This window comes from Gordionus sp. m RMFG-2023, chromosome 3, assembly GCF_954871325.1.
Source record: "Gordionus sp. m RMFG-2023 chromosome 3, tfGorSpeb1-WG-v2, whole genome shotgun sequence".
NCBI classification, from domain to species: domain Eukaryota; kingdom Metazoa; phylum Nematomorpha; class Gordioida; order Chordodea; family Parachordodidae; genus Gordionus; species Gordionus sp. m RMFG-2023.
In genome coordinates, this window is record NC_088777.1 from 38,277,771 (window position 1) to 38,349,859 (window position 72,089).

At 27.2% G+C, this 72,089-nt stretch overlaps 2 protein-coding genes and 2 long non-coding RNA genes across 7 annotated transcripts; 3 read left to right on the forward strand and 1 right to left on the reverse strand.

Annotated features, from left to right (window-relative positions):
* The first annotated feature begins 26,128 nt into the window (after positions 1–26,128).
* Positions 26,129–48,307, forward strand: LOC135927648 (deoxyhypusine hydroxylase-like). Of its 4 annotated transcripts, XR_010572135.1 has the most exons (7): positions 26,129–26,433; positions 26,483–26,565; positions 33,121–33,298; positions 33,711–33,842; positions 35,539–35,838; positions 36,030–36,236; positions 48,030–48,160. XR_010572135.1 is itself a non-coding variant. In XM_065463777.1 (6 exons), exons 1-6 carry the CDS (start codon positions 26,154–26,156, stop codon positions 48,170–48,172), a joined length of 1,116 nt encoding a protein of 371 aa, XP_065319849.1. In that variant the 5' UTR covers positions 26,129–26,153; the 3' UTR covers positions 48,173–48,307. The 4 variants fall into 4 exon arrangements, 3 of the variants coding, with proteins under 3 accessions (XP_065319849.1, XP_065319851.1, XP_065319850.1); XM_065463777.1 differs by lacking the exon at positions 36,030–36,236 and having other exon boundaries at positions 48,030–48,307; XM_065463779.1 differs by lacking the exons at positions 36,030–36,236; positions 48,030–48,160 and adding an exon at positions 46,539–46,573.
* Positions 48,308–48,330: 23 nt separating this feature from the next.
* On the forward strand, positions 48,331–52,731 carry LOC135927649 (ADP-ribosylation factor-like protein 6-interacting protein 1). Its single transcript, XM_065463780.1, has 8 exons — positions 48,331–48,349; positions 48,400–48,501; positions 48,546–48,681; positions 48,724–48,851; positions 48,895–49,014; positions 49,055–49,172; positions 49,222–49,303; positions 52,518–52,731. The coding sequence occupies exons 3-8, from the start codon at positions 48,634–48,636 to the stop codon at positions 52,604–52,606; spliced, it is 585 nt and encodes a 194-aa protein (XP_065319852.1). The 5' UTR covers positions 48,331–48,349; positions 48,400–48,501; positions 48,546–48,633; the 3' UTR covers positions 52,607–52,731.
* Positions 52,732–58,123: 5,392 nt separating this feature from the next.
* LOC135927650 (uncharacterized) lies at positions 58,124–58,707 on the reverse strand. The gene is made up of 3 exons (XR_010572136.1): positions 58,629–58,707; positions 58,516–58,577; positions 58,124–58,388 (listed from the first exon to the last, which is right to left on the reverse strand). It is a non-coding gene; the product is annotated as an uncharacterized LOC135927650 (long non-coding RNA).
* A 10,308-nt stretch (positions 58,708–69,015) lies between these two features.
* LOC135927352 (uncharacterized) lies at positions 69,016–69,948 on the forward strand. The gene is made up of 3 exons (XR_010572057.1): positions 69,016–69,063; positions 69,112–69,177; positions 69,892–69,948. It is a non-coding gene; the product is annotated as an uncharacterized LOC135927352 (long non-coding RNA).
* Positions 69,949–72,089: the final 2,141 nt, after the last annotated feature.

The window sequence follows — 72,089 nt, forward strand, 5'->3', positions numbered from 1 at the left end:
GGGATTTGAATGATATTTATAAGATGATAAAATAAGTAAATATGATATTACAAGCACAGACAGAATTAATAAATCATATTAGAAAATGAAACTAATTTAAAAAATACATAAATATCATAAACAAATGATAAATACTTATAAAAGATAAATGAATAAAATAAAACTAGTATATTTTTTTTATTAGAGATGTCATATAGCCATATTCTCTGAATATAAGCTATATTTAAAACAGCACAGAAAAAAACCTTCAAATTCTAATACCATAAAAAAAATGATTCAATCTAATATATCAGAATCATTTAATACAATTACAAATAATAAAATAAAATAAAACCAACAATTACCAAAATAAAATTGATAAATTGATATGTGAATTTATTGTCAAGGATTTACATCCTTTGAGCCTAGTTGAACAGCCTGAATTTGTTACAATGATGAAAGGTTAGATTATTTTATATAGTTTAATATTGATATGATATTCTAGATATTCTTAGTAATATCATTTAAAATATTTTCAAGGAGGTCTTTGCAGAGAAGAATAGAGGAAATTTTTGAAAATCATGTAGATACTTTAAAAAATATTTTAAAGGCCCAATCATATATTTGTACCAGGGCAGATTTGTGGTCTACAAAAACCTGTAACCCGTAGTTTTATGGGAATAACAGCTCACTGGGTATTTATATCGTATTTTAATTTTTTTTATAAATTATTTTCAAAGATAACAAGAGAAACCTTGAAAGGCAATCAAGAGCCTTGGCATGTAGAATAATGCCTGGCACACATTCATTTGATAAAATTGCCGAGTTATTGGAAGAAGTCTATAGAGAGTATGGGATTTCTAATAAACTAATTGCTACTGTCACAGATAGGCCTACAAAAAAACGAATCGAATAATACTATTATTCGAATTCGATTCGAAAATTTGTATCGAATAATTGCGCTATTCGTATTCGTACGAATAATAAAATCATTATTCGTTTCGATTCGTCGAATATTCGATTCAATTAGAAAAATTTTCTAAAGCTTATAAAATATTTTGAAAAAAAAATTTTACAGATGTTTAAAGATGACACTTTTAAGGATTCTCTAAACTAATTGTCATTATAATATAAAAATTTATAGAAAATAAACGAAATAAAACCCAATGATTTCATATAACGTTAACCAAACAAATTGACCAAATTATCCGAATTTTAGAATTAGAATTGCTTATAAAAAAATATTTAGTGAAAGTGATTATGAAAAAATAAAATTTTTTAAATTATAATCTATTTAAAATATCTACATTTTAAATATTTGCATATAAAATATAACAAAATTTTAGAAAGTATTTGATTATAGATTTTATTTATTAAAAATACTTTAGTAGCATAAATTTCCTATATTTAATCATGTATTTATTTTTATTATTATTATCATTTTATTAGTTAGAGGTGAAGGTGATTATGACAAAATAAAATTTTTAAAATTATTATCTATTTAAAATATCTACATTTTAAATATTTGCATATAAAATATAACAAAATTTTAGAAAGTATTTCATTATAGATTTTATTTAATATATAAAAATACTTTAGTAGCATAAATTTCCTTTATTTAATTATTAATATAATTTTTAGAGGTGATTATGACAATGTAATAAAGGATGAAGATATTATAATGCACTATCTGAATTAGATTGTCTTTAAAATTTGCCAAAAATAAGGTTACTAAATGGGAAAAGGATTTTCCTAATCAAATAATAAGAACTAGTCAAAAAAAATTAGTTATTTATCTGTCAGGAGCTCGAGAATATGGGAAAGAGGCACACTCTATAAAAATGTTTTGACTTGTTCAATAACATCAAAAATGTTAAAAGAGAAACAATCAAAATAAAATAATTATATTTTACTTTGAAGCTTTCCCTTTTCTTCCATTGAACTTTTTCAGCAAATATAACTTGTTATGATTTGATATTTGATAATAGGAAATAAAAGAAAACGAAATGATATCCACTAGGAAAATTTAATTATTTCTTTTTATTTTACACGAATATTTATATATAAATAATTTCGAATAATACGAATAATTTTCCTCATTATTATTATTCGATTCGAAATTTCGATTCAAATAATTGAATCGAATATCAAATAATTCGTTTTAGGCCTAGTCACAGATAATGCATCCAATTTTGTAAAGTCATTTAGTGAATAAAAGCGTGAAATTAAATGCTATTGACAACGATTTTGAGGATGAGGATGATCTATTAGAGTTTAATGAAATCAATGATGGTTAGTACAGATTTTTTTAGAATTTTTTAAATCTTTATCTTTAGATGATATAAATAAAATAATATTACCCAGGCACATCAGATGTGCCTGCCACACTTTGTCCTTAATTGCAACTGATATTATTTCATCAATATCAAGCTCGAAGAATCTTGAAAAGATTCATTATGGACTAATGGGGAAATGCACAAAATTATGGAATGCATGTGGAAGGCCCATATCTTCTGAAAAGCTAAGAGAGATAACAGGTGGTATTCAGGTAAAGGTTCCATGCATAACGAGATGGAACAGTTTATATGATAGTATGACTTCATTATTAAAATATAAATCCGATTTAAAATTATTATTTGAAACAATTGATTGTCCTAATTTAAAAGAAATGGATATTGTTTATATGGAGGAATATTGTAAAGTTTTAGGCCCTACAGCAATTGCATTAGACAAACTACAAGGGCAGAGTAGTACATTTTATGGGGAATTAGTGCCCATACTATTTGTAGTTAAAAGGGAATCAGGTAAACTTGAACATTCAAGTTTACAATATTGTCTACCTCTATTATAAGCTGTCCAAAATGCCATGGGCAAAAGATTTGGAAAATTTTTTTCTTATGATGATGAATATAATGAGGCCTTTTTGGCTATCACATCCATATTTTAAAAACCTATGGATTGAATCTGATAATAAAAAAAAATATTTTCAAAATATATTATTAAATGAAGCCTTAAATCTGGCATCTATAGTGTACAATCAAGCTCATGCTATCTCACCAGTAGATTTAGTATCTAATAAAGAAAATGATGATTATTTTTCTTTTGGTGAATCAAATGTTGTTGAGTTCAACAATACAAACAACATTGAGCTCGAGGTTTTAAATTATATTAAAGACCACCGAAAAACACTAGAAATCCTAAATTTTTATCCTTTAATTAAGGAAATTTTTTTAAAATATAATAATGCCATACCTTCATTAGCTCCTGTTGAGAGGTTATTTAGTTTTGGCAGAATGCTAAATACGCCAAAAAGGCAAAGGCTCAATGATAAATTATTTGATAAATTAATTATTTAAAAAAAATAATAATTTGATTTAATTTTTTTTTATTTTGCAAATTTTCAACTCACATTAAATATACTACTCTCACTTTCCTGTTTATGCTATTAATGGACAAAAGCTAATATTAAAATCTCTGGTTATTATAATTAATTCATCAATAAATATTTTATTAATTATTGTAAATATTCATTCTTATTATATGAGTATGTTATGTTCTTCACAAATAAATAAAAAAAACTGTATTTTATAAACTATTCTAATTTAATTGGTAATAATAATAAAAAGTATCTTGTATTTAAGATACTCTAGTTTAGTAAAAGATACAAGTATCTTTATCTTGTATCTTCTTGATATTTTGAAAAAGATACTAGTATCTGTATCTAAGATTCATTTTTTTATAAAGAATCTGTATCTGTATCTAGATTCTTTTTCTGGAGGACCTGCCCAACTCTGCATATAGCCCATTATATTCTCAATTTTTGTTACTTTGCATTCTACATTTTTGTGAATTTGTGCTAATTGTGATGGCAGAGTTAGGTAGAAATGGTATATTTTTCTTAGGATACTGAGTAATTCCTAGATGGAAAATATTGTATTTTCTACATATTATATATTTTTCCTCCCTATAAAATATTAAATTTATTTCTATACATATGTCTTGTAATTTTATTTAAAATCTTTGTTCGGCAAATTTTCACAATTATTTTTAATGCCTAAAAATGGATTTTTATATCTATTTTAGGAGATATTTATTAAAATGTAGCTTTGATTTTGTTTACATGACAGAAGGACAATTACATGTGTTGAAATTGCATTTCACACATAGACCATGTGTTTACACAGTATTATATGTAAAATAATTATTTCCTAATTACCATTAATCATACCCAAATAATGTATATTATAGATCCTATTCCCAAATTTCTTAAAATGAATGAATTATTATGTTTTGCTGATGTCCATATTAATGTTCCATAGATTATAAATGCAGATACCCCAGTGTACATGTCATTATTGATAATATGTGTTTTCGCGATTATACATTGAAATGTATCGGAGATGTTATTTTATAAATCATCATAAGGGAAGACGATTCGATAAATTCCCTGAACGTCTTCAAGGCGTCCCGATACAATTCAAAGAGGTGATTCGATACAACACCACCACAGAGAGAGGGACGCTGGGCTTGTGAAGGGTGGGCGTTGTAGCTGTTGAAAAAAAGAAGGAATAAATTTAATATAATACATAAAATGTCAGTTATTTTCTGACAGGGGAATTAAGTTTTCCTTGGTGGGGAGGAAAAAACGTGATCATCACGTGGGTTGGTGAGGAACAATGGAGCTTTCTTTAGGTGTCTTTTGGGGTGAAGAATATATGGGAGCTGGATAGTTTATGATAATTATTATTATATTTGATAACTGTTTTATATTGCTTAATAGTTTATAATCTTTAGATATTTTTATGAATAAATATGACGTCTTCTTTAGTATTCAAAATATTCTACGAAATACCATACTGGACATTTTGCATTCCGAGATGAAAGATTAATAATGATGGTCGAGGTTCCGCAATGTGGGCTTTAATAAAGATGTATAAGAAAAGAAGGCGGTTATTAATTTTTATAAAAGTATTGGACATCGCTTAAATAATTAATAAAGATACATTAGTGAATAATTTGAATTTCCCAACAACTTTGAAATAATAGCGAATAAATTATATTTAAAATCATAAATTATACTAAACATAAATTACAATTGCATCGTTAAGGGAGAACACAAAGAGACTCAAGCCCCATGAAAACTATGGAAAGTATAATAGAAGTGCTAGAAAATTTTCAATCATCTTTTTAAATGTTAGCTAGAAATTTCTTTTTTCCTCAATTTAGATAGAAATTACCCACTTTTCTTTTTTTTTTAAAAAAATTACTTATTTTAAACATACGAGGCCCTCAAAATTAATCAAACTAGCAACGACCATCTTTAATTTATAAATGCAATAACTTTGTATATTTGCATTAATTTTGAATTTGACTAATTAGCTAGTAATGAAAATAAATAGAGGTCTAGCTAGTTTAGTAGATGTTAATCGCATCCAATCTAATTCTACCTAAAATAATCTATTGAAATGGGTACCTTCTCTCTTAATATCTGAAATATTTTCACTTTTTCTCTTAATTAAATCTTAAAATTATAATACATAGTCAAAATAAATTATATAATGTCCAATTCTACCACCCCTTTACCCCAATGAAGCCTATCCTCATCTTTATTGAGCCATATGCCTGTATCTTTTAGCTATTGCTCATCATCTTTTTATCTATTTGTAAACTTTGTCTAAAGTTGAATTTAAATCTAAAATTTTATTGATTATCTTGAGTCTAAAAATCTCTTAGTTATATATATTTTTTAAGTAAAAACATTGCGCCTTTATTTTCTCACACTTTATGTACTTTTGGACTCAAGTTTAAGGAAATCATAATATCTATTTATATTCTTCTCTACACAGCACACATCCGTTGTTAAAAATAACTGCTGAAATATATATCTCTTTTCATACACACGTTGTTGAAAAACCAATGAAATCTAATATTATAGTTTTCGCACCCACGTTGTTGAACAATCGATCTCTAAATGAGCTCGATTGCGGCATGAATCTTCTAATGATGAAAGCCGTTTCTCTTCCTGAAGATTCAGCAACCTAATATTTTACTAAATATTATCTAGGTTAAATGTAAATCTTAAATTAGAATTTAATTACAATATCAACTATTTTCTAACAATAATTGTATATATTCATTTTAGTCTCTAACCTTATTCTCCTAATCTTTTAAATTATAGTATCTTTTAATCAAACTATTTGTATTCGTTTAAGTCTTTAATCATAATCTTCGCCTATTTTAAATACTACTATATTTTTACAAATAAATTTATTTAATCTCCACAATTTATATTTCTTTTTATTTGACATAGCGGTCAATTATTTAATAACTTATAATAATTCAAAAATCTAAAATATCTTATAGTCTAAATTAGATTCAGTTGATTTCTAAGTTTACCAGTGGCGTAGCTAGGAATTTTTCTTAGAGGGGGTCCATACATATAAAAGCCGGGGGGGGGGCGCCGGCCTTTGGCGGGGTTAATCTTACAAATCATAACCATATCTTCTATAATATATAATAAATATATTTTTTTAATGCATCAATAATATGTTATTATAATTTAGTAGATTATTCTCAATGACTTTATAATAATACTATCCAGAATAATTTCAATAGTAATATAATATCCTTCCACAAACATCAAAACCAGAAAAATATAAATATTAATGCATTTATTTAATCTAAAGTCACTTTGAAGTCTTTTGAACGTATAATCTAGAAAAAAGATTTAGCTCTGGGAGGGGTCAAACCCGAAAACCACCCCCGTAGCTACGCCCAGCGTCTACATGAGCGGGAGGGGTAGGAACAGTTTGCATCCTATTTTTTTTTTTGGGGGGGGGGGGGGGTGGGGCGGGGGGTAGGCTGCTTCAATGTGGGTAAGATAAATTTTTTGGGGGGTTATCTATTAAATTTTGAGATGAAATAGGACAAAATTTATTGCAGTAAAATTTAATACTTTTATCATAGAATTATTATAATACAATTCATCGACCAAATCTATATAGAAAACAATCATACACATTGTTTTCCAAATAAAACTTTCTGCTATCCTTTTAAATGTTATTTAAAAGGTTTAGATATTTCAGCAAGCTCATAATTCCATAATAATTAATTCATTGTAAATAATGGAGGTTTTAATTGAATTTACTATCTAAAAAACAAATTCTTTATATTCACAAAATATCGATAGTTGGTAGTAGAGATAGATTAATTTAAGTTATCCTCTATAAATTAAAAGAGTATATATAAATTAAAAAGGTAAAAAGAATAATAGTAGAGACACCGTCGCCGAAGGTGACGGTGATTTTTTAGGGGGGTAGGCAAAGGTTTTTGGAGGGGGTTTGCATCCAGTGAAAATCCTGTCATGTAGACGCTGGCTACGCCACTGTTTACCAGTAACTTCTCTGTTAATTTCATAAATTATCACCTTTATATAACTATAACACAAACTTCTTTATATCTTATCTACTATGAATGCTACCTGAAATCTAACTGAGCTGCCGTTTTTTCAACATATGTTCTTTAAAATTTGATAACTAAAAAAAATACATCCTCTAAATTTCAATTACATTTCTCTAGATATTTTTATTTTTTATTTTTGAAATTTTTACATTAGAATGCAGTTTAACTCCACTCCTTGTCCCCATGCAACCATTGCCTGGAATTAGACTGAAATTTTCCTAAAGTGACCCAGGAACGCATCCTCTCTTTGGCACCACTATAGAGTTGAAAGGTTTGAGCATATTGTGGAAGATAAAAACATAGTTGAATCTAAATAATAAGATAATAGATTAAATAATAAAGAGATGAAATTTGAAACAATAATATAATTTATGGTTTTCTTTATTCATATCCATTAATTATAAATAATAACTTATAAAATAAAATATATTAAATTAACATTATAAAAAGAGATAGTTAAAAGATTATAGTAAAAAAATTACAACTAAAAAAAGGTAAGAAATAGGTTTTAATTTGATCTTCAAATTTTTATCATAAAAAAGAAGTCTACTTAATATGTTGACTGTTATGTGTCAAAATTTTGGATATTATTGCCTTGAGACGGCTCCGAGAGCCTAATGTGTTTATGAGAAATGAATTCTAGTTATGTGATCTTAGCTTAGGCTTGTTAAAGATCTCTACCAAAAATATATAAGACTAACAGACAAGTGATTTAGTTAGTATATGCCACATTTTAACAATAAAAAAATTAAAATATAAGTTAAATAATAGTTTTAAAAACGTACATTGATGTTATATGATGAGGGCACAAATAAAAATTATCACCCTCCTAATTTTATTTTTAAAGACCTCTACGGTTATTTAAAAATTTAGGTCAATTTAAAGTTGCTAAAACATTTATAAAAAAACTAGAAATAGCATATTTTTAAATCATTTTAATGATCACCCCATAATTTAAAAAAAACTAAGCTTTTAAGTACTCCTATATAAAATTTAAAAAATGGCGCGTCTCATATTAATAAATATTTACATTAAATAAAAGTCTGTTTCATTAAGTGAAAGTTATTAGATATTTCATTTTTAAAGCATAACCCAATGCACAAGTTAGATAATATCATCCATAATCTATGTCTCATCTTTGTTACTAAGCGCCTGCTCTTAAAAATAATTGTTTACAAGTAAAGTTGATTGAATTATTTATATATAATTTGAAAATTATAAAAACGTAATATGCACTGTGTCCCTATATAGAACTAAATTTTGTTTTGGCAATGAATCTGTCAATTCTAAAAACTATCAATAAAACTTTATAGATTGACGTAAAGATAAATTATCGATGTTTTCCGCAAATTTCATCAAATTCTATCAATATGGAATATGCATATTCAAAGTTGAACAAACAAAATTCGAATTTTCTAACATAAATTCATTTTTTATTATTCTTTTTATTAAAGTTTACTTTTAAGCAGAAGATAATAAAACAAAAAGGTTTTCAGTAAAGATGACTTGAGTTTTATTAAAATTATAAAACAAGAAAAACATTATGGATCCAAAAGATTTCTGAAGGAATTCCTAACAGAAATTGGGTTATCGTAACTTTGAATCAATTGATTGCAAAAATTGATGCTACAGCCGAATCAGAAAAATAACTGTGATGGTAGACCATCAGCACTTGTTGATTCTGTTTAAACATTTCTATTGAGCCAATCAGACTGACCTGGCCAACCGAACAATTCTAAGTATCCCGAGAAACTGGTATTTTGAGAACTTCAGTACATTTGATTTATTCACAACGAGCTACAGCGGAAATAGACAGGACCTAACCCCGATGCGAATAGAATTGGCCGTCTGGGCACCAAATAACATTTACGAAAATACTCTCAGTGGTTAGTTCATTTTATATGGTTAAATTTGAAAAATGATAGGGTGTACGTTGCAGTTCCAACGAGAAAAATACTAATTGCAGCCAATCAATTGCTACTCATTCAAATTTCGCTAAATTCATCATGGTTTCAATGAAGATCACTTGGCTGCACAGAGTTCATCTTTATCAATTCAGGTGGTCAAAATTAATGTTCCTTCTATCTTGACGTTTAACTCGGTGAGCACTTATTGCTTGTTATTAAAGGTTTGTCGGGCAATAAATTCTCATATTCCAGCAGAGTGCCCCAGCTCGCAAAGCCAGAGTAGTAGCGTCACTAGAGGGAGATAGAGGCTAGAGCCCTCTGAAAAATTTGATGAGCTCCCTGAAAAAAGTGATTTTTTTTAAATGTTATAAAAAAGGTAATTCATTCTACTGAAGGGCTCTTTCGGAAATCATTAATTCACGTATCAAGAAATCTCTTACCTCATTCCTGCCACCACTCCAATTAGGGTTTAGCGTTCCTAGAGTCCCAAAAATTCCATCTTACCTGACTCATATAACTATTGCAAGTAGCATTTCCGATTACGTAGTTTAAAAACTTGATTTCAATAATGCCCATACTATAAAACGAACAATTTGCCCCTCTGTTCTGTAATAAATATACATAATAGACATCATACATTTATCACAGCTCTTCAAGAATAACATTTAAAAAATAATTTAAGAAAATATAAAGAAGGAATACAACAGGGAGACCTCTTAGGACCTGTCTCCTTTTGCATTGGTTACCACAACAATCTAACTCCAACCTCATTAAATTCCAGATATCTTGTTGATGGCATCGTTGCTGGCCGCCTTTTCACAATCTTGTCTATCCTACCCATGAAAGAGAAACTCTCTCATATTACAGATCTTTCACTCACTTACCTTAAGTGTAAGATATGTTTCCTAAATCCTACATTCATTCCATTAGACACTACCTACCATATAATCAACAGGGATGAGCTGACAGATCTAGAAACACCCATCGGGAGATAAAAAGCTATCGAAACATTTTTTAAACAATCCCACAGCAATTTGTCTTAGTTAAGCTTATTATTAAATTGTCTTCCTTCACATCAAACCTTTTTTTTAATTAAAAACTATTTTATTATTCCCAAAATCCTTAGCGCCCTGAGATCTATACCGATTTACAGCGATGCTAGTTTCATATAAAAGTAAAATCAAGGAACTCCTTGAAAATATATTGAACATAAAATTCCCATATTATTTGTGCTTTGCCAAGTAAAGTGGCATCAGTAAACGATTTCTACTACAACTTTCTTTTTCAGTCCTTCATGCCCTTCAACCTATTATCAATAATCATCCACTTCTATAGATACTGATATTTCTCAGGCCCTTACCTTTTGGAACAGCAACCGCTGCCCACATCCTGCCCCAACATTTAAAAAGATAGGGATGCTTCTTTGACCCCCCCGTTCTGTTGAATACCTCATTTTGAACAAGCGCTTCGAGGAAAACTCAAATAACATTAATAAATGCAAACTCTATCTATGAATGGTTGGGAGCCAATTGCAGTTCCCATCTCGACCTCCTCATGACTGGTAAAAAAACTACGCATATCCACAACTCTTCACCTGGCTCTAATGTAGTTATACCCTTCCTTTGCATCAATTTTGGACAGTACATCGAATCTGCCTACCACCCCTTGCATCTTGAGTTCTCCAGTGGATCTTAACTCAACCATAAATTAACAGCATTCACCTAACTACCCTCAAAAATGTTAATATCCCATTCTCTTAAACTAGTTGGACTTTTCAAATGAAAATTCCCTGCACCCGGATGATATATCTCTTATCCATTGGTCAAACGCCTTCTCACTGACATGGGGCTACACTTGTATCGATTTTGCAGCGAAGACTAACTTCTCATTTTTTGCCATCGAAAAAGCAGAAGTCCTTAAAAAATATTATGCCCTCACAAACACCGTCTTCATAATAATAGTTACCAACTCTTTAGGCATGTTCGGAATGGCCTTTAATAGCCCTGATCTCAATCCTTACAAAGTATGGAGCATCATTCAAGAACATGTTTGTCTAGCCCGCATAAGCGAAGTTGACCATCTCAAACAGCAACATTTGGAGGAATTTGATCAAGAAATTGTTGATCGTGCAATCAATGAATGGCGAGATCTCCTTAGAGTATGTATTCGAGTTAATAGCAGGCATTCTGAACATCAGCTTTGAAGAACAACATCTGGCTCATATTAATTTTTGATGTTTCCATGTTTTTGTCGAATTGTAAAGTTTAATAAAAAATAAATTTTTATATGTTCGAAAGTTTGATTGTCCAACTTTGAATATGTATAACTTTGTACCCTATTGATAGAATTTGATGAAATTTGAAGAAAACATTGATAATTTATCTTTCTCAATCTCAGAGAAGAGAAGAGAAGAGAAGAGAAGAGAAGAGAAGAGAAGAGAAGAGAAGAGAAGAGAAGAGAAGAGAAGAGAAGAGAAGAGAAGAGAAGAGAAGAGAAGAGAAGAGAAGAGAAGAGAAGCTTTCTCTTTCTTTCTTTCTTTCTTTCTTTCTTTCTTTCTTTCTTTCTTTCTTTCTTTCTTTCTTTCTTTCTTTCTTTCTTTCTTTCTTTCTTTCTTTGAATTATAATTAGAATTGACATATTTATTGCCAAAACAAAAGAGTAGCAGTTCAGTGTATATAATCAAAAATATATAATTTCTTTCTGTCTAGACTTTGCCAAGCCGAAGACCAATTGAGAAGACCGAACCGCCATTGATAAGACCTACCCGCCATGGTTCGGTTCAAACGGTGGTCGAAATCAAGAAAACTATACTATTGACCTTCCCTATCTTCTATATTGGTATTTAAATCTTATATTAGTTTTTCTTTTCCAATTCCTTTACAATTCTTAACATTGAAACACAATTTAAATGATAATTAAGGGTGTTGAATCAATACTTATAATGGTTTAGTTATATTTCGGTTATTTTTAAACATATCAGTTCGTTCCGGTTTATAGATTCATAGCGTTTTTTTTCAGTTAGTTCCATTTTTAGAAGTTTTGTATTTTTAAAATTAATCCTCATATAAATTATTTTGTTGATACCTAATAATCTATTAAAAATATTTTTAAAATATAAATCTAACAAAAATTAGAAAAAATAAGTTGAATTTCTTAATTTTATTATAAAACAAAACACACATAAAAAATCAAAATTAGGTAACATAACATAATCTAGGCCCGTAGCCAGAGGGGGGGGGGGGTGTTTTAATTAGCAACAGCTAAAATTAATTTAAATTTGTTTATTTTGTTTTATATTTATACTATAAAAATTTTAAGTAAATGTAAATTTTTTAAAATTCTATTTATATATCTCTAATAAATTAGGCAAAATTTCTAAAGTGTGTGAAATGTTCAGATATCTAAAGGGACACAATTTGCGGAATAGAATTCATTCTGAGACTTATTGTGCTACAAGATAAAGACTGCTAAAAGTGCGAGACAATATGGAGTCAACCATATCAAGCTGTTACAGTTAGATCTAGAAGAGCCTATTTTAAGTGCCCTTAGAGAAATGTCAGAATGGTCTGAACCTTATATTTTATCTAAAGCTGATGCATTATTAGACTTAAAACGACAGCCCATTATTTTTGCCTTAGAATGTATTAATAATTATTTAATTGCACGACAATTTTGTGCAATATTTTCAGAAAAATTATATGGATTTGGCCGAGATTATGAGAATGCGAATATACAATATAACTTAGAAAACTAATGATAACATCAAACAGGAATTTCATGAGATTTATGTGATTGTTGAGACGAAAGCGAAATTATATGATTCTAAGATTTATAGGCTACGACTTGTACCTAAACAAACTGTTGAATAACAAAAATGTTTTGAATATTCTTCATTTTATATTTAACTTTTTCTTTATAGAAAATGTATATTTGAATGTTTAACTTATCTTTTTTTATATTTTTTGTATTTTTATATTATACGGAGCTATTCAAATTTCGCGTAAGATTTTCATTATATAAACTAAAGAAATTATATATATTTTTAGTTTTTTAAAAGTTCTTTTTAATTTTTTTAAGTTTTCTTATGTGTACATTTATTATTAATAAATACGTTTTGTTTAAATAAATGAATAACCTTTTTAATACCACGATTATTCATCATGGTGCCCCGGAAAAAAGACTCTTCGGTTGGAAAAAACTCCTGCTTTTTTATGACCCTTCCTCCACTTTTTTTAATGGTGAGATAAAGAGTCTAAAAAAAAAAAATATTTATTCAAAATATAATGGTCTTTATATTCTAACATATATATTAAGGTAAAAAAATCTTTTTTCTTATTTGTACATATTTAAAATTTCAATTCTTAAATACCTCGTCCACAATGTTTACATTTAAAATTCTTAATAATTCGTCGACAATTTATATATCCCGTTTATTATATGATACAATTGGAACCCACGATGTGGGATATTATAGACTCTTTAATTCTGGGGATGTTTTCTTTTGTTTTGAAACTTTAAAAGAGATGTTAAAATATTATGAATTGCTCCACGGGAAATTTTACATATATAATGAAACTAAATTTTTTACAGTTAATTTGCGTTTTTGTTAAAATTTGAATTAATATTAAACGATGGACAAAATTGTTTTTTTTTGTAAAATCAAATACGTTACGAAATTATTTCTTATATAATTAATTAATTTATGAACAACAAACTGATAGCAGTTACGGACCTAAAATTAGAGATCTGCAAAGTTGCCCAGCCCGAGCCCGGCCCGAAGCCCTTTTATTTAGAATCATCGGGTTTGGGTCGGGCCTAATATTTTTAAAAAAATTCAAGCCGGGTTGGGTCGGATTTCGGAAATTTTCTTAAATATATCTAAATTTATCAATTTTATATTGAATTTTTTATGTAAAATAAAAATATTTGATTTTATTTATTGAAACTAAACGACATATAACATATGTCTTTTATTTTGAGTAATTATAAAAATTAATTTCTATATTTAAATAAATTCGGGCCGGGCCGGGTCGGTAAATTTTTTTAAAAAAATTTCGGGTTCGGGCCGGGCATGCAAAACTTTTTTTAAAAAAAGTAGGCCCGATGCAGATCACTACCTAAAATATCCCAAATAGGGACCGATTTATATATAGATAGGATAATTCAGTATTTTTTTAATAGCATATCATTTGATTCTGCTAAAGTTAATTTACTTCTTGGTAACTTATCAGATGATGTGTACGCTAAAGTCAGATCTTATGGTACTGATATTGAAATTATGGCCTTTAACTGTATAATTAAAAAATCAAGGTAACCTATTATAAATTTAAAAGCTCAATCACGCCGTTCAGGGTGAACAGGAATCATTTTTGGACTTCTCTAAGGTTATCTAAATTTAATCGACAATGCGGCTTCAATAACAATGACCGTATAAAAGAAAAATTTAGGGTACCTAGCTTAATGAACATTAAACATAAATTAAATAAGGATGTTTATTTAACTTTAGAGGATATGTTACTATCAGGAAGAAAATTTGATAGCAAACGTTAAACTAGATAATGATATTAAATTATGTAAACAATGATAAAAAGCTTAATAAAAATATAGATACATGAAATACTGTTGATAACAAACATAAGAATTTAGACAGATTTTCAAATAACCATACTTTTGATAACACTTTTCCTAGATATAATATAGGAAGGAGAAGAATAATTATTACAATAGATCAAATCGATTTGATTACAATGATAATTTTAGAAACAATTTTAGATAAATTAACATATATAACACTAATTAACGATAGGAATAAAAATTATAACAATAATTTTAGAGTTTAACAATAATTCTAAAACAATAATTTTAGAGGGTATATTAACAATTTTAGAGACTATTATAACAATAATAATTACCGGTCTTACAGAACAACAATTATAGGCAGCATGATAATAATTCGAATAACTAAGTTAGAAACAACACGTGGCAAGATAATAGTCAGAAAAAACAAATCCAATATGTTTATCAGAATTGATATAGCAACAATAATTGCAACATGAGCATTGAAGAAATTGTTGAAGACAAAGTCGACACCGCCAAAGACAATAATGATAATGATTTTAATGTCAACAACTTGACTGAGAACACATACAATGGTGATGGCAGTGCTTTTATGGCTACTCTTAAATTAAATTATATTACTGAATGCTAATTGTTACAGGATCAAGATTTACTATTATAACTCGCAACATAGCTAAGAAAATTGGCAGCATATCAGAAATTAAAATATCCAAGCGACAACTATCAGCTTATGACGCCAACCAAATCAAAGTAATTGGTACAACTCAGATCCATGTTAATTATGAAGGTTACAAGAGGTGATTGTTGAATCAAGAAAGCACTATTAGGATGTTCATGGATCAACGCTCTCAAAAATTCTTGAATAAGTTCATAGCAAAAATTGGCACATATGATGACGAAATTAAAAAACTGATCAAAAACTGCGAATCCTAAATGACCAACAGACCAATTAACAAAGCAAATGTAAAGCTGTATTTAAGGAGAGATGCCCAACCTAAGATTTTACGACAAAAACGCATACCGTGTGCAAAAGTTTATTGTGAGTAAAGAACTCAGTATATGGATACAAGAAAAAATCATCGAGCCGGTTAAAGATGTACGATGGGCAAATCCTATAACCGCTGTCTACAAGGATAATGGAAGTATTAGGCTTTGTGCTGATTTTAAAGATACAATCAATCCAGCTCTGGAAGATTTCAGATATCCACTTCCACGAATAAATGATTTAATAGCTAAACTTTCGGGGGGAAAGAAATTTCTCAAGATAGATTTTAAAAACGCGTTTCTACAGATTCCCATTGAAAAAAGTTGCAAAAATCTTTCGACCATATCTACACACAAGGGATACTACCAATTTACTAAACTTCCTTTCGGGCTAAAGGTCTCATCTGCAATTTTTCAACAAATTATGGATCAAATATTTGGTGATATGAAAGATGTCATATCTTACAAATTATTTACTTATAACTGAAAATAACGATAAAGCTCATTTAAACAACATCAAAAAAGTTTTTGAAAGAATCTTATTATATGGTTTAGTGCCTAATTTTGTCAAAAGCTTATTTTACAAAAGTGAAATTCATTTTCTGGATCATGACGTTGACGCTAAGGGGATACATGCGAATCATGACAAGATCAAAACAATAATAAACATGCTAGAACCAAAATCAGCTGCTGAACTATCAACATTTCTGGGAATGGTTGGCTACTATAGAAAATTTTTAAGCAACTTTGCAGATATTGCTGATCCGTGATACAAAATTGTCAAAAAAGAAAAATGAGCTTGTAATTTAGAACACTCTAGAAGTTTTAATGATTTAAAGGCGTTGATTAGTCCTCCTCCAGCATTGACTTATTTTAACCCTGCATTGCCAATCAGAATTACTATTGATGCATCTAAATGTGGTTTGGAAGCTGCACTATTTTACACTGAAAAAGATAGCAAAGAAAAACCAATAGCTTTTGTGTCAAGAACTTTATTAAAATCTGAAATGAATTGCACCAACATTGAGCGTGAGGCTCTTGCTATTATGTTTGCCATCAAGAGTTTCCAGGAATACTCAATTGGGGCCAAATTTACAATTATCCCTGACCATAAACCTCTAGTCCATATTTTTACTAATGGCTTGAAGGACAACAGTACTATGTCCATAAGAATACAGAAATGGAACATAACTTTAGGAGGTTACGATTTCAACATAAAGTATAAAGCTGGCAAATACAATGTTGTTTCTGATTTCTCTCAAGATTACCACAAAAAGATAATGATGTTGTTGAAAATATATAATTACAAATGACTTAGGGAATATAGCGTGACGAAACTTATAAAGATATTGAAATATCACAAGTCATAAATGATAAGAATAATGAGCCTATTAAAAACAAAATATATAAAAACATTGAATTGGAAGTATTATTAAAGATTGTCTTTACAAGAACAACAAAATCATAATTCCATCAAGTATGAGAAAAAATGTAATGCAAATTCGAACATTACATGAAGGTCATTTGGGAGCGGGAAAAATCAAATCTTTATCCAAAGATTACATTTGGTGGTCTGGTATGAATAACGACATAAAGATGAAAGTAAAAAGTTCTGATGACTGTAATACATATTTTGACAATCCTAAAAAATTACAAAACCCATGGGTTTCGGAAGCTAAACCATTCGAAAGGATACACATCAAGAATGTTTAATCGCGACATTAGAATTAGATGGGATTTATTAAAACCTTTAGAGGAAAAGGAAGATAGAGACTATCACGTAATAGAATCATAAATGTAGGAGATTTTATTTGGTATATAATACAAGGAGATGATAAATGGAGTAAAGGCATGATATCACACACTAAGAAGGTGACTTGCTGGTGGTAGGCGGAAGTAAGTACATGTTTGATAATATAATCTTTGCAAAATTTCTTAAATTATTTACTTGTGAATTTAGTACCAATATCAGTAACTACAATTTTAGGTATTTCGAATAGCGAGAAGGTGTAACTCCTGTTGTAGCATTTGTGTTTCAATAATTTAATAAGAATTTATCAAGTGAAATATCTAAATCACTCTTTATATTTCTTTTCATGTGCATCTTAAACGTTGTAACCATACGTTACACCTGGCCATTAGCGGGTCCATTTTTCACAAAAAATTGGTTGATTATAATCGATGCCTATAGTAAATTTCCAATTATATTCCTGTCAAAATATTACAACTAAAATTACATTTAAAAATTTTTAAAGGAGATGATAAATGGGATAAAGGCATGATATCACACAAAGAAGGTGACATGATGTTCCAAGTTAAGTCAGATAAAGGCATAGTAAGGAGACACTTAGTCAGTTAAGAAAAAGAATATGTATGCTATAAATCATGATTTTAACTCTAAGAATTCATTTAAGGAGGGAAGTGTGGACACAGATAAAAATAGTATAAACAAAGACATATTATCACCAATTTCTAGACTTATACGAATAAAGCAAAAGCCTGCTTACTTAAAAGATTATGTAACTTAATATATAAAACAAATATTTAACACTAAAACGCGAAAATAAATAACACATAAAAAATATGGTATAATAATCTTATTAATTTATCATTCCATTATTCGATTAATCAATTCGATTCTATTTATTATTCCGAATTCCATATACTATTCCGATAATTCATTTATTCTAATATCCAATTCGAACAATTCTTATTCCTGATTACTCACAATTGATTGATGATGATAACAATTTTGAAAATTGGTTATAATAACAACGGAGTACGCAAGTAAGCTATCTAGACGAAATTATTACTGTTGAAAACAACTTACGATAAGGATAACAAGCTTAAGATTTGGACAAACCAATGTACTAACTCGAAAACGATTTGGACAAACCAACGTACAAACTCAAAAACGATTTGGACAAACCAACGTATAAAATCAAATGCGATATAAATCCGAAGATAAAGAATATGATTTATTAAACAACGAAAACAGCCAAAACGACAAACATTTGGATTACAAGCTCTCGATGATAGCTTATATCAAACTATAGGGAAAGCTTCTTAGAACAGGGAGAATGTTGAATAACAAAATTGTTTTGAATATTTTTTAATTTTATATTTAACTTTTTCTTTATAGAAAAGTGTATATTTTTTGAATGTTTAACTTATCTTTATTTATATTTTTATATTATACGGAGCTATTAAAATCTCGCGTAAGGTTTTTATTATATAAACTAAAGAAATTATATATACTAGTAGAAAGCCCGTAAAAAATTACGGGGAATGAGATTTTTATTCATTTTTTACGATAGATGTCATGCCAGGAGCTCACAATATTAGGAAGCTCCAAGATCTTATAATTTTAAAAAGGTTTATCAAGCCCAGCTCGATCCTTAATAATTTGTTAAAGATATTCCCAAGTCAGGTGCAAGCTAATATTAATTTTGAGGTTCCAAGCCCAGTCCTACCCATTATAATTTTGAAAATTTTTTCCCGCCTCGGAGATAGTTAAATTTTTAATATCATCACATGAACGGGAAATATCTGATTTACCAATTAGTCTAATTTGGGGAAAAAAACATGTAAATTTCGTATTAAGGGAAACTGGGAAGGCCTGAGCAACCACTTATTAGAGAATCATGACAAATAAAATAAAAATAACCGACTCTTATACTTTTTTGTAATATGATCAATTAAAATTATATCTAAAAAATAAATTGTTGTTTATTATATAGGGTTATTGTTGTTTTTCAGATAAATTTAATGTATGTCTTGCATTTCCGAAATTATTAGTCAAAGAATTTGATAAGGGATATATATATTTTTATGTTAAGTAAAAAAAAAATTAAATTACAAAAATGCCATTAAACACTAATGAAACTTATATGCAAATTATATATATATTTTTTAAGATATTTTTTTTTATTGACATATAAATTTAAAAAAAATTTTTTAAAAAATAATGAGGATTAATTATTATGTATTTGATAAAATTAAGAGCAAATCCTTGTTGACATTTTAATTTTTGATGGATAAAGCGACAAAATAAATCTGGGCGGTCATCTGGAGAGGAAATAATTAATGTATAATTTTATATCATTTAGGGTTGTAGATGAAAGTAATGATGGATTAACAAAGCAGTGTACAAAACATATTACGTCCTGATAAAGATGATATGCCTATGCCTTGGTATACTGGTAAAAGAAGAACGCAAAACGATATTTCTGTCAATGTCAGCATTGGTATCCCCCTCTAAAATAGAATCATGAACGACAATGTTAACTCAACCATAAAACGGTTGTAAGTAGTGTTATAAAGGCCACGACAGAACTACTGCATAGTTGATAAAATTGGCGGTACTGTACATTCAAGTTTGAAAATTCCTCTAAATATCATTAAAGTTTCTCAGAGAATCGGATAAAGTAAAATTTATATTAACTCCTAGTGAACCTTAAAAATAGGTAGGATGATTAAAATAATATAAATTTAATTAAAAAGTTAAAAAAATGACTTGCCTAAATTATTAAGTCTTATCAGGAGATAAAAAGTGATACTTTTGAATTATTCACTATTCATTTACATTTTCCAGTATTATTTCATGTTTGTTTGTGGATATATTCTTAAATATTATTTTATATTTATTTTGCGAATGAAACAAAATAAGATAAGGGTGATTTATTTTGTGAATATTTATAGAAATGGCCCCAAAAATAAGATTTAAATTGGAGGAAAAGGAAGAATAAAACTATTTACATTCCTACGTTACGTTTAAATTTATCTGTTTTTAGATATAATATTTTAACCTAGCTAAGTATTTCCTTATTAAGTTTAGAATTTTCTATTATAAGATAAGAGTGCACTCGTTATTCATTTCCTCCATTCATTTCCTCCATTCATTTCCTCCGGAGATTATATTGGAAGATAAGAGTGAGCAAAAGCAACATTTATTATTTAAATTCCTCAGTAGTATAAAAGTCTATGTAGCCGTTATATTAAAATGAATAATCCATTGTGTTAATTAAAACCATAAAGCATCCTAATTGTATCATTATTAGTTATCAATTTATTAATTTTAGTTACACAACAGTTTGGCTTAATTTTAATAATTCATAATCTAATTTATGAGATAGATGAGACATTCAGTCTAGTTTAGCACAATTTAATAAATTTATTCAAATATTTAAAATTTTCAAACCAGGAAAATGTGATGAGAAATTCAGTTTAATTTAACACAATTTAATAGACTTATTCAAATATTTAAAATTTTCAAAACAGGGAAATGTGATTGAATAAGGCAAATTATATGAAGTAGTTGCTTGAAATTTTATGATATTTAGTGATACTTAGTGAAAGTAAGTAAAGAGTAACCCAGTTTACATTGGTCATAATGATTTTTGAACCACATATTCAGTTTAATTTAACATAATTTAATAGACTTATTCAAATATTTAAAATTTTCAAAACAGGGAAATTTGATTGAATAAGGCAATTTATATCAAGTAGTTGCTTGAAATTTTGTGATATTAAGTGATATTTAGTGATACTTAGTGAAAGTATGTGTTAAAGAGTAACCCAGTTTACATTGGTCATAATGTTTTTGAACCACATAAGATCAACCTGCATTCAAATTTCCTATTTTTTAATTAACACTTTCCTGATTAAATTTACACAACGCTTTAACCTAATTAAAGATTCTTATTCTAAATTTATAAAGTAGATAAAACATTTAGTATAATTAAACTTAATTTAATATTCTTATTTAAATATTTTAACTTCAGAAAACAAAAAGATATAAGTGAATAAGGCAATTATAAGGATTAGTTGCCTGAAAGGTATTGTGATATTATAATGAAGAGTATGTAGTGAAAAGTGTAAGTGATATGTAAGTGTTAAAAGAGTATATTTTTTTTTAAAAAAGAATTTAGTTTAATTTAATAATCTTACTTCGTCTAATATTTAACTTATGAAATCAGTGAAAAGGAAACTTTGGTCTTCTCTTTTATGGGTAATACAACAGATTATGGTCTTCTATGGGTGAGAAAATGATTAACTTGTTGAACCATCGTCCAAGCAGTATTATTTATAAATATCTATCCATTTTTGCAAAATCAAATGTGATAAAATGTTATTAACAAATATAGTTCCCGTTCTAAATCGCTAAAAGTAATAATCGCTAAAAATAATAAAAAATATAATCTATTTAAAAATAATTTAAGACTGTTGGTAGGATTATCTGTTTGTATAAAATAAATAAAATCAACAAATAAAAAAAATAAAAATAAATACGTACCGATGACATGACGTAGCGATGACATGACGTATGGATGACATGATGCGACGTAGTGAGGACATCGGAAAATTATAATATAGATTTTTAAAGTTTTTCTTACTTTTCTTATGAGTACACTTATAAATATGTTTTGTATAAATAAAGGAATAAATTTTTTTAATACCACGATTATTCATCACAAACAAATGGTTCCAATATTAATATGGACTCAATTGAGAGTCTAATAAAATAATCGTTTTTATTCCACTTTTAGATATATTTTTTACTCAAATCAATGACTTGTGATTAATCAAATAGCTATTCAATGACTTGTGATTAATCAAATAGCTATATCCAATTTGCAAATACTATTACCTATAAATCCTTCTGAGGATATATTAAATTTTGACGTTGAAAAAAAAATATTAGCCAAATTTTAATTAGAGGATAAATGTATCTGAAAGGCTAATTAATTTCAGAATTTAAATCCTGGTATGAAAGATCAGTTTTAATATATAATCCTCCAAAATTCCAAATATATTAAAATTACTGTATATTTTGGCAACAATACTAATTAGTACCAGCATAACACCAGTGTTGTTAAACGTTACTTTTAAAAGTAGCGCGCTATCGCTACCGTTATTTTATAAAAAAAGAGCGCGCTACTGCTATTTTATAAAAAAAGAGCGCGCTACCGCTATTTTATAAAAAAAAGAGCGCTCTACTGCTATTTTATAAAAAAAAAGAGCGCGCTACAACTATTTTATAAAAAAAATAGCGCGCTACCTCTATCGTTTTCAAATGAGTAGCACGCTATTAGCTACTTTTTACCCTATTTTGATTTTTTTTAAATATTTTTTACGTAACTTTATTTCCACAAATAAAATATTGGTATAAAAACATGACTATAATTTGTTACATATATATATATATATATAATTTATTTATTATTGCACTTTAATAATAATAACATTTCGGTACTCATCCCGAAGTCTAGAGCGATGATCAGAAAGTACAAGCTTTGCCATACTAAATAATCGTTCAGCACAAGCACTTGAGCGCAACGCAGTATTAAATTTAATAAACACACTTTTTATATAAAAAAAATCAACAAAAATATTTAAATGAGTATTTTTAGATTTAAAAAAAGCATCTAGAGGTTCAATAATATTATTATTTATTTCAAAAAAATCATTATGGAAGGCCGCGGTTTCGATCTTGCTATAGTATTAGTGCGGCCTTCCATAGATGATTTTTTTGAAATAAATAATAATATTATTGAACCTCTAGATGTTAAATCTAAAAATACTCATTTAAATATTTTTGTTGATTTTTTTCATATAAAAAGTGTGTTTATTAAATTTAATACTGCGTTGCGCTCAAGTGCTTGTGCTGAACGATTATTTAGTATGGCAAAGCTTATACTTTCTGATCATCGCTCTAGACTTCGGGATGAGTACAGAAATGTTATTATTATTAGAGTGCAATAATAAATAAATTATATATATGTAACAAATTATAGTCATGTTTTTATACCAATATTTTATTTGTGGAAATAAAGTTACGCAAAAGATATTTAAAAAAAAATCAAAATAGCGTAAAAAGTAACTAATAGCGCGCTACTCATTTGAAAACGATAGCGGTAGCGCGCTACTTTTAAAAGTAGCGTTTAACAACACTGGAATTATATTATGGACATGTTTTAATTTTTATATTAAAAAAGCTTATATTTCTTTATAAGGTTTCAAAAGTTTGTGAAATGTATATTTTGGAGTTAGCTTAAAGCATTAACCTTTTACCTGCAAGTTGTAACAGAATAAAATAATATAAAAGTATTTTTTTAATGATTTTTTTCTAAATAAAATTCTCAAATTAAAATATTAGATTTAATGATATAAAAAAAAGTTGAGTTTTTAGTTATTTTTAAAAATCAGTATTTTTGCCAACCCTAATAAAAATTTACCTTTTGTATTTTGTAAATTAATTTTAAAATAATCAATTTATTTTGAACTTAATAGAAACTGATTTTCTTCAGTGAGCCATTTTTTTAAAAAATTAACTGAACCTGGGTTAAATTAAACCTAAATTTGGCAAAATTATGTATACAAGGTTACAACGCTGATTTGTGATGTTTTAAATGGCTCATTTTAAGCCAATTTTTTTAAATGGCTAACTCACAATTTTAGCCAAAAAATATTATCTAAGTCTCTAGATTTTGATAATAAATGTACAAACCTTTTTGCCATCAATGGGCAAAATCTACTGCTTGCATAATAATTTTCTGAATAAAATATTGAGTTGACCACTTTTAAAAATTGGCTCAAATCAAGCTGTTTAACAACACTACCACTTATAAACATTTTTTTATCTATTAAAAACATTCAAATACACGATAATTAATATATTGAATTTTCTCTGAATATCACATTTAATATCTTTTAAAAAATTTATTCAATTTTTATCATATAAAATATAATGATATTTAGTCAATAAATTATCTAAGCTTGAGCAATATAAAGTTATTTTATATAATCAATCTATTCAAAAAAGTGAAGAATAAACTGCATTTTTAAGGGCTTTTAATTTATGATATAAATCATCTTTAACAACTTCATCTTTTTCTTTATTGGATTTGAGTTTTTTGGATATTTTTTCTTCTGCTTTCAAACATAAAGAATTATTTGGATAAATTGATTGAATAGAAGTGTTAACATCTATACATTCATTTGTGTCTGTTTGATTGATTATACTTTGGGAAAATTTTGAAAGGCTTTTATCAGAATCTGATATTATATGAGAATTACTTAAGGATGAATTTGAATCAGATAAGGAGGATGAATAATTAGAACTGTAGGGTAATAAATTAGGATCAGTAATTTCCTTTAAACTTCTTTCTTTGGTTTTATTTGAAAAATTAAGGATATTAATTAATGAATAAAAATCAGAAAAGTCTACATAAGCTTCAACAATATGACAATCTTTACTATTTTTATTATCATTAATATTACTCATTTTATTTAAATACATGTCAGAATTATCAGAGGAATTAGAATTGCTACAAATCTTGTATTCTGTAGCCATATTATGATAAACTGGCTTTGAATTATGTTTAAATTTTGATTTAGTGGAAGATGTAGAAGATGAAGAGTTTGTATATACCAAAGATAAATCATTAAAATAATGGTTACTAGACATAGGATTAGAAGATTTAAATGTATATGCTAAACTGTGTGTCAATATAGATGAATAAATTGTGTTTTGGCAGAATGTTTTATTACCATCAGGTAATTTAATATTAAAATGCATTTGATCAGATTCTAGTTTTAACCTATTATGTATATTGACTATAGGTTCACTCTTTCTATTAATTCTTAAATCTATTTTACTATTATCTCCAAGCTTTTGGCCATCTGAATAACTTTTATTTAAGGATTGTGAATTCAAATGAAAATCGCCATCACCGTTTAGTAGATTATTTAGTCTATCATCATTATTATTACAACCTTCTACAAAATTTGGAATATAGCTTTTAAAAGATGCCATTTCATTTGCGTTGAATTAAGAATAAATTTACAAGTGTTTTTTTTAAGAAATCATAACAAATTGATGTTGATCAGCTGTGAATTTAAAAATCCTCTAATAAAATATAAATTTTGCTATATGCTAATTATTCCACTAAAATTTTAATAATATTTATATAATAGATTAAAAAATATTAGCTTTGTATCAGAAGATAAAAAAAAGCTAAATTTATAGAAAAAAAATTTATTAGCCCATTAATTCCATAATCACAATTTTAATTTTTCGAATATTTAACTCTTTTAATAATATATAGTTTTCATAAAAGTAAGGATGTCAATGTCAATAAAAGAGCAATATATAAAAAATATAATGAAATGTAAATAAATAGGTATTTTGAAATTTAATTCTTACATCATTAGGTGCGGTTTATATTTAAATTTTCTCAGGAAATGCTTGATAAAGAGAAAATCATAAATGACTCGATTGGCATTTTACTAGATAAGAATATTCCATTAACTGATAAATTTCGCGCTGTCTTTACCTTACGCAATATAGGCGGCAAGAAAGCTATTGATTCTATTTGTAAGTGCATTGAAATTGAATCCTCAGTATTGCTAAAGCATGAATGTGCTTATTGTCTTGGTCAAATGAAAGATTCTTATTCTATTCCAAAATTACTCGAAATACTTAGTGATGAAAAAGTAGAAATAATTGTAAGACATGAAGCAGGTAATAAATGTTATTTTTTTAGAATTATTTGCATAATAAATCAATATAGCAGAGGCTATTGCTGCCATAGGAGAAGAATCTACACTTGTGATTAACACCCTCAAAAAATATATTCAGCATACTAATAAAGAAGTAAGATTTTATTTAATGAATATTCATTTTATACTATGTATAATTAAGTCATGATGATTGAAACTGGCTGACTTGTACCTATTATATTGTATTCACGTTTTTTTGTAGAAGGAGTGTTGGGATATTTTTTATTAGCCAGAGTTTGATAAATATCTTCAAAAAAAAGAAATTTTTGATCAAATTTTACCTAAAATGTCCAAATTTTTTATAAGTAAATATTTTTTTAAAAATTTATATATTTAGTTTTATATTATTACATCATTATAATCACCATAACATTATGATAAAACAAACATAATTTAAACAATATAATAATATAAAAATCTTATTTTAAATGGATAAAATATGGCCAACTTTTTAATTGGACTCCCAAAAAGAAGCTATAGTTATATTTGTAGTAAAAAAAAATTTTTCAATTTATTTGTTATTCTTTAAGTGCTTCATTCTTTTGTGTTATTAAAAACAACAGAGGTATCCATGATTCTTCTAAACCTCATCAAACTGGGTATAATCAAAATGAGAAGAATCATCTACCAATCTTGGGCAGGCTATAGTTACCTGTGCACAAATAACATCTCCATGAGTTATATTTGTAGTAAAAAAAAAATTCAATTCATTTGTTATTCTTTAAGTGCTTCATTCTTTTGTGTTATTAAAAACAACAGAGGTATCCATGATTCTTCTAAACCTCATCAAACTGGGTATAATCAAAATGAGAAGAATCATCTACCAATTTTGGGGAAGGTTATAGTTACCTGTGCACAAATAACATCTACATGCTAAAATGTTCTCAAGGTAGGTTGAAAAAAGCCTGTAATGCATTTAAATAAAAGCTTTTCATTGGGAATACTTTGACATTGTTAATTTAATTAAGTATATTTAGATTATTTTTAACTAAGTATAGGAAATTTTCCATGTATTCATAAATATTTAATATCATATTCATTGAATTCAACTTTTTTAATTTTAATATGTGTAGTAATACCGACTACTAATTATAAACAATACGACTACTAATTTATATTTCAATTTATTTCTAACATCAAATTTTTATTAATTAATTTTTGAATATTCTATTCTATTTTTATATATAATATCTATAAATAATATTTTACTAATTTATTACATCCTTCAAACATTTTAAAGTTAGATTTCTTCAATAAACCTCTTTGTAGGTTTACGGTTTCTTGATGAACAACGTAATGTGGTATTTGTGTTTGTATTTGCTTCATTCACTGGCACAACCATTTCTGTAACTTCCAAAGAACTTTAATGATTTGTGATAACTAAACGATTTCTTAACTGATCTGCATGCTTCCGTAATGTTTTCCCGGAAGATTCAACAATATAAGAATAAAGTCCTATTCTTTCTTTAATTACTCCCTCTCTCCAACCATTGGTATTTTCATTATTTAACCATATAGGTTGTGAGATTTCAAATTCTCTTTCCTTTGAATGTAAATCATGGTGAAGGCTTTGTTTATCATTGGCCCTTACTATTTCGTGTTCAGCATTTGGTCGGATCCAATCCAGACTTGTTTTCAATTGCCTCCCAAACATAATTTTAGCAGGAGATCTCCCTGTGGAGCTATGCTCTCCCAATCGATAGGTTGTTAAAACCTATGTCATAGCTTCTTCGGGATCGCTAATTGAATCTCTCGTCGCATAATACCGACCTTTCAAAGTTTGTACTGTACGTTCAGCTAATCCATTAGTTTTTGGATGATAGGGTGCCGAACGTATATGACGTATGTTATTTAAATCACAATACCTACGGAATTCCCCAGATAAGAATTGTGGTCCATTGTCTGACACAATGTACTTGGGTATTCCAAACCTAGCAAACCATTTTTTTAGACGTTTTATCATAGCATCAGCAGAGGTATTTTGCATTAGATCAACATCTAACCATTTGGAGTAGGAATCGACACCTATTAGCCAATATCGTGAATCTACTGGTCCAGCAAAATCAATATGGATTTGCTCCCAAGATTCCTTCCCAACAGTTTAAGAATATAGAGGTACTTCTTGAATACTAGGTCTATTTTTTTGGCATCCAGAACATATTTTGATAAAATTTTCTATATCAACATCACATCTGGCCCACCAGCAATACAATCTAAAAATAGATTTCATTACATTTTCCCCAGGATGTCCCCGGTGAATCATTCCTAACACTGCATTTCTTAATTTATTAGGAATTACCAATCTCCCATTCCATTCTATAATAAATCGACAGAAAGCCGTCGATTATAAAAATTAACTATTTCTTTATCTTTATGACGATCAAAGTTTCGCCAACTTTGCTGAATATGTATTGCTACTTTTTTTAATATTAAATCTTGCTTCGACTCTTTTCGTAGAATATTTTCTGACAATTGCATATCATCCAAATTAATACTTCGAATATCCAAAGCATGTTTAGAATCTTGATTCTCTTCCGTGTCTAATATCGGAAGCCTTGATAATGCGTCGGCAATTACATTTTTATTACCAGGTCTATATTCTATTGTAAAATCATAAGAAGCCATCTTCCAGGCCCAACGTGTCAAACGATTATTAGAAATTTTAGGTAAATCGCGTTTCTTTCCATATAATCGCTCTAATGGTTGATCAGTTCGAAGTAAAAATTTTCTACCATAAATAAATGAATGAAATTTTTCAATACCAAATAAAAGTGCTCGAGCTTCTTTATCAATCGGAACGTAGTGTTTCTCTGATTCTAATAAAGTACGTGACGCGAACGAAATAGGTTTTGTCCTTCCGTCTACTAATTGATGTAACAACACAGCCCCTAATCCTGAATCAGATGCGTCGCATTCCAAAATTATAGGCAACTGCGCGTTATAAGGAATTAACGTTTCCTCGGATGACAATAATTTCTTAACCTCATCGAAGGAATTTTGTTCATCTTTCGACCACTGCCAAGGTACTTTCACGCTCGTTAATCTATGTAATAGAGCCGCTTTAGAATGTAGATTGCGAATAAAACGTTCATGATAATTAACTAGTCCTAGAAAAGATCTAAGTTGTTGTATATTTTTAGGTTTTTGTGCATTTCGGATAGCCTTCACCTTTTTCGGGTTAGGATGTATACCGAATTTATCAATTATCACCCCTAAAAATTTTTGTAAAAATCTCACTTTTGTTAATTTCGCCTTAAGACCTGCTGCAAGTAATCTGTCTAACACTATTCGCAAATTATTTAAGTGCTCCTCATCATTTCGACCAGAAATAATTACGTCATCTAAATAGACACCAGTCATTTGGCAATCTTTTAGTAACTCATCCATATATCTTTGAAATATAGTTGGTGCACTTGCCAATCCAAAGGGCAATCGTCGGTAACGGAAATAGCCCTTATGAGTCACTATCGTTAGTAGTTCCTGGGATTCCGATTGTACTTCCATCTGTAAATACGCATCTTTCAGATCTATCACGGTAAATTTATCACCACCTTGGATTTTCTCTAACAAATCGTCTAAGGTAGGAATAACATGATGGTCATATAATAAACACGGATTGAGTGTAACTTTGAAATCAGCACAAATTCGAATATCGCCATTACTCTTGCGTACATTTACGGTTGGCGTTGACCACTGTACCCTGGTTATAGTCGAATTAATCTTTTCGATAATTCCTGCAGCTACTAATCGGTCTAATTCCATTTCAATTGCTTTGCGAAGTGGAAATGGTACCCTACGGGCTGGAAACGATCTTGGTACAGAGGTATCCTTTAAATGTATTCGCACTGCAAAATCACGTATATGTCCCATCTTATCATCAAAAATTTCTTGATGTTTATTAATCAAATCTCGAATTCTAGAATCTAGTGTTATGCAACATTTTTCTTTTTCAATATTGTTGACCAAATTGCGTACTTGTTTAATCATAACCTGAGGAGGCATTTCTAAATTGAATGCTATAATCCATGGTAATCCGAAAAGAGGCACCCCAGTTGTATTCATTATTACCACTGGTAGGGTCCTTGTTTGTGATCCAATCCTAACATTGACTTGGGTCTCGCCCTTAACGTCTAATGGATGATCACCATATGCAGTCAATGGACTGGTTGGCCTAATTTTTGGTCGCCCAATACTTGTCCATATATCAATTCCTATCAATGACGCTAGTGCACCAGTGTCAAAATCAAATTCAACATCTAACCCATTTATCTCTACAGTTAGTTTTGCTCGATTCTTTCGATTTTGTTGTATCATCCAAATATTATGAATAGAATCACTTGATGACACTCTTATATAATTTAAATTCTTTGATTTACAGCAAACTGCAAAATGACCAATTTTTTTACATTTATTACATGCCGCATTTGTAGCTGGACATCTCACTTCTCGGTTATGAATAAAACCACATTTATAACATTTAAGTTTATTATATTTGTATTTATTATCAAATGTAGTCGTTGTTTTAATTAGATGTTTATAATTATTATCATTATCATTTCTTTTTTTATTATCATTTATCTTATTAATAACAGGCATATTTTTATTTGCCATTTCTTTATCTGCTCTCTCAGAAGCTAATGCCAGATCAAGAATAAATTGAAAAGTCAGTACATTATTATCTCTATCAAGACCGTCGGGATATACCAAGAAGTACAACTTCTGAAAGTAGATTGAAAGGTTTGGATCTTTTGAATATTCATAGGCATTTGACGACAAGCAAGGATGAGATAATTGAAAAATTAGCTCAATCCCAACGAAGATTGGATTTTACATATAAATATATAACATACAAAATACAATTATTCCTAAGAAACTTTTTATGTATTAATTTATATTTCCAACATTTAAATTTTTTATGTATATAAATTTTAAAGGCTCAAAAGATTCAAATGTCTATTTTGGGTCATTTATAGTGGTTATATTCACCTTATATTTTATAATTTAGCTTAATTCTTTACCGCTAATTGTATCCGTTTAATATTTTTAATTCACACTTATTTTATAGTTTTTTATATATACATATATTTTTTTATACATTAATTTAAAATTGTGTATTAGAAATATTTATTAGTTCTAATAAATTTATGCCTGATATTTTTAAAAAACAATATTTCTTAAAAAAATTTATCCCCCCCCCCAGACCAAATTCCTGCATAGCGGCTGATGCCAATATATTACTGTCATCATATAGTGAAGTAAATCTATTTTTTATTATATGCATATTGTTATGATCTTCACAAATAACAAAAATTGTATTTTTAAAAGAATTAAATACTTCTAAATGCCTCTTTAGGTTTGAACTGCTAATCTTTGAAGAAGATTTTGTTTTTGCATAAAGAGCATTTTGCATAGATCATTGTATGGTACTACCATCTATTTCACATGAAGTAAAATACTTACGTAAATTATGAAACGGTAAAAGATTCTCATTCTCACTTATATCTGCTGTCACATCAATAAAATGTATCATCTTCTAAATCTATAATGTAAAACCTAGAATTTATATTATAAAATAATTAATAAATAAATATAACTTGTTCTTACAAAAAATTTGGGAAATTGTTGAAATATAAAATCTGGTGGAATGGTGGTTGATAAAATATGATATAGATAGATATTTTTTTTAAATAATATTTAAATTTAATTTTCAAAATTTTTATTTTATTTATTGCTTTTTAAGTAAAAAAATAATTTTTAAAAGGATCGGGATTGAATATTTAAAAAAATGATCTCGTTCACGATCCACAATTTAAGGTCAGGATCTTAAATCCGAGAAATTTGGCAAATCTAGGGTCGGCGATCTTTGATTCGATCCTTTAACAACTCTGTATGGCTACATAATGAATATATATCGAAATTTTTAATATTAAAAATCATCATTTTTCTATATTATCACTGCCAGAAAAGGGAGCTTAAAATGAATGCTATTCATGTTTTCCAACTTAATAAGGGAACATTGGCCCAATTTCCAATAAAGACACTTTAAAAAAGATTTTTTTGTTTAATTTAACCCTTCAAAACTTTGGTGAAAAAAATGATGTTAGTACTCGGGTGGGGTTTAATAGACCCCAATTTTAAATGTATATATCTTCAGTAATATTCATTATTTTCATTTGATATTTGGATATAAGATAGATCTACATCTAACCTTAAGCTTGATAAAATATATAAATATTTTAATTTCTTAAGCCTAGATTAAAGATGATGAGGGTAATTATTCATATAATCATGATAATTCATAATATGGATCTTTATTTTTCAATTTAAAAAAAATTACACTAATACATTCAAATATTAAAAAAAACATACAAATTTACTCTGGTGGGGTCTCACAAACCCCAATCAGTCACAAAATGCTTATATCTTAAAAATTACTCAATCGAAATATATGAAATTTGGAATATAGATTCTGATGAAGCTACTGAAGAATCCAGATCATAATATTTAACCGTTTTTATATAATATCATTTCTAGCATGCCTGGGGTTTCATATATCCCACCAGAGTATTGAAGGGTTAATATTAGTACTATAGATTTGCAACTTTCTTAGGTTTCATTATATTTTAATTTTTTTTGAAAAAATATAAAGTTAAAAGAAACGTGTTACCTAGCTCTTAGAAGATTTTCTTGGTTGAAGGAATGCAAAGAGAAGCGAAATAGCATAAAGAATCCTTCCTTTTCTTACGATGGTTCTATCATATCTTACGATACTATTGACCCAACTCCATCTTTGCAATCGGATTTCTCCCTGAATCCAGATAATGTCGGTTTAATCTTGTTCAGATTATATATTCAATTAACAATATTTATTTTTTACCATTTTACACATATTTTGCAGTTTGAAGAACACATTTTCTCTATCTCCTTTAATTAAATACTTATTATTGGCATATTAAAGAATTTAATCCTCAGGAGGTTATTAATATTATGAGCTTTCCAATGTTTTAAGTCGACATTTCCATATAAAAAAAAGTAACTAGCTGGCCTTCCTGAATAACCTTTTTCTATTGTAAAATATAAAATCTTCAGGCATATGCTACCTTCCACCTCGATAACTTTATTATAAATTGTATTTATTTTAAATCACCCCCCCCCCCCACTCTTCTTCTATCATGACCACCTCTTACAAAGATTGATTTGAATGATAACTTATACACTTTATACTAATAATGTAAATAGATCCATCATACTTACTAACAATGAGCGAAAGAATTTTGAAGGACCCTGAAGCAGATTTGTATGATAGGTATAAAGCTATTTTCACTCTCAGGGACATTGGGACTGATGATGCAGTTGAAATAATGGCACAGGGTATATAATTTCAACCCTTTTTACCATTTTATAGATAAATTAAATTTGTTGATCATTCTAAAATAAAATATGACTAAAAAGGATGTGGTTAGTTTTTTTTGTAGAATCTATCTTTAAGAATATGTTATATTTCTATTCTTATAAAAAATATATACTTTTGATTCGCAATTTTTTAATTTTATACATTTTAAAATTTCGATAATAATAATAATATTCAATTGTAACCTAATATTTTTATTTGTTAATATGGTATATGTCGTATTGTGTTATGGAATCCATTGGGATTCAGAATCTCATAATTTTATATTATTTATACAGTCCAATATTTAAATTTAAAAAATATGAATCAACCGAAAATAATATTCCAGTAAGTATCGAAGGCCCACAATGTGAACTTCAGATACATTTATCATGAACTTTATGAACTACTCTTAATCTATATCGATTTTTATATAAATTGTAAAATGTTTATGGCCAAATTGTCTGAGAATGAGTACTCTATACTTGCTTGGAATATATTTAGTCTTGAATCAAATTTTTTTAAATGAAAATGAACTATAAAATGTGCAAAGGGCATAATTTTATGTGGGGATTTATCAGTTCAAAGGTTTTTGGAAGTCTGACATTTGTAAATAGCATAATAAAAGGTTAAAAATATGAGATATTAATCAATATCTTCATCCAATTATTCATCCCTTATTTCCAAGTGGCGTAACTGTATTTCAATAAGATGGGACACCGTGTCATACTGTGAAATTTTAGATGCGCCTTCCCACTAGGATAATCTAAAGAAAATTGAAACTATTTGCAATTCTATTATATGGGAATCATACGAAGATCTCTAAATTCAATGCCTAATAATAAACGATGTTACAAAAGCGAATGGGGATGCAACCAAATATTAAGTTAAAATGGACAAATTATTACGAATAATATTTAAAATGGAAATAATTTGTGAAGTTCTTTTATTTTTAATTAATAAAAGTTTATATTCTTTAATATATGTATATTCAAACCTGTTTAATTTGGGCATGGTTAGGACTGAAATTTTTTCCTTATTTATACAATTACCCATTTTATCAAGACTACCATCTCTTATATTCTTAGTTTAGCCAAAAGTGAGATTATGTTCAACCATTTAAAAAAAATTTTTTATATTAATTATTCAACAAATCATGTGTAAAATTATTTATGTATATGTCTTATTGGGATATCTGGGATCCAGTTAAAATATGATTAAATTTTATAATATAAATGAATGTAACAAAAAAGAGGTATTACGCAATTGGATAAAAAGTTTAAAATCTAAATACTTTTTAAAGGACAATGCTCAATTTATCAAGGCATTTTCTAATAGTAGTTAATAGAAATTTGATTGGGACTTAAAATTTTGGTCAAATAAGGGAGTTGTCCGGATTATCGAGAGCCCAGGTTAGACATGTTTGACTTATATTTAAAAAGTAAAAATATTTGTTTTAAATTGATTAATTATAATTTTTTTTTTTAATATAATTTTATATATTATGCTATTTTTAATATAAATATTATGTATATATTTATGAAATAAACATTTTTTTATAAAAAAAATTATAATTTTTATCGAAATTTTAAAACGCATGAAATAATTGCAAATGAACAAATATAGTTTGAAGTTGGGTAGTATAATATTATATATAATTAAACATTATAAATTAAGTTTTAGCCGATCCTAAAAATACCCAGTCCTACTTATTAAAGCACGAGCTAGCCTTCGTTATGGGTCAGATGCAAAACCCTATATGTCTGTTACCACTAAAAGAAAGGCTTAGTGATAAAACTGATCATTGTATGGTAAGACACGAATGCGCTGAAGCCATAGGATCTATCATTGGATATCTAAATGCGAATCCAACTTCTGGTGGAACTAGCGAAAATATTTTAAATTTCTCAATTATTCTACAGGATGTTAATAATCAAATCGGAGAAGTAGGCGCAAATCAGAGAAGAAATATTGATGGTATATTAGTTTTAAAAAAAAAGTTTTTTAATAAAAAATTAATATATAACACAGCTTTAATTTACAATAGCGAATAACTTTCAATATATTTATCTCCAGCACTGTGCGATAATGAAATTGTTAATATTATTTTTAAATGGAGTTAGAAATTACGAAACTTTTAAGCACAAAATGTATTTTGTTTATAATAGATAGAAAGATAGATAGATAGTGATTAAAAGAAATTGAACCTGTGAAATAAATTGCAATCCACGATAATTAACTTATTGAAAGCTGCTAGATTTATTAGGGGATCAGGTAATCAAAAAATTTGGGTACCTTCAAAGAGATTTAAAATGAAGCATACCAATGCATTCCAGAAAAAATCCTCTTGACCTTGAGCCAAATTAATTGTAAAGGTAAACCATTACATGATATCTAGACTCTTTACGATAACATCTTAGTTATCCTGAACCAGAGCCGTGCAGACAGGAGGGCGAGTGGGGCAATCGACCTGGGCCGCATAATATTGTTAAAAATAAGAATTTTTTGTATACACTACAGACATAGTAGTATTTATTATTTTTTTTGTAAAAAAATGTGTGAATTTTGAATAAAGGTTTGGTATAGTGTTGTTAAACGGCTGAGTCAAGTCGGTTTGGCCTTATACTCAGCCAATTTTTGAATCGAAAAATCAACTCAGGCTCAAGCTGGCTCATTGAGCCATATAAGCTGGTTCAGTAATTGGCTCAAGCTGACTTTTGATCCGAAATTTATTTATTTGGGATTAAGACATTTTAAAATTATAATTATGTAGAAATAGTGTGCCATCTCCATTTTGTGTGAAAATTGATTCAGAATCAAGCTAGCTCGATGAGCAACATAAGTGGGTTAGCTGAATTTGTTCCAGAACTTTGAGGTCGCTCACATGTTTATTTGCAACTACAAGTAAATATATTAAAGAACTCTACTATACCCCCGGCCCGAACCCTATTTTTTAAAAATAATTTCGGTTCGGGCCTTATATTTTTTTAAAAAATTTCGGACCGCACCGGGTTTAAATGTGATATCATTACATTATGTCAAATAAATTTAATTCTTATAAGAAATAAGGCGCTAATATTCTTTATCTGTAGTATATTTTTTTTACTATAAAAAAATAATTTCTATATTTATATAAATTTGGGCCGGGCGGACAAATAATTTTTATTTTGAATCGGGTTTATCGGGACAATTAAAAAAAAATTTGTTCTTGATTGGGCTGAGGAGGACATTTTTTTAAATTTTGGCCCGGGCAGGGGTTAAATTAGGCCCGATGCAGATCACTAATTTGAAACTCTTATTTGAAATTTGAATTATATTTACTTTTTGCAAAGTCTGATATATTTTTTATGCTTGGCCTGGCAGGGGTTAAATTAGGCCCGATGCAGATCACTAATTTGTAACTCTTATTTGAAATTTAAATTAAATTTACTTTTTGCAAAGTCTCATTCATTTTTTATGCTTTTTATTTATTTTAATATTGAATTTTCGCCTAATTTTTTAATTATTATTTTATATTAATTATTTATGGCTATATATATGTATGCTTATGCCATGCTAAAATGAAAAAATAACACAAAGTTAAAAACTGTTGTAAATAAATTAAACAAATAATTATAAATACAAAGAAAGGAAGTTGTAATATTTAAAAAAATAAAAATAATGAAGGCCAGGAGAGGTGAGAAACGACGACAACCAGACGAATATAAATAATATTATTTTTTAAGAAAAAATTAAATTTTAATATTATAAAAAAAATTTTTTTAATCTATTATATCCTTCTACCCTTTTTCTAAATTGGTTATCAGATTAAGTAAATTATAAGTAGAAATGGAAAAGATTTAACCAAGAATTTTAAAAATAAAATAAAACACTTTTAAATTGGGAATTTTTCAGTCACACATTTTTACAAAAAAATATATTTAAAATTTTTAGTCATTAATTGAGAATACCATTTTTGAGGCAATGTTTCTCTCTCAATCTGCCTAATAAATCATAAATAATCAAGTTTCATAAAACTTAAATTAAACAAAAATATTTATTTAAATTTCTTCCCATTCCCCTCCTATATTGGCAGGGGTTGGTTTAAATCTAATTTTATTATATAAGTGGTGATCTTAAAGGAGAAAATTAATTTCTTATATCAAACATGTTAACCTCTTATTTTTATTATCTTGAGACAAACTAATGATGTATTGGGTTGTTAGGTTATAACTCTTATGATATTTATAATATATAAATCAGAGACCTGCACGCCCGGCCCAATTTTTTTAAACATATCCGGGCCGGGCCTAAAAAAATTTTATTTGAATATATCCGGGCCGGGCCTAAGATTGTTAAACCCGGGCCGGGCCTTAATATTTTTTATAAAAATTTTTACATTATGAGTTAATGGTTATAAGATTATATTATAGTTATGATTAATATAATATTGGGTGATGGTTAACACTACCTAATACCCACAGATCGATCTAATTATTAATTTCCTGAAAATTTATTCAAAGTATTAATATATTTTTTTATAATTCATATCTAAATTTTTACAACATATTTTACCAAAACAATCAAATAAAGGAATATCTTAAATAAGCCCCAATATTCAAGTATTATTAATATATTTTTTTATAATTCATATCTAAATTTTTAGAATATATTTTACCATAACAATAAAGGAATATCACTTCTTGAAGTTTGTAATACCTTTCAAAGCGAAAAAGGAGGAATAAAATTGATTTTACTTAATATAAAGCATTTTTTAATTGAAAAATTTGTTTTACACAAGTATCATTTTATTTCTCTTTTTATCTGTCCCAAATTCAAGCAATTACGTATATAGTCAGGGACAGATCGCAAGATGACGGAAAACTATATAAAAGATTATAATAAATTACAAGAGACTCAGGAAGTAAATGAAATACCATCGACCAGTCAAATTACGACTGTTGTTAAACAAACTGAATCGTTTTATGACAAATGGGGCGATGGTAATTCTGGTAATATGTCAATACCCGATGATGAATATTATAATTACATAAATAAAAAAATAGATGAAACATTTAGGGTGGATAATTTGTTAGAGTGGTGGGCGGCTCATCAAAGCGAATTTCCAATTTTAGCAAAATTGGCAATTCCTGCTTCAAGTGCAAGCTGTGAGCGGAATTTTTCCACTACGAGAATTCTTGAAGAAAGAAGAAGTAATCTTCAACCTAAAAAGGTAGATATGCTTCTCTTTCTTCATGATAATTTGTGAATTTTTAATATCTTTCTTGAGTATAGGGTTTCGTCAATCATGCTGGTTTTTTACTTTGCAAACTGTCAGATATTTATTGCATTTATTATATTTACCTTGAGTCATGAAAGTTTTTAATCCAACATTTTTCATTATTTTTTTTTACAATATTATATAATACAATTATCTTCTTTTGTTAGAAATTTATATTATAAAATAAATTATATTAATATTGTGCAATTAGATTATATTTTCAAAATACTATTTATTATACATGAATTTTTTTAAATAGCGATTTATTTTTATTTTATAAATTAAATAGTAAATTAAATACAATATATTATATTATATTCTCAAAATATTTTCCATTTTTATAAATTAAATATTAGTTTTATTATTTTTAAATGCAATATAAAATATAGTATATGCTCAAAATATTATTACCATTTTTATGAATATTAGTTTTATTTTTATAAATTCAATATAAAATATAGTATATGCTCAAAATATCCATTTTTATAAATAACAGTTTTATAATTTTTATAAATTTAATATAATATTCTCAAAATATTAGCTTTTTACATGTATTTTTTAAATAATAAGCTATAATACTCGCTGAAAAATATGGTAAAATACCTCATAGGTGAATTTTTGTATATACCAGGTCGAATATAATTTTAAAAAATTCCGAGCCGGGCCTTAAATTTTTAAATCCGGGCCGGGCCGTAAAATTTTTTTTTAAAATATCCGGGCCGGGCCTAAAAAATTTAAAACCGGGCCGGGCCGTGCAAATGGTACCTCTGCAGGTCTCTGATATAAATATATGCATTATTTACCTAATTCAATTATTATATAAAAAATATTAAAATAAATTAGATGAAGCGGCACTAAAAGAAAAATTAATCTTAGATGTTTTGCCTTTTTTATATTTTCTTAAAAAATGTATGTTATTTTGAAAACGAAAATATTATTCATAAAATTAGCCAAAACAATGTATTCGCAATATATTTATACTTGTAGTTAAAAATAAGCATGTGAACTACCTAAGAGTTCTGGAGCCCACTCTTTCGGCTCAACGAGAGGATTTCCAACAGGAGACAAAATAGATATTTACATTATAAGGTAAAATAATTTTACTTTGTTGATATTGAAGATAGAAATATCAATAGTCAACTCACATTGAATGATAGTGGTTGACCTAAAACTACATTTAAAAAATCTGGGCGATGCAAATGAAACCTCTGCAGGTATTAATAAGGCAAATATAAAAAATAAATTAAAAAAATTATTAATATTAATAAAATCACCTTTAAAAATGTGTATTTAATATTAATAAAACCACTAAAAATGTTTATATAAAATTCATAAAAAATAATATAATATTTACATCAAATTCTATGAAAAAAATTAAAAAATAAAATGCCATAAAAAAATAATAAATCTGAAATAAAAAAAATCTGAGCAATCTTCCCAAAAAATCTAAGAAGATTTCAAACATTTGAAAGATTATGGTGGTACCGAAAACAACATTTCATGAAAACAGGGAAGATTGAGTTAATGAAGGATTATTTATCAAAATATCTTTAGCTTAAAAGAAAAAAAATGAATATATATTTAAATTTCTATATCTAAAATATAAATTAATAAAAAACAAAAATAATAAAAATATTATTAAAAAATATATATGAGGGAACTTGGCATATAAATTTTGGCTAAAATTAGACTCGAGCCAACTCCTGAGCCAATTTTTACGACTCCATCTCGAGGAGTTTGGCTTTTTAGCAACACTAGTTTGGTATGTCTAGCCAAGAAACATTAAGTATCATAACAAAGATTTGATTTATATTTTAGTAAAAAATTCATTTATTTTTTTAGTTAAGAAATTTTACTTTTAAATTTTCATTTTTTTGAATTATAAATAATCTTTAAAAACGATTTAATTAAATTTTCTATCAACAAAGAAACAAGATAATCGGTTAGTAAATAATATAATAAATTTTTTTTAAAAAACGACTTCTATTAAATGATTATTTTGTAAAAAATTTAGTCTATTTTCTTTAAAATCCTGCTTTTGTAGTTAATTGCTATGAGGCATTTTTTGAGATATTTTATAAGTCTATCTAAAATATAAAAAAAAGTTTACATTATAGTCTTCATTTAATACATAGACTTATCATATAATCAACTTGTTTATTAATTTATTTTATCATATCGCTGACAACTACCATTTTTTTAAATTTTTATTTATATCGCCACAAATATCAAATTTTTTAAAAAAATTTGTATTCAAATCGCATACAAATACAATATTATATTTAATTTATTCTTCATAATTTCTATTTTGTTATTTTTTGAAATATATGAGGAAATGATGATATCAAATATAGATGATAGTAGTAAGTGGTCGGTTTTGAACTCGAATCATAATAATTTTTAAGATAATGCGCCAACAATGCAGTATTTAGTCATTGGATCGGTTTCAAATCGGTTATCGGTCAAATGACGATATTTTTTAAATAATTTTTTGGGATAATGTTTTACACGTATTTATAGGTATATAAAACAAAAATGAACATTTTTCAATTGATATTACAATGCCTTGTAAGTTTTCTATTATTTCTCGATTCTACACCTATTCATAAATTAAATATCAAAGAAACCTATCATTATTTTTTAATTTTTAGGTTTTCCACCTGTATTTATTTGCACCCAAATATAAAAAAGGCGCTAACCAATAATCATTCTGGTTTCTTAAGATGATATTTTCATATTTTGCATTTAACACCTTCTTGTGGATATCTATTTGTTAAATTTTAAAACCTAAAAATAAAATTTGATATATAATTTCATATTTTTATTTAATGAATATTAAAAAAAGAAAATTATTTTTAAAAACGATTATTTTATAAAATTTTGATTGATTATGATTAATTGCTTTTTAGCAATGCAGTATTTAGTCATACCTAGAGACGTCTATAAACTTTTACTTTATAACCATAGAATTTTCAAAATGAGAAAAGGAAAAAATTTGATTTAGGTGCTGAGAAACGAGAAAGAAAGAAGAACGAAGTTACATTTATTAATTCTCAAAAAGGGGCTATTTATAAAAACTTTAACAATAAATATGTAAAATCATGCGCCATAAGTGAAATGCCAAAAATTTTCGATATCCATCTCGATGATGAGCACATTGATATTCTTATGCCAACATGAAGATTTAACAGAAGTCGCTGGTTCACATATTTCTCATTCTCATCACGACGACCACAGAAGTCACTGATTCACATATTTCTCACTTATTATGACGATGCCGCATCACCTTCTCTCATCATGACACATGCAAAATGACAATATTGAAAGAGCCATTACATTTATAGGAATAACACAAGATTTTTTTATTCGCTTTAAGGAAAAAGGTTTTCAGAATTCCCTTGACTCAGCAAAAGAGCTTGCACAGGAATTGGATATGATTATAGAAGAGTAGTGCTTTACTTCAATAACATTAATTCATAGACGGAAAGTTTATAAACAATTTTTTTTACATGACACGCCTATACGTGATCCTCAAAAAAATATTAGATTGAATTTTTCAAACTATTACTAGATCAAGCGAGAAATTCGTTGGAGGAACGTTTCCAGCAAGCTATTTAATTATTCAATATACCAGAATTAATAAATGCGCCTGAAAGAGCATTTATGATTAAAATTTAATAAAGTATATATGTTTTAATTCCCATCGCGTATATATATAATAAATAAGCGTAGGTAAATTGGATTTTTTTAGGACCGCCAATTATTTTTTCTCCTGAGCCCCCAAAAGTCTCTGCACGGCGCTGTCCCGAACTTAAAAATACAATATTTTTTAGAAAAAAGGAATTGGAATATTTTTTTATTCCGGGATTAGAGAATTCTCAGAAATATTCCGACTTTTTAGAATTTTTATGATAGTAACGGAAAGTGAACATTTTTAAACCTTTAAAAAAATGAAAAGGGATTTAAATTTTAAGGAACTGGAACCAGGTAAAAGAAGGAAAATGCCTTTGTTCTGGTCCCTGATTATAAACCGGTTTAACTTGTGGAAGTGATCTATGAAATTTCGAAACTCACACCATCAAAATAGATCTTGATATAAATGGCCCCCAATGTTTTTGAACCGATAAACATGACAAGAATTTAACATTATTAATAATATAATATAGAGACGATTATGATATAAAACACAACTGATTCATTATAATCTATGTTATAGAATAATATTTTAATAATGTTTGCAAGAGATATATTGTTTCGTTTCCAGCGTATCGTTTTTTTTTTAAAGATTATTAAGTCTAATAGTGAGAGATGTAAAATTAAGGAACATCATTAAAGTTAAGGATATAATAAAATTTCGCTTTTTAATAATTAAATAGTCGATTATTTATAATTATATACAAATAATATTGCATTTTACAAGTATAGTGGGTAGTCTTGTTAGTAAGAGTATACATTACCTAATCTGAAAATGTGTTCGATTCCATGTACATTTAAATGTATTTTTAAGTTAATTAAGTAGGTTAAAAACTATAGAGTCCTAAAATTTACAAGAGGCAAACCCTCGTTTCTACCCTACCCTCTATAAATCAGTACTCACCCACTCTAAGCACTGCAAAGAATCAATAAGATAAATTTTTAACCTAAATGGCTTAATCTTAAAATATTAATATATTAAAGTATTGCCTATTTTGTTTACCTTATATAATATTTTAAAGATAATTAATTTCTATATTATTTTGTAGTTATATTTGAATTGGGTCACCAAGAAAAAAAAGGTTCATTTGGCATCTTATGAAAAAATTCAATGAAAGAATAAGAAGATAGATAAAGAACTTTTTTGATATTATTGTTTACATATAATTTTAAAATTTATATGTAATAAAAACTTCATGGAAAAATATAATATTTATCATAAATTGCACTTCATCATAATGTATTTGTTGAATTTTTTTTATAAACTACAATTTGTAAAAAAACTATATCAGGCAGAATATAAATTATAATATGAATGAAATTATATTTATATATTTTTATTTAAAAAAAATTAAATCTTAAAAATATATTAAATAATGATTAGATGGAAGATAAATTATTGCAAAAAAATGTTAGGAGGAATATAAATTATAATATGAATGAAATATTTTTATTTTTAATAAAAAATATTTAATCCTAAAATAGATATATTAAATAATGATTAGATGGAAGCTAAATTATTGTAAATCAGAAATATTTTCAAAATGCTATCCATTTTTAATATAAATAATATAAAATGGATCATATCGGGCCCATACAAAATTATTATTATATTTTATTTATATAAAAATAGGGGTATTGTCGCCATCGCTTGACTTCTGTGTTTGAAGTCCATATCAGAATAATATAAGAATTTTGAACCACAGTGATCTCCACACTAAACGCACTAAATTTAATAAAATTAAATGTAATTTTATATTTTTATGTTTTACCTATAAAAACAATCCCATAATTACATATTCAGAATTGGATTTTGTAAATAAACTAGAAAATAGTGATCTGCATCGGGCCTAATTTTTCAAGCCCGGCCCGAAATTTTTTTTAAAAAAGTTTTGCCGGCGCGGCTCGAACCCGAAATTTATTTTAAAAAATTTACCGGCCCGGCCAGGCCCGAATTTATTCAAATATAGAAATTAATTTTTATAATTACTTAAAATAAAAGACATATGATATATAGCGTTTAGTTTCAATAAATTAAATCAAAATTTTTTATTTTACATAAAAAATTCAATATAAAATTGAGAAATTTAGATTTTTTTAATAAAATTTAAAAGATCCGACCCGACCCGCCCTAAATTTTTTTAAAAATACTAGGCTCGGCCCGAACCCGATTATTTTAAATAGAATTAGGTCTTTGCAGATCTCCACTAGAAAATGTCCCAAGATATTTTTTTTCCTACAACAAAGGCATGGAAAACATATGCCAATATATAGTCTAGAGTCTCCCAAACCTTGTCGGGGTGTAGACTATGGGAAACACTTGGAGAACCCACCATCTTATAGCAAATATTATAATTACGACAACAACTCAAAAATGGATGTAAGAACTTAAGTTGTAAATAATGTTATGACAAGACAGATATGGGCTTCTGACTCAGAAGTTAGGGCGATGACCACAATGCTAAATACCCCTATTTACATGTATAAAATAATAATTTTGTAGGGCCGATATGACCCATATTATATTCGTAATTATGTTAAAAAATTTTATAATAATTTTACTTATATTAAAAATGGAGGAAACCATTTTCAAAATTTTTCTGATTACAATAATTTATATTCCATCTAATCATTATTTAATATATCTTTATTAGGATTAAATAATTTTTATTATAAAAATATAAATAATTCATTCATATTATAATTTATATTCCGCCTGATATTTATTTTTTTGAAAGTTGTAGTTTATAAATAAAATTCAATATATATGTAGTATGGGGTTTCGGAATCCGTGGGGATTCGAAATCTCTCAATTTTAAATCATTTACTAAGGGCGATTTTTGGATTTTAAAAACAGGAATTGTATTCCAGCATGTGTAGAGTATTTACCCTATAAATTTCAGCCAATTTTAGCGATAGACATTTTAGTATTTTTTAATTTATATGAAAAATCCTTATAAAAATTAATATAAATTAGACATGGCAATTGTTTGAAATTTACAATTTGGGTATTCTACCCATGCTAGAATACATTTCCGGTTAAATGGAACTTTAAAATTTTTTAAATCGCTCTCGGTAAAGGATTTAAAATCAAGAGCAACCCAATACGACATATACATTATGATATGCAATATATGATAAATTATATAAATAAAGTTCTTGGTCTATCTTCTTATTCTTTCATAGAATTTTTTTAGATGCCAAATGAAGCTTATTTTAATATTGATGACCCAATTCAAATATAAGTACAAAATAATATAAAAATGATTATCTTTAAAATATTATTGGAAACAAAATAAGCATTACTTAAATATAATTATATTTTAAGATTAGGTCATTTAGGTTAAGAATTTATCTTATTGTTTCTTTGCAGTGTTTACAGAGAATGGGTACTGATTTTTAGAGGGTAGGGTAGAAAATGGGGTTTGCCTCTAGTAAATTTTCTGTCATGTAGAAGCATTGTCAATAAATTAATGTCTATCGTAAAGATATACCCTGTATAGGAAATCTGAGAAGGAAAATCTAGGGCGCCTCTGGATAGCTATGGGATCGGAGTTTTTAATTTCGGACCTACTTAATTAACTTATACTTGTTTTACAATATTATTTTATAAATTTCATGCTGTGTAAATTAGAATGTTAGTAATGATCTCTTCTTCAATGTTATTAACTATGATCCCAATTATTACAAATGATTAATTATGTAATATTCATTTATTGCCAAGGTAACCCTCATGATTATTAATTGGAGCAGTTGCAATTTAAAAAAAACATGAAGGTGTACATGTATTCGAACCCACATTATCAGGGTATATAATGTAGACTCTTACCAACAAGACTACCCGCTAAACTTATAGTTTGCAATATTATTTGTATATAATAAATAATCGACTATTTTATTATATCCTTAACTTAATGATGTTCCTTGATTTTACATCTTTCATTATTCGACTTAATAATTGTCATAGTATGTTAAACATTTGTAAGATCATCATTTATTTCGATTATGAAGTTATATATTTATTTGATTTTTGTGAAATCATTATGTATTTAGATTTTTGAGTTTTTTTAATTTTAGTGATTTATCGGCATGATTTTGGGATTTATTATTTTAAAGAAATCTATTTTTAACTTGTTATTTTTTTTACAATTGGAGCTTTCCTATAAAAGGGAAGCGAATTTTAATAATTATTAGTTAAAATCTTACCGCGGAAACCAATAAAAATTTTAAAAAAATAAAGATGATCTCTTGAAATGAAACAATGTCTCTTATAAAGCATTATTAAAATATATTTCTAAAATATAGATTATAATTAAACAGGCTTTATACCATTATTGACTTCAATTATAATATTAATAATTTTTAATTCATGACATGAAAATTTTTACTTTAGATTTATCGCTTCAAAAACATTGAGGGCTATTTATCCCACAATCCATACTTGGGATTTTGATGGTGTGAGATTTCAAAATCTCATAGATCTCTTTAACATATTACCCTGGTAATAATTTTGCCACCGGAACCTGGTCCATGAACCGGTTAATAATCTTTGATATTATAACTTGAGAATATAATTATTTTGATTGGTCCATTATTAGCAGTAACCATTTTTTATAATTAAAAATCACAAATATTTACTTATAAAAGATTTAAAATTTAATCAAAAAACTTATTTGAGAATAAAAAACCTTCAAAGTCAAAATTATATTTTGAAGGGAATTTTCAAACTCTTTAATATGAACCGATATTTGTTAATAAGGGATCCCTGATTTACTGATAATAAAATTAAGGCCTAATAAAAAAGTGGCTAAAGGTCGGCCAAAATTAGTTAAGAGTTTTGAATATAATTCACATATGCTATCTATATATCAACATCCTGAGGTTTCATTTAATATTTTATCGAACTCTGCGACCTCTCTTTATGATCATTGGAAAAACTAAATATATCCAAAATAATTATTAATAATGCTAAGTCAGTAATATATAAACGATAATACTTGACCAACTTAGAAAGTCTTGTCATTTTAAATGCCGTTGCGAGATAAACATTTAGCCGTAAGCACGAGTATAACAAATAAATGAAAAAAATGTGATTATTAACTATAATTTTGGGACAAAAATTGAGAAGTTATTATAAGTTTTCAGCTAGCCGGTTGTTTTTGGAGCCGCACTATTTATCTCACTCAATTTTTACATTTATATTATTATAAAACAGATATTCCTAATCTAGCCAAATCTTATGAAAATTTATTAAAATATTATTTAACCGACCCTGAACCATTGGTCAAAGAATCGTGCGCTATAGCTTTGGATATATCTGATTATATTAGTGATTCTCAACAATTTAATATGCTTTAGTTCAATTTTTATTATATTAAAATTTCTAATTCTTAATTAATTATTTTAGATTTCTGTTATATTATTACTTATATCTTTTTTAGAATTATTTCGTGTTTGATGTATATAAATCGTTTATTAATGGCCTAAGAAAAAGATTAGGTAGTAAATATAGATTTGATGGAATTAGATGATTATGTAAATTTATTAATTATCTAATTTATAACTACTAGAAAACATTAATTTAGGTCATTATAAAAAAAAATAATTTTGATGCAAAGCCTCAGGGTTCTACCCTATCTGCCTTATATTTTAATCTAATCTTTAAAAAATTGGGGAATCTTACCGTTGTTTCTTTTATTTTGTTGTATTATTATTTAAATGCCTATTTTAGCAATGGTTACGATTTAGCATAATTCAATAATTAATTTGACATATGGTATTTTCTCTTATGTTCGAATCTAATTTCATTCATTCTCATTATGGACATCTCTGCTAACAATTCTAAAATATATATATTACCTAAACAAGTTTTTAAATATTCAAATTATTCATTACATTTTTAATGTTAGCCTGCTGATTTTATAGTACAAGAATTAGAGCGTCCTCGTTTTTTAATTGTTTCTTTATATGAATTATTGATATGGGATAAATTTTATTACCCATTTATTTTGATTACCTTAGTTACCTTCTTATTTTTGTAAGAATATGTCGCCTTTCAGATTAATATTCATTATTTTAAGCATTGTTTGGGTTGCAGATTTGTCTATTTTGACATTATCATCCATTATGCTTATATTAGTTGTGATCATTGATGCTTTATCTCCATTAATAACAGAAAATATTTATTCAGGTCAAAAATGGTAAAATATAAATGTTAATAAATATCATGCTCTTATCTAGGGATAAATCAAAACAAAATAAGCTTATGAATTTTTCAATGGGCATAATAACAATGTGGAATTTTTTTCAATCATATTACGAATTTCTATTAATATTAAGAAATAAGTCCTCTATATTGGTATATATATATTATTTTTAAATTTATATGCTTTTAATTGGGCTTTTAGTTTTTATCCTTCCTGACAATCAAATTCATATTTGCATTATGGATAGGAAATTTTAACAACTTTATTTTGTTATATATCAAGTGTAAGATCCATTTCAAAATTAATTTTAATATATACATGATGCACTAATACCAAGGTTGATATATTAAATTGTTAATGGTATCAAGAACTGAAACCATAACAATTTAATATTAAAAAATTATGCTTCTATTGGAAAACACCTCCAAAATTATATAAAACTCTTTTTTTAAATTCTTATTTATCCATTCCTATTGTTTTAATAATATATTTTATTAATTCCCTATATATAATTTCTGCCAGTTGTTGTATTTCAACCAAAACTAATTATTTTATTTCAAAAATATAATTATAGCTCATTAGCGATCACATTGCCTGAGATAACAGTTATTACAAGCATAAATTAGTTTTTTACCCTTTCTAAAACTCCTAATTCACTTTTATAAAATTTTAGTACAGAATATTTAAATATTTTTAAAATTTGATCAAATCCTTTAAGTTTAGATAAAAGATGCTAAAATTTTACAAAAATAACTCAAGACCCTCAATTATTTTTTGAAAAACAATTGAATGGGCACCTTTATATTGGACTAGAGGGCACTAGACCTTTTCAAAAATTTTCTCTTAGCATAAATTTTAAGCTAAACAAGCATTATTTTAGATCTTATTTAAACACAATTATATTATTATCAAAATTCATATAATTGACGAAATATATGTTAGATTCCTCTTCATAATAACTAACAATATCACCTTCCACTGATTAAACCCAACATGATTTTTTCACAATTAAGTACCTACTTCACGAATTTCCTATTTTTATAAACTAGTCTTTAATTTCTAGATGTTTTAAAACTTATTTAACTGTATAAATATATCATCTTTTTCTAGGAATAATAATCAAACTTTCTTGTTATCGATAATTTCATCATAGTATAATTTTATCATTATATATTGGGTCTTCTGTTGTTGCTTGAACATAAATGATTAGGCTCTAGGGAATTTACGATTTAGGTCCTTTTAAGATTAAATTATTTATGTATGTATGCCGTGGGAAGCCACCTTTGAAATATCTACAATGTAGTCTCTTTGGAAAAAGATGGTAAATAACAATTAAAAATTTAAAAGGATATTTATTAATGAAACAAATTCATTTTGATAATTTGTTAATTTTAATTATCTGTGTCAAGTTGAAGCTTGAATAATTGCTCCTTAAAATAAAAAAAATTTCTAAATTTTTTTAATTAATTTTCTCTAAAATTTCAAATCTTTTTTGTGAAAAAATTATTTATTAAAATTTTTTATAAAAAAAATCTTCAATTTTGTGATCTTCAAAGATTTTTTACTCAAAGTTTTGTACAAAAGATCAATTCATCAAAAAAAAAATTTCTTCCTTTCACTGATCTTTTTCCTATTTCTTTATCTAACATTTTGGATATCCTGATGATGTTTTTTTCGAGCACTAACTCGTTCATCTTTGAAATCATATATTTAAATACTATGTCATTTAATTATCATAAATACCAAGACATTTTATTCAGGATATAATAACCTATAGCTTAGAAATAATGAGATTATAATTAATAATAGTAAAATAATTATATACCAACCCAACACGTTATTTAGCTGGACTAGAGCCTAATATAAATTATAATTATTAAACAGATTTTTTAAATTTACCAATTTCATTAAATATAAGATTTAAAATCATAACTGAATTTTAAACAAATTTCATATAATTTATTAAAGTTTAAAAGCGAAATGCTTTTGTTTATACAATTTATTTATTGTATTTTGTTTACATGCGTTTATTGCTCCAATATGAATACAGCCATATGAGGATATCCCGAAAATTTATCTAATATTTAAAATATTTTGGAAACTTGTTATATTTAAATTAGAATCTAGATCAATTTTTTTTTCTCTTTAGCTTTCACCTTTTCTGGTGGTAAGCTCCTTCAACATCTCTCTCCACTTTATGTTATTCATACAATCTCTTTTATCTAATTTATACTTCTTTATATAGTTTCCCCTGTAATTTTGACAATTGTGTGGATCCCCTTTATTTTTGAAGATAGGAACTAGATAGCTCTGCCTCCATTTTCGAGGGATCTCTTCATTTCCCAGTATTTTATTGTACAGATTTGTGAGGAGGTGTATTCCCTCATCTCCTAGTGCTTTAAGGCTTTCTATTGGAATATCATCTGGACCCCTAGCTTTGTTGTTTTTCATATGCTTGAGGCATGTGTTTATTTCTTGTTTTGTTATAGGTTGTACAAGGTTTTGACATGGGGAGTGTTCGTCTAGATGTAGTATGTGGGTATTAAGTTGATTAGCTCCTTAAAATATTCTTTCCATCTATTCATTATTTCTTTTTCCTTTATTATCAATTTCCCATCTTTATTTTTGATTACTTTCGGAGCTCCGTTTATATCCCTAGAATTCTTTTCTCGATGTTTGGCTAATCTGTATATTTTATTTTGCCCTTCTTCGGTATGTATTTCTTCATACATGTCATCGTATGCCATAGATTTGGCTCTAGCCACCGTATTTGTAGCTATTCTCTTGGATTTTATCTGGGTTTTTGGATTTGTACCATATTTTATAAAAGGCTTTTTTCTCCTGTGGTTTGTACCTCTTCATTTCACCACCATAGTTCTTTGTATGATTTGTTACCTCCCCTTGTCAAGCCTAGTGTTGATTTGGCAGTGTATTAATCTGGATGAAAGGTCTGTCCACATTTTTTCACTGACTTGTTTGTTTCAATGTTTGCATTGATTGCAAAGGCATCTGTCATTGTTTTTAGATCAATATTTTTATATTATTTTATTAATTTTTCTTTATAACAAAAGTATACCTACAGAAATACGAATTGATTATGTGCATTATTCGAATAATATTATCGTATTCGAACGATTTGAATAATCCTTATTCGTACGAATAATAAAAACATTCGATTTGATCGCCAAATATTCGAGTTTAATATTTAAATTCTTTAAAACATTTTCAAAAATGAAAGGCTTATTAAGATGTGGAAAAGTAAAAAAATAAAAGGTTTCTCAAGGAACATGTTAAATACTTAGAATTGTTTCGAATATTTACAAATTATTTCTAAAATTATGAATAATTTTAAATTATACGAATAATTCGATCAAATAATATTTTATAAATATTCGAAAGATAATATATTTTCTTTATTCATATTCGATTCGAATAATTTTGTCATCATTTTAGTAAACCATACTTATATTATATTTTTAATTTGATATAATATAAAGGTTGTTTTTTCATTTTATTACCCGGGATAAGGCAAAATGATTTGATTAACAAAGTATTATTCAATTTCCAAAAAATGAAGACCGCATGATTCATAGATCATAAATAATAAATTTCTTATACGGAATAGTTTAAACCCAGTAAATCTCAAACTCAACTTTAAGCAATGAACGCATAATAAATATTGTCTTCCAATATTTTTTTCATGTTTGACATAATACAAAAAATTTTAATGCTTGTCATAGTATTATTTAATGATTTGATCAATAAAAATAGTTGAAATTTTTTTGAATTATTTATACCATTTTTTAATATTGATTATTAATTTTGAAAATCAACGTTACATTTTCCAAATTTTTTCAGAAGTAACTTGTATACATTGACTACCTTTTAATTATAAATCTATATAACTCGTTAGTATTGTAAAACGGGTTAGGTTTCTAACGAAAAATCGACTGACTTGAACTAACTCGAAGATCCGCTTGAGCCTTGTAAGTTTTTGCCTATTGATAAATTTGTTACTAAATTAAGCTAATATTTTTTATTATAATATTAATTTAATCTTTTTAATTGCTAAATATCATGGCTGAACAATCGTTCTAAAAAAGGTTCGGGTCAGTGAAAAATCTAGGGTTCGGAGTCAGAATAAGGAATTATAAAATTAAGTTAAAATAATAGAAACATGAGTTTTTTTTATTTATTTAATTATATTTATTCATCAAAATAATATTTCGTCATAATTATAATATACAATTTATAAAATGATCTTTTATTTGTACTTTAAAAATTTTATTTAAGCGAATCATTATATCTTCCAAAATTTCGTCATTGAAAGAATAAATATACCCTAATTTTTTAAATAGGTACGGGTTCTCAGTCTTGCTAAATATTAGAGTTGCACACCTTATCAGTTCGGTTGATTAAGGTTCCCTTTGAAAAAAATAAAGGCTTAGGTTCGGTTCAGGATTAAAATTTTATAAATTATCAAGGACTAGTGTTGTTAATCCGATAAGCCTATTTTTGAAAAACGGGATTTTAGCCAAAATAATGTGATGTAAGCCTCGAGATTTGGTAAATAGAGGTCCAAACTAACAGGTTTTTTAGCGAATCTGAACCAAACATAAACCGTTAAAAGATTTTCTAGTTGAACCTAGATCAAACAGCTAACCTAATGATTTTGTGCTTATAAAATAGTATGAAAGTTATTACTACTAGCGTATTGCTAAAATCGAATTGTTTTAAAGATTATTATCAATCAATTTTGATTGATAAGTGGCAGTCACAATTTTTATAAACATTAGTATATTACCATATTAAAACATTTTTAAGCTTATAAAAATATCACAACAAATAAAATATAATTCGAATGTAAGTTTGTATACAAAAGTGTTTAAACCAATTTTTTTTACGAATTGAACCTGAACCCTTATTTTAATTCGAACTTTAAACTTTGTTTCGGTTCGAATTTCTGCTTTCTCCTATCTATAAGCAAAATCTCAAGGTTTATATAATATTCATTTGGCTAAAATCTCAATTGGGTCGTCTTTTAAAAACGGGTTTTTTAATAATACTAGTTGGTGTTGTACTTCCAAATATATAATAATATCTTTTTTTGTTAACCGTTCAATTCTACCTAATCATTTGTATTCCTATGCCATATTTTTAATTTTATTTTCTTTCATTTATATCCTCCCTCACTATGATTATTTTGACTTGAACTAATGAGTTTTCTGTCATTTTATACACCCGTTTATCATTTATATATAGAAGAATCTAGCCATGTTATTTTCTTCATATAATAATAACTATCATTTTTCTAAATATGTTTTTGTATTTAAAATTTTTTATTTATGCGACATGCTAAGAATAACAGTAATAATGTTACAGATTTTATTTTAATAATTATTGGCAAGAGCACCAAAAAGGATAGCCCGTTGCACTGTAGATTATACTTATTTTTTCAATTATTATAGTGGTATATTATATTCATTTTTGGGGAAATGAGATAAAAGGATTAAGCATCAAAGGGTTAAATAGAGTTGTGCTTAATTTCTTACCTGAATTTACACATAATTCTTAGATAATATCGTGGAGAATTTTTTATTTATATTTTGTTTAAAATGTTTTTTTAAAGTATTTTTTCACAAATATTTTATATCCAAAAAATTGAAAAGTATCTGCATTTGAATACAATTTGAGTTTTTTTGCCGGCCCTTGTTTTGGGTTTCGTTGTATTTCTCGTCATTTTTCACTTTTTCTCTAATTTTGCCTCTCTATTAGCGTGCTGATCTATAATTTTGCATGCTTTTATCTGATTTTTCATGTTTTGTCATTTTACATACTTTTTATTATTTTATGTGTTTTCTGACATTTTGCCTGCTTTTTTATGATTTTGTGTGGTTTAGTATTTAATTATTTTTACATAGTTTAAATCCGTCTTGAGAGCTTTTTTCATGGTTTAGTAATGCCTGTTATAATAGAATTAAATTCTATATGCATGTGAAATATTCTAAAAATTCTGTCTACAAGAAATAATAATTTATTTTTAAAAAGATTTAAAACTAAATATTTATATTCACTTAGTTAAATTTAAAGAGGGCCACTACATTTTTTTAAAAATACCTGGAGCGTCGTTATTTTTCAAGATTCGGGAATGGAAGCTAGTTCTTTAATTTTTTGTAAAAATTGTTTAAAAAATAATCTCAGTTAATGTACTTGTTGAATAAAATAAAAATAACATATATTTCAATTCATGAAACTAATTGAGTGTTGAGCCGAGTTGTCATATATTTTTTTGCCAATTTTTAAATTTAATTTATAGAACATAAAAACCATAGAAGACGATATCATGTTAACAGATACAAGATACTACTGAAATGGACAAAAGAAAACTTCCATCCTACAAGAAATAATTTTCCCTTTTAGAGGTTGAATGTCTGAGGATAAAAGTTATAAAATGGATGAAGATTTTCAACTTGTAGGCACCGATGATATCCTGATTAACAAAGAAGAAAGTTATAATTTTTTAAAGATATTCACGTTGTCTATGACAATAATTTAGTATCCACATTTGATGTGGAGAAAGCTTCAGTAAATAGAAGGTTTACAATTGTATCCCAAAATAAATTTCAAAAGTGTAGGTCTTTATGTCATAAATAAAATCTGCCCACAAATATGGCTGATAATATAATTAAAAAATTGGGAAGATATTTGATAAGTTCAAATACCACAAGAGGGAATTGATATTATGGTAGATAAAATATTAAACGAAAAACTGTAAGATCTTGATAATTTATGAGTTAACATAGGACATTTTACCCCTAACTCAGAGCGTAAATTTATTAAAGAATATAACCAATTAAATATTAATATAATTGTTATTTTTTCTATAGGAATAAATATCACGTTAGAGAGCCTTAGCAAATACTATGAAGGTGAGCTTCATATGAATATTGGGTTTTTAACTTCAACTATTTCTAAACACACTTAAAAATAGAACGATTTTACAGATTTAGAGTTTTGCCTCTTGTAGAGTCTTGTTATATGCCACAATGATAAGGGTAAATAAAATATTTTTTTTAAATTACTTTATTAGAGACTTTCAACTGTTTATAATGATATAGCCGTTTTTTAATTTTTTTAAATATGACCAGGCCTGAAAGGGTCGGGTCATATATTATATATTTGAAATCGCCATTATTAGCTATAACAAAAATAAATATAATATATTTTAAAAAAATACGGGTTGGGCGAAATTTTTTTAAAAAATAGCCTCAGGTCTCTGATATTATCATTGATGTTTATCTATCCTGGATTCAAATTGAATTGGGAATAGATAAGAAGATATCAAAATAGGGAATTAAAAATAAATAAATTTTATAAGAAAACTCCTAATACAAAAATACCTCCAATGATTAAGAAGATAGATATGCTTGGATTCAATCAAATGGATTATTAAGAATATAAAATACTAAACAATTTTTTTTAACAAAAAACCATAATAGATATATTTTGTAATTATAACGATTTAAAAAAATATTTTTATAAAATACAATACCCCCATACCTCTAGTACTTCTGTAGAGCGCTTCTTTAGTTTTACAAAATTCGTTTAAGAGAAACGAGTGGTGGCTTGTCGGATCCAAATATTGAACATTTGCTACTTTTAAAAGAAAACAAGAGATTATAAAAGAATTTGATGCATCATTTTTTGGTTAAAATATATGGATAAAAAAATATATATTATTTGTTCTGTATTTTATTTAATAAAAAAAATTTAATTTGGAATTGGAGCACCTCTCCCCTTCAAAAAATAAGTAGCAGAAGCTAGTTTTTTTTTAAATGGTGGGTGAAGAGGCTACTTCCTTTTAAAAAGGTGTTAACAACTCTTGTTAAATATATATTACAACAAGAAGTAAAATGGATATAGAATCTCTCAAATATGCTAAATAGGAATTAGGTTATGGAATCAATAAATTTTGGTTGATTATGAAAATTCATAAATACATACTTGTTTACAATATTTATTATGATATATAATAATTTTTGATCAAGTTAAATCAACACAATTTGACATGAGGTCTCTATTATAATATTTTATTTCATCATATATCTATTTCTGTCCTATTTGAGAAATTACAATATGTCTCAGGAACCTGCCACGAAAAATCATTAATCAAATAAAGGCATTTCCCATAGAAGTATAACTTTTTTTTTCATCAAATTTAAAATTATTGTAAATATATAAAGGGAATAGTACAATTAATTATATAAAGCAATTGATTCAACTGCTCAAATACAATTTAGTCAATTTCCCAGTCAAAATATTTTTATGATAATATTCACTTTATTTGGTGTAATATACAAGATATGTTCATAAATGATTGCATCTAATTATATTTTTTTTGATAAATTATACAAATAATTTGTCTGCGTTGGCAGATAATTTTTCTGGATTTCATTGTTATTTTTTTTAAATCTATTTCGGTTCTAATTTCTTTTATAAATCTTGATAAGACAATAGTTTAATGGATGTTCTTATTATTTCTAAATTTAAATATCTGATTTTGCCATAAATTTATTCTAATATGTGTATAATACCTACTTATAAATTTCTGATAAATTATATTAAACCCTTGTATAAATTTTAATTTATATTAAAAATTTATAATTATCAAATTGTCTAAAATATATAGGGCAAATATTCCATACACAGTAGCATCACTTGAGGGGAGTATCCTCTTGAAAAGGTATTATAAATACATCAATTATACAGATATTTTTCTCTTTATTTTATATTTAATTTTATCTCAATTTTTAATAATGTTCAAAAGCAAATGCACCTAATCTTCAAAGGTTTTTTTATCAAAATTAATAAGATGAATATAAATATAGAAAAATAAAATGAATAATAATAAATTATAGAATGTTAAATATTGAAAATATCAATATTATAGAATTATATATTTAAAAACATTGCCAATATTTACATGGAAAAATACCCAATTATTATTTGGGTCTCAGCATCATTAACTTAATAGAATATATGGATCATAGCACATGTAATAGATTTATATTTAATAGTAGAAATAACTAATTATGGAATAAACTTTTTAATCATATTATATTATTCAAAAAAATCTATATAGTAATAAATAATATAATTGTCTAATTAACATTCCAGATATTTGAGTTTAAAATTTTAATAGCGCTTTTTATGAATGATATAATGTTAATAGAACTTTTTATTATGCAAATCAACAATTGGCGGTGTGAAGAAATGTTTTTTATATGATTCTATAGATTCTTGAAACTCCATATCTCCAACACTAAATCTTGCTTTAAACTTTTCTTCATAGGTACTTAAATTGTCAGCTAAATAAAAGGTAAATTAATATATTGGCTTATGAAAAATAATATATATATTTTTGTAGATATTCAAATGCAGGATAGATTAATTTTAATATTTTAGCGATATTAACATTTAATATATAAAAAAAACCTTCAGTAGACTTAGGCTTCTTATTTGTTTTGGGAATTGACTCTTCATTGCTAGGACGTTTTCTGTTATATATAAAATAATTTTAAAATATTAATATAATAAAATAGTATTACCTTTGGCGATTTGACCTCATCGCTCTTAAATTGAAAATAAATGATTGGCAACATGTCACATATCGCATAACGAGTTAAGATAATTATTAGTCGAATATAATAATAAAAAAATATATTCAGGACAGTTTGCAAATATAGTTGTTAAACGTCTAAGCCTTCTCAGCTAACCTAATAGCTTAGCCAAAGCCAATAAAAATTATCCTTTTAAAACTTTTCGAATTATTTGAAAATATCTGTATCTTAATCACTTTGGATTCAAAAAGATACAGATCCTTCAAAAAAAATTATATTATTGATATTATTTAAAAATTTTAATGAAAAATTTAATCCGAGTTTAGAAAGATAGGGCAATGGGGATGTGACCTTCATCATATAGTAATTCTATCGACTACCAGTACCTAACAGCTCTTTATAGGGCTACCTTTTATTGAAGCAAATAGTTTAGGATTAAATTTTATTATGAATATTGGTTATGATCTTATTTTAACAAATGTTTATTTTCAAATATATAAGCCCAACCCGTTTTTAATTTTATAGTTGGCTGTCATTAAAATTATTTAAGCCCCTACTTTTTCAGTTATAAACCTTTTTTGCTAAATATTATAGTTTCCTAAGAATTTACTCACAATCTTAAATAATTCAGTACTTTTTGTCCTCCCTACGAGTTTATTATTATGGTGAGATTAAAAAGATAGTTGTTAACATTTAAACAGGTGTTTCTTAAATTACATACTTTTGACCAATTTCCAGAGTTTTACAAAAGATCTTTGAAGATTTTTAAGCGAGATCTAGCTCAAAAATTTGGGCAAGATCTTTGAAGATCGTAAAATCTGAAGATCTTTTATTTTTTAAAAATTTTGTGTAAAGATCTTCATGATATTTATTTTTTTACCCCTTTATTAAAAGCCCATATGTTTTTCAATTTTATTAATATATTATTTCTTTTATGTTTTATACCTCTCCTCCTGCCTTGAAAGAAAAAAATATTATTTATTTTTTAAGCATGTTAAATTAAAATATAAATTCAATAAAGATGCACCGACAATTTTCATAATCGTATTTTATAAAAGAAGTTTTACCACAGAAGGGTAAAAATTTAATTTATTATATTATTAATAAAATGTTAAATTCACAAGAGCGATAATTTTTCTAATCGTTATTTTTACATAAATGGGTGAAAATTAATATTGTAAAAAAAATTTAAGTTAAAATTTCAATGAAGATGTATTGTAATTTGTAACACAGAAAATTGACAATTGTCATAATCGTTTTACTTAACTTTTTTGATTTTTTGTTACGCAAACAAGTTAAAATTTTTAATATTAAGATGTATAGTTTAAATTTAAATAAAGATGTACCATAGAAAAGTGACAATTGTCATAATCGTTATTATATTACTTGATTATTTCAAAATTATTGAAAAAATATATATATTGTTAACCAGTTTTATTTTCAGAACGGTGCCACCCCATCTAATTTTAAAAAATAAACGTCCCAAATCTAATTTTTTGAGAAAAAATGTTGGCTTAGTATGTTTCTTAAATTTTTGGCTTTATTATTAGATTACAAAATATTTAAAAAAGATGCCTTCTAAGTTCTAACTTCTTTATTTGAGCATTATTTAATATTAAGTAAAAGTCGTGCTTTATCTATTTACAACGACCAAGATTTTCAGGGCAATAAGATATAGGAATATAGTATTTTTAATTTAATTACTACCCAATATTATAAATAGGTATTTATTTTGAATCCCGGAAAAAAAACCCCGAAATTTTTTTTCGAATTTACTTAAGATCTAATAATATCGGGTATATTTTTATTTGGATTTAATTAGGTATAGACAAATTAGTATTTTAGAAAAAAATATTAGAAAAATATAATTTAATAATAAATTTTTTTAGGCCCCATTTCATTACTTAAAGATTATTCGTATACCCTCCATAAAAAAATGCTTAAACAAGATAAAATGCTGATGTTCTGGTACTGGGGAAAAAAATATCCTGTTTGCATCGTTGCTACATCATCCTTCTCTTATGGACAAGCCGCTTTGAATCTTTTAGAAATGATTTCGAAATCCATAGGAGAAAACATAAACCCCTTTTTATAAATTTAAACAAAACATTGCTATCCCATATAATTCGGTCCAATTATTTAATGTTTAAAATGTTTTGGCCGAATCATTCTTAGCATTCTCCTTTTTAATTTTTTGTATACGTTTTTTTAAAAAAAATTTAATATATTTTTTTTTAAATATTTTTCATGTTCTATTTTAATATAAATGTATGTATATGTAAATTTTTAATATATATATATATATATATTTTTAAAATGATTATTAATATTTAAACTCAAATTATTGAAATTCTTTTAGTAGGACTTCGGTTGGGGTGAATCTAAAATGTGTACTCGGGTCGGGTTCTTACAAAAAATTTTAAATTTGGGCTCGGGTGGGTTCGGGCCGCGAAAAATTACTTTGCAGACCTCTAGTATCAATGATAGCGTGAATAATTTAGTTCTTGAGCTTAAATACATTAAATTTGGTAAGAAGATATTTTTCTATATATAATTTCTTAAAACCAAACATCTAATAACACTTTTTTTAAATGATTAAAACACTGCTCAAATCGAGTTTTTGGTCGAAAAATTGATTCCGACCCCGAGCGACCAAATAAGTCGATTAGTCGACTAATTTATTTGACTAATTTTAGTCGGCTAAGTCGACCCATTTAGTGGTCCAAGTCCATCCATTTAGACGACTAAATCGGGTATTTTACATCACTAAATAGTTGGGTATTAACCGAAAATTTGGGCTAAACCTAAACCGATTTTGATAGGCTGAGGCTTAGCCTATGATTATCATTTTCATAAATACAATAAACGCTTTCTACAAAGGTAATTATATTTAATAGCCCTTTTTTAAACATTTAAATAAATTTCAAAAATTATTGAATTTTTGTCCAGTGTTTTTTGCCTGGGGTACCTCCGGTATATTTTGTCCAGGATATTTCTGTCCGTGATTTATGTTACAACTTTATCAATTAAGATATTTATAATTTTAAAAAAGTACACATAATTTGATATAAATTTTTTTATGTAAAATTTATTTAAAAATGAAAAGCTTAAACTAATGTATCAATTTTAAAAAATTTATTATGTTGTTCACTATCAATTATCCTAGATCTTTATAGTGGAAGGATTAATTTTTAATGTGAAAAGATCTTTAAACGCTAACCTATATTAAATAGTATATGAAATCAAACATATAATAAATTTTTCCTAAAGTTTCTTTCTTTATAGCCAACTTTTTTAAAAGATATTCTAAAAATAAATTTATTCCTCATTTTCACTCACTCAATTCTCATTTCATTATAAAAAAATTTTGAAGAGAATGTACGATGTAATTAAAAATAAATTTAAAACAATAAAAATAAGGAAGGCGAAAAAAATAATATTATATTAAGAAAAAATTTAATTTTTAAAAGAATGCTTGTAACTAAATGCATGGTAATTTAATATCTTAAAAAAATTCTTAGGTATAAGTATTTATATACCTTATTAACTAAGTTGAGATTTATTTTCTTATGATATATGATTTTAATGGTATCCACCCTATATTCTACCAGGATATCACGTTTTCCTCAATATGCTCAACAAACTCCCATTCTTCACTAAATTAATAAACCTTTGCAGTCAAATTTTAAAAAGGTGAAGTACCTAGCTTTGTTTATTCAATCCTTTTGGTGCTAGGCTAAGTGCCTTCAAGAGCCCACATTAGGTTCTAACTTTCGTCGCTTAGTAGCTAAGATGATATCTTCTCGAAAAGAGCATGAAGCCTCTTCTCTTCTAAGCCCTTTCCAACTAAGTGTTAGGATTCCAAGTAAATGTGAAGCTGTTACACATTTAACTAGCATACATTTAAAAAATAGCCTATCAATGAGTTTTTAATTAAAATTGACTTCTCCAATGCCTATAATATACTTTCTCAGAATTCCTTCCTGATTCCTTTTGTGCCCTTTTCACCGGTTACATTAATTTTTTTTCGTTCTTGTTATCATCTGCCTTCTACCCTGCAATTCGGCATTTATAAGATTCCATCTATTGAGGGTATACGCCAGGGAGATCCTCTTGAATCCTTATTTTTCTGTTTGGGTATCAACGACATTGTTAAATCCATTAACTCGACGTATTCATTATCCTTACATGCCTGGTATATTGATGACGGTATCCTTGTTAGATCCAATGATGAAGTCAGTAAAGCTGTGAATTTAATCATGGAGGCTGGGACCGCTATTGGTATCAACCCCCGAGAAATCCGAATATCCCTCTCAAGTCAATTGAATCTAATTCACGCAACTACAAACTAAATCATTTAAGTAATAGAGCAATCTCTTCCTTGCTTCATTCCATTCTTGATGCGCTTTTTGAGTTAGCTGATTTATTTGCCAAATTTATCTAATATTCCTCGCATCCTATATGAGTTACGATCAACTCCCATTTTATATCCCATACTCCTGGGTGTTTATGAAAATGGGATTAAAATATTATTTAAAAATATTTTAACCTTTTTGAAATAGCTTGGACTAAAGCTTCTTTACCCACGAATAATGGTGAATTAGATATCAGATCTCCTCTCGATTTTGCCTTAACTGCCTTTATATCCAGTTTATTAACAAAAAATATTATAAATTCCCATTTTATTAAACTGACCCTTCCCATAACTGTGTTATTATCAATTGGAAATCACAAATTATTCTTGATCAGAAACAAACAGAGGGACTGGAATAGGCCCATAATCGCTAACTGCGTTGAATCACCCCTTTCCAAAATGCAATTAACTGACCATTTATTATTCTCTAGCTACTTAACGGATCCGGCCATGAGTTCCTTAAAGCTACTCTCTCAGTTAATACATTTACAACTAAACCAAAATGAGCTCGCTCATGTCATTGGTATTCGTTTAAACTGGTAAATAACCCAACCCTACACTTGTTCTGGTTGCCGTTCTGTCGTCGAAGGTAATGGTAGACAGAACCTTCATTGTCGCTCTTATAAAGGTCGAATTATTAGACATAATTTATGCAATTTGATTAACCTTAGAACTTTAAGATCAGCTCAAATTCCATCTATTCTAGAACTTCAGGTCTTTACACATCTGATGGGAAAGGTTGAGATGATTTCCCAAATTCCCTGCTTAACATCCTTGGGAAAAAGGATCAACTAAAAATAGCAAAATATTCAGATTTTATTCCTATAATTTTATCCAACTTAACAACCTTTAGGAATCGCGTTATCCTTTTTCAAGGAACTTGGTTCTCACATTCTAAACTTAAGGACGAACCTCGTGAAAGCTTTTTCCTGAGAAAAGACTGACCATAGCTATTTATAAGGCTAATTACATTAGCTTCATGAGTAGTCTCATCCTAGATGATTATACTTAAAATTTATATAACTGTTATAATCAATAAAAAAAAATTTGATTTTTCTACATTCTTCATATTTGTATTGTATACCTTAATTTTATAAAATATAATAAAACAATAGCAAAAAAAGTAATAATGTTAATATAATTTTTCAAAATTTTGTGATAATAACTTGTCTATAATAATAATACATGATTGATAATAAAAAATATATATAACAGTAATATAAAAAAAATAATGAAGAACAAGGAGGAAAAAGGGAGAGTTTCGAAGAAACACTTTTAGTTCCCTTTTAAGATTTCGAATTGAATTTTTTGTTTGAGGAATAGTGACTCGTTTTTAACCCCTGTCCTTATTGAAATTTTTCTACCCAATTGATTTAAAAATTTTAGAAATTGGGGACCGGGATTTCCCAATACGCTAAAAATTAAAGGAATAAAAATAAAAGAATTAAGAAGAGACCTATATTTATTGACTTCTTGAAGTTCCAAGGGGTCAGTGTTTCTGTTAGCCGGAAATGAGATAACACATGAGACATCCCAGACAATCTTATGCTGCAGTGCTAAGATGTCAGAGACAGGACGCTTACGCTTACCGTTCTCATGTAGGAGACCTAACGGTTCCAAGCTATTCGGGAAACCGGCTGAAATCAAAGATTTGCTGATTAACCTATTTAGGTTGTCGTGTCTCATAAAACGGCTGACAAGAAAAACAATGTCTAGAGAATGGATCCACCTGCTTTTTACAGGCAGGACAGGTGTCAATAGAAGGGATAAGGCAACCAAACCTATGGCAAATGACAATTTGAAACTCATCGTTTATGAGTAACGTTTCCTTTTTTCCACTCGGAATCGCGTCTAGCCATTCATGGCCGTTGGAATTTTTTTTTTGCGTTTCTGATTAGTTAGATCTGGACACAAACAAAGTTTTTCAAACGCACATTGAAGCATAGGGCCCAGAAAGCTCTTTAGATAATTGAAAACTGGCTGCCCGGATCCTTGGAGAACAAGATTAAGCCAAGATTGTTTGGCTGAAGTTAAAAGGGGATCGTTCAACTCAATAAGCGAGGATATCAAGTCGTTAAAGGATATTTGAGACGAAAGAAAACAGGCAATTGCCATTAAAGAGGGGGATGAAAATCCAAGTCCTCCCCGGAAGAAGGCATAGAGGCAAATAATCAATTAAAATCGGAAAACTTTAGGACTAATAGGGATTCGATAAAGTGTTTAAATTTTAATTCGAAGGACTTCAGGAGGGAATAGTATTGGAAAGCAGGAGAAGATTTAAAGATCAACGAATTTAGGTAAGAACAAACATTTTTTGGTGAGGAAAAAAAACTGATGTTTAGGAAGGTAAGAAAAATTCTTAAGCGAATTAAAAGGAGATTGAATAAAATTGTCATAAAAGTTCTAACAAAAGCAAGTTGAGAAGCCGATAGGAGAGCCTAAAAGACAAAGTTCCTCATATAGAATGATTTTAAAATCTAGGGGAGGGATAAAACCCTTATTATTGAGGGAAGATATCTCACATTTTTTTCTATTTAAGGAAAGACCAATTTTCGAAGCTTCCATTTCAACGTACTCGATGGCCTACAAAACATTGAGTAAAGATCCGCCAAAAGAGCCATCGTCGAGGTACTATAAATTAAGGTCTAATTTGAAATCAGACTTAAAATTCTTGATCAAATCATGGGTACCTATGGTGAAGTGGGTCACCTTACTGAATCCCCTCTTCGGAGGATATGGAAAATTTCCTAAATTTGAGTAACGAGGGAAATCCATAACAGAAATTAAGGAAATTCCAATATTTAGGAAAATGATGTAGGAAGGAGGGTAAAAATGAACTCCTGTGAATGGTGTTGAAAGCATTTCTGAAGTTCAACTTGCAGAAAACTTCGCCTCAATGTTTACAATAATAAGAGCTACATGCAAGGCCACTTCGCACCCACCTCTAACTCCAAAACCTAAGTATGAGGGAAAGAGGGAACTGGCCTTAGACCTGATCCTATTTACAATAACCTTTGCGACTATCGACGAAAAAATGATCCTATAGCTATGGGTCTAATACCACCTCCAGTTTGGTTAAAGAAACAAGACGTGCACCAAAAAGAAAATGGCGTATACAAATATGAACTTGGTGTATAAGGATAATTACAAAGTTCGGTTAATGATTTTAGTAAAGGGTCAATAAAACCACTTTCAAAGCATTGGATTAAATCAACAAAAAAACCTGGTCTATACCCGTCTACAACATCTGTCGTCCATTTTTTAAAGGACTTCAAGCACTTAGAACTTCATCACAGGTAAAGGGAGTAGGAGAAGAGCCTAGCGGGTGAATGTTAAAAGGGGACGCCGGTGGATGTTTTTCAAGAAGCTGTTAAAAAGTAGAAGCGTTGATGGTGGAAATAGTATCATCAGAAGTCAAAATTCGGACATTACCGCTTATATCACCAAGATCTAATTTTTCAGAGATCAATTTATAGCGGAAGGAGTAGGATTAAAGAGTTAAATGGTAAAATCATCAATAATGGTATTTCCAAAATTGGACACTTTCTCCTTAATTGAGGCAGATATATTATTTATTCTATTTTTGGGTTTAACTAGGACTTGAAAACAAAAACTCAGGTCTAATCATAAGGGTGTTGAGGAGAAATCAAAATTCATTTTTTATAAGAGACGTGAGGAACTTTGAAATCGATTCTCGAGCTGTTATAGGGATCCTAGGTAAAACTGGGGGCTTATGTGAAATAAGGAATAAATCAACAGAGTTAGGGACGACAATCAGAACTGGGGTCACACGAGTGAGGAGATATAATAGAAGGATCTGGGAGGGAAAGGAGGGGGAATTTCCCAGAATTAAGGCAGAAGGGTGAACAATGTTTCCTAAAAGTGCCATTCAAATTAAGCGAAATTATTTTTAAGCACGCATGGCAACAGGCGTTTACCATGATATAACTTTAGATGAGAGCTTAATATGTAAAATTAAATGCCTGTTTATAAATTATTCCTTCATTTATTCCACAAGGTAATAAAATTAAATACAAAGTAAAATCAAAAAATGGGAATCGATTATTTATTTTAAAGAAAACGGTTTCAATTTAAAAATTAAATAAAATATAAACGATATTAAAATAAAAAATATTTAAAAAAAACAAAAAAAGATATAATAAAAATTATATTAAAAAAAATATATACAAATTTTGTTGTCTATTTCGGGTGGTATATTTTTTTATTATTTATTTTAAATATTAATAAGGGATTGGTTATATTTGTTTATGATTGGTTAATTTTTTATTTTATTTATATATAAAAAATATGTATTTTTCAGAGGTCCAACCCTTTCTGCCATCTATGAGTCAAATCTTCAGGCTTACATAATATTATTTTGGCTAACTTAGTCGGGTCGTTTTTAAAAATCGACCTGAATAGGGCTTTTTAACAACCTTACAGGCAATTAAATGTTTATAAAGTTGTTTAGTAAGTAAAAAAAACTTATTAAATTATTATGGGTAAATAAGTGGGCAAATATTTATTTATAAAGTTGTTATAAACATAATATAATAATTATTTTTATTATGTTAAATATTTTATAAAATGAAGATTAGCATATAAATGCCTAATAAAAAAAATTTTTTCCAAATATAATATTTTTTTGTGTAGAAAAAAAGACACAAGTTCAAAATTTAATTTACTTGAGTTCACAACCATGAATAAAAACTATAATAAAACCTCTAACATTCTGATTTTTCAAAATAATCATGTTTATAAATATTTTTATTCTAAATATTAGAGATCTGCAGAGGCATACCATTTGTACGGCCCGGCTCAAATTTATATCTTAAAAAAATTTTCAACCCAGCCCAGGTTTTATATTTTTAGACCCGGGATTTTTAATTTTTATAGAATAGCATTTGGCCCAGCCCGGGTATATTTAAAAAAATTAATGGGTCATTCCAAGTCAAATGGACCAAAAAACGAGATTTTCGGACAAACCATCTCTAAAATGAATAAATTTGGCGACGGTTATCTAAGTTGTATATTTTAGTAAAATCAAAATTTTAGAGTTAGCTCAACGAAATCCAAACATATACGCCTTCAAAGTCGAAAATCGTCCAATGCGAGATTTTATTAAATCTTGTTTTTTTTAAAAAAAATAGTTAGATAGAGTTACAAGTTATATAAAATTTTTTAGCCCTTAAAATTTTACATTGAAAAAAATCGAAAAAAATTATAATAGGAAGCAATTTTTTGGGTGTTGATATTCTCTTAAAATGGTTATTACCTTTATATTAAACTATTTAATAGAAATCTTGATAACCATTTTTGTTTTTTTAATTTTATTAAATTTTTTATTATTTCTATAAATAAAAAATAATAATACAGATGGCGTTAAATTCAAAAATCATTATAATATAATAATATATCTATATTATAATTTTCCGATGTCCTCACTACGTCATTGTGACGTCATGTCATCGCTACGTCATGTCATCGTTACGTATTTAATTATTTTTATTAATTTATTTATTTTTTATAAAAGCAAAACTCAAATAAATAGCAACTATTATATCCTGGTAAGTAATATTTATAATTTATAAAAAAATTTATTTTTTACTTTTTTTATAGGTGAAATATTTTGAGAAGAAAATCCAAGAAAGCAAGACTCAAATAAAAAGCAACTATAATCTGGTAAATAATATTTTTAATTTATGATATCAAAAATTAAATATCATTCAATTATTAATTCAACCCATATTCATTTTGAGAAGAAAGGGTAAATAATATTTTTTATTTATAAAAATGAGTTTTTACAAATCAAACAATCATATACCCTTATTTTCCAAAAAATGAGTTTTTACAATGGCTAATATCAAAAAATAAATATCATTCAATTATTTCAAGTAAATTAAATTATAAATGCTTATATTTTTTTACATTTAGAATACATCAATTTTAACTTATGATGATATTCCCACTCTTTCTAGAGAGTTGAACCTAATATTGATTCCTCTGCAGGTTTAATACATTAATATTTTTAAAATTATTCTTATGCTTTTATTTTAGATAACAAGCCCTGTCTTCACCTCTCTTAATAATTGTACAGATGCTGATTAAGCAACTATTTTCCTGGTAAATTATTATTTTTTATTTATTAAAATGAGTTTTTACAAGGGTTGATATCAAAAAATAAATATCATTCAATTATTAATTCAGATTTTGAGAAGAAAAGCAAATTAAGGGTAAATATTTTTAATTTATAAAAATGAGTTTTTACAAATCAAACAATCATCATACACCCTTAGTTTACAAAAAGTATAACATCAATAATTTAAACTTACCCATTTCAGCTATACACATTCAAAATTATTATAAATATTTATGAAAATAGTTTCAAAACACAAAAGATTAACCCTACCTTTTTTTAAACAAAAATGTGGTATAAAACAAGGATGTGCCACCCCCCATTATCAATCTACTAATTAGTGACATCACAAATACCAGTAACCTACAAAATGTAGACTGACTATGCTACACCAACAACATATATATCATTATTGAAGATGTCACTAACATTAATTATTATAACAATAGTCTCAAATAATATGTGAAAAATCAGCCTGATAAAAAATTTAAAAAAACTATTCTATTTTCCTTTCCTTCCCTTTTAATTTCTTTTATTATCTTCGCCTTTCTCAAAATTTTTAATTTCCTATTTCTTTCTCTTTAGCTTCCTTTCCCTTTTAATTTCCCTATTTTCTTTCCATTTACAATACTTAGTATGATATTTTTTATAATTTAAATAAATTTATATATCTATTTTAAACATCCTACGTATTTTTAAAGCTATCCATTTTGCCGGGCTGCACAATATGTCCTTTTATCTCTGATGAATAGTTTGTCAAACTAACAGAAAAATATCCAAAGTACATTATTTTTAGTATTTAACTAAATTAATATATCAATTTTTAAGGATCCTACCTTTTTAAAAGCTTGCCTTTTGTCAGATCCACAATTGCTTTATTCTCCATGCTGATTATTTTGTATAACTCACCAAAAAATAAGTACATTATTTTTATTATAAATAATTTTTTATATCTATCCAAAAAATCGATATATATATTACAATATTTTTTTTATTCAATTAAAATTATATATTTATTCTTAAGGATCCTTACCTTTTTAACAATACTCCTTTTTATTCTTACTAATTTTTTTTGTATAACTCAATAAAAAAGACAAAACGGGGTTTTCTATCTTTAGGATTTTACATTTATTCCAAAACAAAATACATACTATGGTATTTATATTATTTAAATTATTCTATATCTATTCACAAGGTTCCTATTTTTTTTTAATTTGCCAATTGGACTCTCCGAATGGTATTATATTTTAATCCTACCTTATAAAATTAACTTGAGAATTGTTTTGTTTTTACTTTAGTTAACTATCCCCATCTTATTTTCTCTTTATAATTGTTAAAATATTGATATATCAGTCATTAATAATGAACAAATGCAAAATAAATCTTTAGAAGAACATGATAGGCTTGATAACTCTCCAAAAAAAATTTTTTGACTATAGCCCTCAACTACTAGAAATATACTTCTAATATTGACTCCTCTACAGGTTTACAGTATATTAATGTTTGTTTAATTTCAACAATAGTTTATTTATATTTGTGGCTGATTTCTTTATTTGTCTAGGCTAACCCAATCTTAATCCCTCACATTGTTACAAAACATGATGAATCTATTATTAAAGATAAGCAAAGAAAAAAATGGCGATTCAACAAAAGCCTTACCAGTTACTGGTGGCCAAGATAATAAGGAACTGTGAACTCCTCTGGAGGTTTATTTTGTTTTTTATCTAATGTTTTATATCTATATGTTTATTTTATATTCACCCAGTTGCCTCCAAATAATATTTCTATCACCACTACCACAATCCATATGCCACCTCTGCCTAATTTTTAACAAATATAAGCATTTAATTCCACTATCATTCACCTCACTAGGTATTATATAAATAATGTTTTATCCGATTCCCTAAGGAACTTTCATGAATATTTAGAGGGATTTTCAAACGATGTGTAGTGCGGCCAATTTCATTAACATTATTAATGGGAAAATATGCGGTAGTTTTGTCATGGCCTTTAAATACTTACGACCGTTTTATGGTTGAGTTGACAATGTCGTTCATGATTCTATTTTAGAGGGGTATACCAAGACTGACACTTTGGCAGAAATATCATTTTGCGTTCTTCTTTTACCAGTAGCCCAAGGCCTCAGCTTTATCAGGACGCAATGGGTGTTGTACACTGCTTTGGTAATTCGTCATTATTCATTACTTTCACCTACAACCTTAAATATGATGATATTTTACATTAATTATTTCCTCTGCAGACGACTGCCCAGATTTATTTTGTCGCTTTTTCCATCAAAAATTAAAATGTCATAAAGGATTTGCTCTTAATTTTATCACACACACAAAATAATAATTAATCCTCATCATTTTTTTAAAAAATTACCTAAATTTATATGGCAAGAAAAACAAATTTCTTAAAAAATATATAAATAAATTGCATATAAGTTTCATTAGTATTGAATGGCATTTTTGTAATTTAAATAGATAGCATTTTTTGTACTTAACATAAAGATATAGATAGCCCTTATCAAATTTTTTGATAAAAGGAGTTAACCCACTAATTGGTAAATCCGAGATTTCCCCTTCATGTGATGATAAATTATTTAGAAATTTAACTATCTCCGGGTTTGGGAAAAAGTTTTGAAAATTAATATTAGACTGGGCTTGGAAAATATTCCTCAAGATTAATATTTGCTTGCACCTGACTTGGGAATATCTTTTACAAATTATTATGGGCCGGGCTAGGAAAAAATTTTCAAAATTATGGGTTGAGCTAGGCTTGAGAATTTTTTTAAAAAATTATAAGGTCTTGGACGCTCGGAAATTTTTTCCAAATATTATGAGCTTGGACCTGGCTTGAAATTTTTTAATGTTAAATGTTAGTCTTATGTAATCAG

Excerpts from the sequence above, each read along its gene's own strand:
- LOC135927648 (XM_065463777.1), top strand. The coding sequence starts at position 26,154 with ATGCTTGATAAAGAGAAAATCATAAATGACTCGATTGGCATTTTACTA. Across the intron at positions 26,434-26,482 it reads AATTGTAAGACATGAAGCAG|CAGAGGCTATTGCTGCCATA; the intron begins GTAATAAATGTT and ends AAATCAATATAG. Across the intron at positions 33,299-33,710 it reads CCTGAATCCAGATAATGTCG|ATCCATCATACTTACTAACA; the intron begins GTTTAATCTTGT and ends TAATGTAAATAG.
- LOC135927649 (XM_065463780.1), top strand. The coding sequence starts at position 48,634 with ATGGACATCTCTGCTAACAATTCTAAAATATATATATTACCTAAACAA. Across the intron at positions 49,173-49,221 it reads GAAATAAGTCCTCTATATTG|TTTTTATCCTTCCTGACAAT; the intron begins GTATATATATAT and ends TTGGGCTTTTAG. Across the intron at positions 49,304-52,517 it reads TATTTTGTTATATATCAAGT|GTTGTTTTTTCATTTTATTA; the intron begins GTAAGATCCATT and ends TATAATATAAAG.